The sequence below is a fragment of the Lepidochelys olivacea genome (genome assembly GCF_965140295.1).
Source record: "Lepidochelys olivacea isolate rLepOli2 genome assembly, chromosome: 8".
In the NCBI taxonomy this organism is placed as follows: Eukaryota; Metazoa; Chordata; order Testudines; family Cheloniidae; genus Lepidochelys; species Lepidochelys olivacea.
This window is the reverse complement of record NC_140418.1, coordinates 102620466-102675933: the sequence shown is the minus strand read 5'-3', so window position 1 is coordinate 102675933 and position 55468 is coordinate 102620466. Positions and strand designations below refer to the sequence as shown.

The following is a 55468-nucleotide window of genomic DNA, read 5'->3' as shown; positions in this document are numbered from 1 at the left end:
GATACTCTGGAAATGGGGGACATAAGTACCTCAGAGAGAAGATATGTATATATATTATATTTATGTAGCCTATAGGACTAACCTGCTTGCTTGTATCTATCTATCTTTTCTTATAGTTTTAAGTATTTATTGTAATAGGTTTATAGATTTGTAAATTCTGTGGAGCCTGATTCGGGACAAGAACTTTCATCTTCTGATCAAACAGATTGGCGAGCCTAGGACCCATACTAATTAATATTCATAATTAATTATTAATATGATTAATTACTGAAATTAAAATCAATAACTTAAATTAATATTATTATTAACACCCTAAATCAGGCTACACAGCGGAGGTACTTCCAGGAAGCGTAGCTGCTTTGCCGGTGGTGATAAAGAGCGGGGCAATTCCAAGCGGCAGTCTGTGAATTCCACGCTGACGTCACGATCAAATCTGGGAACCTCAGGGGCAAAATGGTAGGTCTCTAGCATCAGCGCTAGAGAAAGCCACCACGAGCTATGTGGTCATGGTAGACTTAGTCGCTGGAAGCTGCCACTGGAACGAGACCATCACAAGCAATCACAATATATTAAACAACACCCCTGGGAGCAAGTGTGAAGGGGGTCACGCACCGTTGGCGCCACCCGGTGGTCAGGCAGGCCGTGGCAGGCCCTCGTCGTTTCTAGGACCCCTGTTGACAGCCACGGTCTTCCCCTTCCACTACTCAGCCCTCCAGCCAGGTCACGTGTTTTATGTCTGGCCCTTTCCAGGTACATAAAGAGTCCCGCACTGGGGTAACTCTCTGGGTTAGGTGGGTGTCTCCGGACTCCCACTGGGTTGAGGCCTCAGGTCTTGCCCTTTCAGTCCTCAGGACCTTTTCTGCCCTAGGCTCCCCACATTAAGTGTCTGTTCCTACCTTCAGCGCCCCCCAGGAGTTGGCGGGGGAACCCAGGACCACCCTCTCCACCGGGCCCAGTGTAAGCAGCTAAGACCTGTCCCACCAAAATGCTATACTACTGCCTGTCTGGATCGCTTCCTACATCCCCTCTTTCCCCACAGGTAAAGTAAAGCCAAATACCTGGAAATCAAAGAAAAAGTCTCAGACTTTCTGAGAATCCCAAGTCTCTTTCCTTTGGGTTTGGTCCCCCTCACTATAGCCAGGCAGGCAGGAGGACTGCTTGCAAGGCTCCAGTTCACTTCCACTATCTGCTGACCTGTTCTCTTTTTGAATTTCTCCTCCAAGCCATGCTTGCTTTGCAGGTGTGGGGTGCCTGGGACCACCTGCTTAACCCTTTCCTTACTGGTGCAGGGTTGGGTATACCCCATCACAGGGAGGTGCATCAAATCCCTATTTTGGGATGGGGAAAATAAAAAGAGGTTACGACTGGTCCAGTGCCTTTGAGGGAATCCAGGTCGCAGGAGGGATTAGAACTCCAGAATGACTGGTAGATAGTGATAGGTTTATACTACCAGATCTCCCTCGCCTATGTGTTAGGATACAGATATTCAGGCCTGTCTGTAAAGGCCTATACTCTAAGAATTTAGGTGTATTCTGATCACTTGGCTAGTTATAGAGGTATAAAAGAAAGAATCAAAGTCACTGTCTGCCAGTGTAAGAGCCTTCTGTTACTGTAAAAAGAAAAGGAGGACTTGTGGCACCTTAGAGACTAACCAATTTATTTGAGCATAAGCTTTCGTGAGCTACAGCTCACTTCATCGGGTATGATCACTTTAGATAAGCTATTACCAGCAGGAGAGTGGGGTAGGAGGAGGTATTTTTTCATGCTTTTTGTGTGTATATAATAAGATCTTCTACACTTTCCACAGTATGCATCCGATGAAGTGAGCTGTAGCTCATGAAAGCTCATGCTCAAATAAATTGGTTAGTCTCTAAGGTGCCACAAGTCCTCCTTTTCTTTTTGCGAATACAGACTAACATGGCTGCTACTCTGAAACCTGTCAAATAAACTGGTTAGGCTCTAAGGTGCCACAAGTCCTCCTTTTCACTTTGCTATTGTTAGTCTGTGTAAACTCTGTCTGGTTCTGTGATTGTTCCTGTCTGCTGTATAATTAATTTTGCTGGGTGTAAACTAATTGAGGTGGTGGGATATAATTGGTTACATAATCATGTTACAATATGTTAGGATTGGTTAGTTAAATTTCAGGAAAATGATTGATTAAGGTATAGCTAAGCAGAACTCAAGTTTTACTATATAGTCTGCAGTCAATCAGGAAGTGGGTGGGTGGGTGGATGAGGGAAATGGGAACAGGGAATGGGGGTGGGGAAATTGAAATCATGTTTGGCTAAGGGCAGGAATGGGAACAGGGACACAGGTAAGGCTCTGTGGTGTCAGAGCTGGGAAGGGGGACACTAAGGAAGGAAACTGAAATCATGCTTGCTGGAAGTTCACCCCAATAAACATCGAATTGTTTGCACCTTTGGACTTCAGGTATTGTTGCTCTCTGTTCATGCGAGGACCAGGGAAGTAAGTGGGTGAAGGAATAAGCCCCCTAACAATGTGTATTTACAGACTCCATAGCTCTTCACTGCGTCCCAACCACGCAGCTTCTCCTGTGTTACTCCAGGGTAAACTGTTCTCTCTTGATGTCAGTGCTCATACTCCAGATTTACACCAGTGTAACTGAGCGGAGAATTTGTCTAACGGGTTTTTGTGGCTAAATAAAATAATAATGCAACTGTTCTCCACACCCAGAAAAATTGCTCCCCAAGATTTGCATAGGGCCCTATTTCCAGAAATTCTGAGCGTCTTCAAAATCCGCTGACGTCAACAGGCAATGCAGGTGCTCAGCGCACCTTTGCAAGTCAGGCTAACACAGCTTTCGCCCCCCGATCCTGCAAAACCTTCTGCACTGTCTTAATGTTACCAACGGAGTCGTCCCACAGAACTCCATGGCACTATGCATGGGCTGCAAAGCTAAGCCCAATCAGGGCCTAAATTTTGTACATTAGAAAAAGTAACACCAATTCTTTTCAGCTTTTTCTTTTAAAAGGACATTTTCCCCAGTGTTTTGATGCATGCATGAGCTCACTGGGACAAGGGGTGCATCCATTGTGAGGCACCTAACACATTCTCCCATCAAGTAGAGCAATCAATGATAAATAATACAGCTAACAAGTAATGTAAAAAAATTCACCACCGGCCATAATCCAAGGGCTAACTTCCGATGGCATGCTAGTTTGACGGGCTCAATATCAAAATTTGCCTCTATTTCCAATTCACATAAGCGAAGTAGAACACAGTACTGGGTACACTATGTTGATTTTAGAAAAAACACAGAGGGCTTCATGCGACCCAGTTACAACGCTGTTGTCTCCTAACCTAGTTCCAACATTGTTAGCATATGCCATCTGAATGGAACCTAGCTATGCTGTAACTGGGTCACGCCAGTGGGCTATATTCGTGGAATTAAATGATACTTAACTCCTTTATTGCCCTTTTCATTCATAGATCTCAAAGTGCTTTACAAAAGATAGGTAAGTAAAAGTCTGGATAATTCCAAGAAACACAAAATAGGCTTGACTCTGCTCTGCTACCCCTATGTAAATGCCTACGAGTTGCTCTGGATTTACACTGAGGTAACAGAAATCCAGATCCAGCCTTGTCTCTTACATTCATTTTAAATAATACATCGGGCCAGAAACCCTTACCCTGGTTAAACTCGCATCAAAATCAAAACAGGTGAGGTTCCCAATCTGCAACTTTGTAAAAGCTTATGCACATGAGTAACTAACCACATGAGTAGTTCCCCTGAGAACAACGGGATTACTCACATGCTTAAAATTGAGCATGTACCTAAGCATTTGCAGGACTGGAGCCTTAATCTTCCCTTTCTCAGACAGTCCCTCATGTGATTTGTTTGCATCGTGCACTAATTTTCCATCAGTTATACTCCAAGCCGATTATCAGCCGTGGTTTGGGAGTCTTTTTTACCATACCGCTTTTCTGACCCAGAGAGTTGCCAGGTTCACTGAAATCAGTGGGAGTCGGGTCCTCTGGATCAGGTCCATTGTTAGAATTATCCCAGTTTCTGATAACCCTACTACTACAAGTTAACCAGTGAAAATTGGAAAACACCAGTTTGTTCGTGTTTCTTTAATTCGTAACAAAATGAGAACATTTAGCATTTTATCAGTTATTTTACGCATAAAATATTGGAGTGGCACTTTCCCCCCTTTGTGCTCCTTTTTTCTTTCTTGTTTCTATGTAAAAAATACACATCTGGTATACAAGATTTAAAAAATAAAGTAAGTGCTTTGAGCACACAAATCTGCCGGTGCACTTGAATACTGGCTTTAACATTTCAGTTTCATAAGCAAAAAACCAGTGCAGCACACGCTATAAATATTGATGCCATGTAATGTATAAAACCTCTACAGAGAAAGGCCGGAAGACACAAACTGAACTATACTGTGGCTCAGATCATTCAATATATAACAAACAAAAAAACCCAAGAAATCACTTCACCTCTTGCCCAAAGGCCAGTGTCACACAGCACTCGTTAGTAGGTATTACAAGCATGATATGGGGAATTTCTAACGTGTGATTTTACCAGCCCATCTGAGTTTAAATGGTAAGATCCTCCAAGGTGCAAGATCTGATTCCGATAAGGAGACCACACCCAGTAGCAGTGTCTGAGGATTTCAAAGCTGAGAGAGCTTGTCCGAAAATATTGATGGTTTTTCCCATTATGATTTCCCACCTTCCCTTTGTATCACGACATGCGCTACTTGTCATGCAACGAGCGTCTCCAAAGCAAAGAACATTCCTCTGATGGAACATTCCCAGAGAGTTAGAAACAACACAGAACCCATATTTCTCTGGTGAAATACCCCCCCCTCCCCCCCTGGGAACATGGGGAAACCTGCTTGCTGTTAGCCTTCCAGAAGCAGTAACTGGAAGATGACTCATCATTCAGTGCCACACTGCTTTGTTCCTTTCTGTAAATCCTTTGTCCTTCGTTTTTGCCCTAAGTCCTTCATAGAGCATTTCAAAGGAAGGGTTTATTTATATACACAAAGGGAGAAGAAACCATGACAATACCTGCAAAAATGACACTGGCCGGATTGGAATGCATCTGTCACCAAGGACATCTGTACCTGATGCTCCAAGACCCATTTAAAATAGCTCAGACTGATGAAGTTATCTTCACTGAGGGACAAGAGGGGAAATATTGCTCCTTGAAAAAATGGTCCCCGTGGGGAGGCAGCAACTGGTGGGTTGGTTAGTGTGGAAGAAGGGAGCTGCATGACTGTAATGACTATGTTTAAAAGTGCTGCATGGGGTTTTAACCACATGAAGTCCGTGGGAATTGCATGGCCCTGAAAACGTAGGGATGGGGATGGTGGTGCGATATTTTATTGCAACTGTAAACACATTAACGATCCTTTACCCAAAAAGGGCCACGTTCAGCGAGTTCAGTGGAGTTGTCCCCACAGTGAATTTGGCCCTGAAACCAGAAGCTACTGGACTGTAAACTCCTAGATAAGAGCAGTGTGAAATTTCATGCAAATCTTGCCATCACCTGCAGCTGCCTGGTTGTTGGAGTTTTGATAAAGACTTGGAGCCTGAACACGAGGTGGGTCAGCCCTCAATGCTGACAGACGTCACAGATTGGCCTGGGGATGCTCATCTCGCAGCATCAGACCCTTGAAATGCAGCCCTGGCTTACCAGAGATTTGTAAAGCTTTCTGGGGAAAGCAGGCCTGGTTTTGAGGGAGCTGGGGCTTACTTTAGGTGCTGCAGGAGGACTCGCAGCTTCATATGGTTTCACGTCAAAATGGAATGAAAAACTCAGCAGTTTTGAGTGAGTTTTGGGGCTCTGCTCAACCCCCAGACTCACGGATTCTGAACCCCCAAAACAGAGCCAGAACTAGTGGGGACAGTTTTTGTTCCCATGAAAAATCCTGTTTTCATCTCCATTTTCCTTTAAAAGTTTTGGTTTTTTTAAAAAAAAAAAACAAACAAACCAACAACCCACCCCCGAAATAGAGGCCAGAAGGGACCACTGTGATCAGCTAGTCTGACTTCCTGTATAACACAGACCAGAGAACGTCCCTGAAATAATTCCTGTTTGAAGCAGAGCAGATCTTTTAGGAAGACAACCGATCTTGATTTAGAATTGCTAGTGATGTAGAACCAACTGCAACCCTTAGTAAGCCGGTCCAATGGCTAATGATGCTCACCGTTAAAAATATATGCTTTCTTTCCAGTCTGAACATGTCCAACATCAACTTCCAGCCGTTGGATCTTGTTACACCTCTGCTAGATTAAAGAGCCAACAAACTGAAAACTCTTCAATTCAAAACTGAAGATATGGGGGGATTTGGCCAAAGTGTTTCAGTTTTTGGATACTGGGGGAGGAAATGGGGGAGAAATCAATCCCATGGAAATTTCCATTTTGAGGAACAAGCCATTGTTCGGTGCAAAACTGTTTCAACCGTCAGTTTTGACCAGCTCTAGTCAGATTGACTCCGGTTCCCACAATCCCCTTCGCCTTCCCTACTGTTACACAGTTGTATTTGTAGCCAACCTTCCAGGTTTGGAAGGAAGAGCTCTCAGTGATCCATCACCGGACAGACCAGGATGAGCGTGGTGTAATTCATCCCTGGTGAAACTCTACTGACTTCACTGGAATGTCAAACAGAGTCCTGGGAGTTTTCATTAAGCACAAGATCCACAGCCCAACTAAAGGAATCCACGAGAACTGGGATTAGACCCCCGGCTCTGTATTCAGATAATGAGCACCTCCATTTGACCTTTGGAGATCACAGAGGAAATCAGTTCTCTTGGTGCTAGCCATTATGTGCGCCCCTGCTCTGCAGCTCCCCTTTGCCTGGCTGAAGCCGGGGGGGGCAGTGCAGGGCGAATGTGATTCTTGGTGCTTTTTCCCATGTGCTTCTCTACCTTTTTAGGAACGTTTCTAAAGCGAGCTAGTCAACTCCTTCCCAGTGTCTGTGTCCTGGCTCCTAGTGCACAGGTGTGCAATGGTGCAAGAGGAGCTTTCTTCACATACCTGCACACGGGGCAGCCAGAATCCTGGTATAGTAAACTCCTGGTTATCCAAAACCCTATATTATCTGAACCCCTGCCTTATCCAAACCCCTTCCTTGTCCCCACCCTCAAAATAACTACTTGCTTAGAGGTCTATTGTCATTAAAATAGGGTCACAATCTAGTGAGCAGATGTAATCACTGGAGCATTTAGCTAGGGATTTCACCCTCCAGCCATCAGTGCCATAATTAAAGGAGAACCACATAATTTAGGACACAGCAGGTGTGTAGGGGATGGGATTGAGGGGGAATAAAGAAGCAGGTGATTAGGGCTCACGGGGATGAGAATGAAATCTGTGGGTATGTATTTAAACCACCCCTCACACACACACACACTTGTCCTATCCCCGTTCTGGCCAATGGTTTCTAAAAATAAAGTATCCACGTAACAGAGACTGGGATCATATAAACACTGTTCTCTCCACAGCAAGAGCTCGGAGTCAGATTGTCCAGCATTCTGCATTTCCATCCCATTGCAAGTGGGCTCCAGGGGAGACGGACAGCCTTCTCGTCAGACATCACCTCAGTGGCAAATTCTCTCTGTCATTTCTTTCTGTGTGGAAAAAAAAGAACAGACAAAACAATGTGTTTTATCAAGGTGGAATTTCAGCCAGCTTGGCAGTTCCGCAATGACGACGCGCCATGGGGAAACTGACACCATGCTCCCATGCTGTCTCACGGGCATTTTTTCATCAGAGGATCATACTGATCCTGGTCCCTCTGGCTTGCCAATGGGACTATGTTTCAAGGAGACAACAACTAAAGCCAGCTTGCAAAACAAACCCCATTCCGACAAGTTCGTTTGGGCTTCTCCTGGCTCCTATTTCTGATTTATTTATTCACCAAATCACCTTACTCGGTTTTGAAATAAAAGAGTTCTGAGGAGGAAAAAAATCTCAGTCTGCACAGTTCTGGTTGTTTTTGCTGCATTCTCATACCCTTCCTCCCTTTAAATAACGCCTTTCGCCTCACCTTTCTTACCTGTGGATTACAGTGCTTCTCAGCATGAGAAAGGCTGTCAGAATCTGGCCCTAAAAAGAGAACAGTGACCCCTAATTTCTTGTACTCCCTGAGACTTGCACCCATGGCAGTGTACTAAGAATTTCTGATTACCACCTTAACACCTTGAAGCAAAGCACTTCAGTCCCCTAACTAAGCACGGGCCTAGCTAGGGGAAGCTTAATTGCATCACTGAATCACAGCTGTAATGTTTAGGATCTTTCTAGCCTTGCAGTTGTTCATGATGTGCAGAATATGCTGAACAAATAACCAAGCCCCTGCTCCAAACAGCATAAGCCCTGATCTAAAGTCCACCAAAGTCAATGAGAATCTTTTCATGGATGTCAATGGGCTTTGGATCAAGCCCTTCGAGACCAGCTGTACCCAGTGCTGAGTCTGTCTTACAAGGGGGTGGATGCCTTCCAGACCAGCTGGAGTGGAAATGTTTAGACAGGAGCATGCAGTTCACACGGAGAGTCCCTTGGATGATACCTCAAACACTGTCTAGATCAGCAGGCACTGAAGATGCCATAACACTTTTCCATAAGAGAAGGGGTTTGACCTGCTGTCCGTATCCAACACTTTCCTTTCCCTCCACTTTGGTGTAGCTCATGGAGGGCATGATCCAACTCCAGTTGAAGTCAACAAGAGTGTTTCCATTGACTTTAATCAGAACTGGATGGGCCCTGTGCACTGGTTGGCTACTATACTCCACCTCAGAAGCAACTGGACTGTCGTGGTGCTGGAGGTTCTTTTGGGATGGTTAGAAATGTGAACTACTGTTAACCGTGGCTGCTGCTTCCAAAGCATTGTTGCATTGTGATGCATTGTTTTTGTCTAGGTCCTATACACACAGTCGTTTAATCTCAGTTATGGATGGGTGAACTTTTATAAGCAAATGGGCATTGATCTTCTAACCCTTGGAGTGTGGATGACACCTGTGAATGGAGGATTGAGGGCTGGGAGCAGATAGGACAGGGCTGCTCGTTCAGATTTGGTGGGAGCATTTCCAGGAGCTGGGGGGGTAGTTCTGGTCCCAACTCCCTGGGGGAAGGAAAAGGGTTTGACGGCTGGGACAGAGGACTGGACACAACTAGATACCTAAGGAGGGAATAAGCAGCTTTGTCTCATGACCAAATCCAGTCGTTAAAACGATCATAAAACACATATTTATCAAGCTAATGATTTGCCTTCTTTAAGAAGAAGCCCAAGAGCATACCACTGCTAAGACAGAACTCTTAGCTGGGCTGCTAATTAGCTCTGCAAAATAAATTACTTGGGGGAAAAGTAAAATCAGTATTTTAATTCTTAATGCAGAGATGCCTCTTTTAGGAAATAAATGCTGAGCATGGAGAGCTAATTACTTGCTAGAGGTCTATTGTCATTAGAATAGGGTCATTACTAAGCTAGAAGAAGAAAGGTTATTTATATGGTGGGCACACACAAAGACATTAAATTATCATTTAAGAATGGTATTTAATAATCACAGACGTGAACACATTCTCAGAATTAAGGCTCTCAATTCATCCTTAAAGGGGCTGTGTCAACGCAAAAAAAAAAATAAAAATATGCCAAATTATAGAGAAAGCCTAAGATTAGTTTCAGAGTAACAGCCGAGTTAGTCTGTATTCGCAAAAAGAAAAGGAGGACTTGTGGCACCTTAGAGACTAACCAATTTATTTGAGCATGAGCTTTCGTGAGCTACAGCTCACTTCATCGGATCCGATGAAGTGAGCTGTAGCTCACGAAAGCTTATGCTCAGATAAATTGGTCAGTCTCTAAGGTGCCACAAGTCCTCCTTTTCTTTTTCCTAACATTAGTATAGCTGAAAGATTAGAGAAAAAGATACTTTATTCCTTCCATTTTACCAATAAATCCGTTTCAGTTTCCCTTGTACAGTCAGATAGGCCAACAACAAAAGAAATTGGCTATCATACAACAAGAGGGGAGGGAAAATACATTAAAAAGGAAAAAGTGTGATTGTAAAAAACACAAGGACTGAGAGAGGGACTGAGGGGCAAGTGTGGAACCCGAGGCTACTTTTTGAAACTCACTCAATTCCACAGGGACAGTGTCACTCCGTGCTGCTAAATATTACGGCAGGAAGATCAGTGTATGATTTATGTACCATCTGTGCTGCAGTGCCTCAGTGTGGCCAACCCCTGTGGTACAAAAGTCATGAGTCAGCCCCCCCGCCAAATGATGAGATTGTCTTACAAGTCATGAGATTCTTAAAAAATAATACTGGGGTTTTTATTTGCCTTTTGAGCCTTTAGAAGTTATGTTTTCATTTTTTCTTCACAACCGTGAGGGCTAGAAACCTAAGCTTATGCCCAAATAAATGTGTTCGTCTCTAAGGTGCCACAAGTCCTCCTGTTCTTTTTGCGGATACAGACTAACACGGCTGCTACTCTGAAACCTCACATAATCACATGATTCCAGGAGCTGGGGCTTTAAGAAAAAATAAAAAGTACCATGACTAGCAAACACATGGTGGAGTGGGGAGGCAGCTGGCTAATCTAGCTATTTATAATTAAATAGCTATTTCCATGGTAGGCTGAATGGGCATCCTGCGGAGAGCTTGGAAATACACCCCCCCCACCCCGGGGGAGTTGTTTAAAGAAATAAAAATGTTTAAAAGATCACACGTGTGGGAGAAGGTGCGATCTCCTCGCAGAAAGGGAAGACACACCAGATGGGACAGAGGGACCTAGACAAATTGGAGGATTGGGCCAAAAGAAATCTGATGAGGTTCAATAAGGATAAGTGCAGGGTCCTGAATCAACTGAATCTAACTTAAGATACCCTGAAAGTTTCAGGAATGAAAGAAGGATAGCGCTGAAGCAAGACATGGGGAGCAAAAGAGGAGAGCTTCTCGGTGCCCCTTTAAGAGTTGCCTTGGTGATGTTGCCAAGGAGGTCATAAGAAGCTAGAATCCATAAAGGCTTGAGCTGTAAAATCTAATTTCAGTCTTTTTTTCCCAGTGCTTTTTTTTTTTTTTTTTAAATGTAGCAGAAAAACTATCAGCGGAGAGGATGGAGTTGATATGCAGAAACATATCAGAAATCAGCGAGGTGATTAACATTGTCCATTTTCCACACAAACGGTGCAGGAGGGGGGGGGTAGAAAATCCCAACTTCCCATTTCAACAGAACACAGTCCGGCCATAAATACAGCCTCGGGTTTGATGCCTTGTTTTCGGTACAGAATCATAATGCATTCTGCTCATGCTGTCCCCAAGAGATACTGCCCCAAAGATCTCCCTGGAGACTGAAGACCCTGTCTGCACTGGGAAAGTTTGTCAGCAGGAGGACTCTGGGGCTCTGAAGGGAGAAAGGGCAACAGGGGAATTGCCCACCTTGGATTCTTGGAGTTGAAGTCAGTGGCTCTCTGACTATGCTCCGTGGACTACTAGAGATCTAAGGAGCACTCTATGGTTGTCTGCAGCGAGCTGGATGGGTATGGGTGGCAGGAAGGTGACACTACAGAACTAGCTGGTACAGAGCAACTACGATGTGATGGCCATGGCCTCTAGCCCTCTTGTATGGGCCATGCGGAGTGTCCAGAAGGCCTGTGTAGCCCTTCAAGGATGGGGGCTCCCTTCCAAGACTGGTTTGCAGAGTACGAAGCCTCACAAGTGGTAGGCCAGATGCAAGTTACAGCTGTGGGGGGCTACGTGGGCAAAGTTAAGGCCTAGTGTAGGCCAGTGCAACCCCAGTGAAGTCAGAAGTCTCGTTTACAGAACGGCTGGATACAGTCAGTCAATGTCTTTTCACTTAGCTTCAGGAAGAAAGTATCTAGAAACCGGACCCCCTTTCTACTAGGACCCTCCCCACAACTAAATAGCCCACACCTCCTGAGCTCAAGTTACATGCATGCCTCTCTGCATCAATCTGCTCTTTGAGGGTGCTCTGGGATGGAACAGGTTTCGCAATTCTTAGATGGTGACGAGACTTTCCAGAGGTTACCCAGCAACAGAGCCAGGAATGTATTCAGACACCTAGGTTCTCCATCCATTGCTCTGCCTACAAGTCCACACTGCCCGTTATGCCTGTTGTCTCCAGTTTGCCCATGGGAGCCACGTCATGGGGGATGCCAGATATTCTTAGCCTTTAGAAACAAATCCAATTTTTTTATCATCCACAAGGGCTTTGGGGTTTTCAACTTTTGCCTCCCAGATCTCTAAATTGTTCTATCCTTCCCCCCACCCCCCACACACATCCCCACACACTTTTAAAGCTAAGAAACAAGCTTGAGACAAGCCACTAATTTGTTACTTCTCAGCAATAAACACTCACTCCGTTTTCTTAGCAAGACCGAGAGAGGAAAATACTAAAGAACCACAATGGCAACAGACAGAAGCCAAGGAAACAACACAGGTGGGTGATGCTAGTGACCAATTTGCTCCAGGTTTTGTGCTAGTGATTTCACGGCATTAGCTGTAAACAATAAGCCTGATGGTAAGCTCGGTGTCGTATCTCAGCTCTCAACACAAGAATAATGCAAGAAAAAGAGACAGAGTGGGGTTCCAAAGAACTGGGTTTCTTATTTACAAAGACCTAGCTACAGATTTTATATATAATTGCTATGTTAGGATCTGGGGGCTTCTGCAAGAGGAGACAAGGAGGCAGCTCCCAAACTGTTTAAAGGGGTACCCCCCAATTCCTATACACGACGCTCAGAAAGGATGAAATGGCAAGGGATCATTCAGCATGTTGCCAGGACTGACCTGCCCAAGTCTCAATCAATCCGACTTTCCTCATGTCTTCTTGGGCTTTCTTTAAAAAGGAGATGTTATAGATTTTTTTTTTTCAAAAAGTTTGCTTAAACTTTGACTATTTGCAAAAAAACAAAAACAACCTTCCCATAACAACAGTTAAACAAAAAGGTTTTCACAAATTCTTCTGATCATACCCTTGACATACAAACCTTTCTTCCATTGGTCACCAGGATGAATCCCGCCCAGGTCAGCAGTAAGTTAAAGTCATTATCACTTGAAAAATGAAAAGGAGGACTTGTGGCACCTTAGAGACTAACAAATTTATTTGAGCATAAGCTTTTGTGAGCTACAGCTCACTTCATCGGATGCATTCAGTGGAAAATACAGTGGGGAGATTTATATACATAGATTTCAGAGTAACAGCCGTGTTAGTCTGTATTCGCAAAAAGAAAAGGAGTACTTGTGGCACCTTAGAGACTAACCAATTTATTTGAGCATAAGCTTTCGTGAGCTACAGCTCACTTCATCGGATGCATACCGTGGAAACTGCAGCAGACTTTATATACACACAGAGAATATGAAACAATACCTCCTCCCACCCCACTGTCCTGCTGGTAATAGCTTATCTAAAGTGATCATCAGGTGGGCCATTTCCAGCACAAATCCAGGTTTTCTCACCCTCCACCCCCCTACACAAATTCACTCTCCTGCTGGTGATAGCCCATCCAAAGTGACAACTCTTTACACAATGTGCATGACAATCAAGTTGGGCTATTTCCTGCACAAATCCAGGTTTTCTCACATCCCCCCCACCCCCATACACACACAAACTCACTCTCCTGCTGGTAATAGCTCATCCAAACTGACCACTCTCCAAGTTTAAACCCAAGTTAAACCAGAACATCTGGGTGGGGGGGGGGTAGGAAAAAACAAGAGGACACAGGCTACCTTGCATAATGACAGGTTTCAGAGTAACATAATGACTTAGCCCCATAAACATGGGGAAATAGTTAACGACAGACTGCTGAATTGGAATTCCCCATGTTTATCGCCCCCAACCCCCCACTGTTCCTCAGACGTTCTTGTCAACTGCTGGAAATGGCCCACCTTGATTATCATACAGAAGGTCCCCCGCCCCCGCTCTCCTGCTGGTAATAGCTCACCTTCCCTGATCACTCTCCTTACAGTGTGTATGGTAACACCCATTGTTTCATGTTCTCTGTGTATATAAATCTCCCCACTGTATTTTCCACTGCATGAATCCGATGAAGTGAGCTGTAGCGCACAAAAGCTTATGCTCTAATAAATTTGTTCGTCTCTAAGGTGCCACAAGTCCTCCTTTTCTTTTTGCAGATACAGACTAACACGGCTGCTACTCTGAAACCTGTCATTATCACTTGAGAGGCTGTTTGTTAACTTACATGAAACGAGCCTGTAAGATGCAGTCCAGTTCCCAAGTGCCCACAATACCGCAGTCATGATCTACTACCCTAGAAACCACCCGATCCTTCCTACACAATGGTGGCATCTCCTCTGGTGGCATCCATGTCTCTACCAGAAAACAGCAAGTGCAAATGACCGCTGACACAATTTTGCCCCACAGTTTAAGTCACTTTGGGGTCAAAATACCCAGTTAGTTGGACCAATTAAGTGGTTTGACATTAAGTTGCGTCAACTACATCTGCAATTATTTGCATCTGCAAAATTCCACTTGCAAAATTGGAGGTTTGATTAAGACCAGCCTCTCTCTGAATAGTTTACATGACTTTTCATCCATACATCAACAGCCTCTCCGTTCATTCTCTTGTCCTAAATTGCCCAATCTTCCTGTATTTGGTCCCGCGCTTTCCTCTGCCCTCTGAGCTGCATTTTCACTTCAGCTTTGTGTCACTACCTGTAATTCCATCCCTATTGTGATCGCCGCCCCCTTCCCCCTCATGCACAGTGTAACACACCTTGGTGCCAAAAGACATCCATTACACTCAGAATATCCCCACAGCAGTGCCTTGCTAATTAATAATCCAGAGCTTGGCCAATGTCATTTCCCATCCCTACGACCCGACTTCACTTGCCCCAGGAAAACAAATGTTTCTGAAGACCCACATTTCTTGAGCCGGTCTTGGGCCAAGAGACGTAACCAATTAATATTGCTTAGCACTGTGTAAGCATACAGGGATGAATCCGGCTCCTTCTCAAAACCACAGAGTTTGATGGGGCCAGATTTTGGGACTATGCCCCAGGAGGTAGAGAAGTTATTAGACTCATTTTCCCCAAGGCCAAGCAGTGAGTCAGGATTAGAAATCACAAGCTCCTTCTTCCCGAACGCCAGTGATCATTTTTCTAAAGCAGAGGTTCCCGATCTGTTGCCTGCGGGACATTTGCCAGTGGCTCATCCCACGGTGCTGGCTCCTCCCTCTCATTTCCAGCTGCTACATCCCATAACAAGGCAGCTAAATGGTGCTCGGCACTTTCCAAATATCACTCAGCCATGGGCGGCAGGTATCGAAGGCCAGGGGAGGCTAAGCCACCCCTAACCCAGGCCGTGGCCTTGCCCACATTCCGCCCCAAGGCCCTGCCTTCCCTCCTCTGTATGATGAGATAACAACACTTCCTCCCGCACAGTGGTGTGGTGCCGACAGGTTTATGAAGCACTCAGATGCTGCAGTGATGGGGAGCAGATTACCTTAGACTGACAGATTTTATTTGCCTTACAGTAGCATCTACAGGTCCAGGCCCCAGTATAATACGAATGCCTAGATCTTATATAGTGCTTTTCAACCATGGATCTCGAAGTACGTCACAGTCTTTACCCCATTTATCCTCACGGAACCCCCGGGAGGTAGGGCAGTGCTGTTTTCTCCATTGTACAGAGGCACAGAGAGGCTAGGTGACTTGCCAAAGGCCACACAGGGTGGTGGAAACCCAGATTTCCCAAAACCTAAGCTTGTCCCTAATCACTGGACCATCCTTTCTCTCCTGTTGTGCTAGGCATGGTATAAACTAACATGTATTAGTTTGGGGAAGGTCTCTGGCCTGTGTTTTATAGGGGGCCAGATGAGAAAATCACAATGGTCCCTTCTGGCCTTGGGATCTACGACTATAACAGAGACAGGCCCTTGCCCAGGGACATTATAGGATTGTGAGCAGGGTGGGAGGCAGAGCCCAGAGCAGGGAAGGAGGTGCCCCGGAGACAGACTCTATGACAAGTTGGTTCACACTAGGGAAAAGTTGGAGAAGCTCTATGCTAGGCTCCCCTGCCTCTCAGAATTAGCCAAATCCTCTCTGGTGGCTGGGCTAAGTTAATGTGTCCTACAGATCACTGCAGCAATGCTTAGCCAAGGGTCCTGCTGGCCAGCAATAAGATAATACTTGGCACTTCTCGAGTATTTGGGGCTTTCAATGCACTCTATGGAGGTAGGGAAGCATTGAAACCAATCCCTGGTCAACGGTGAATGCCACAGTTTGTCGTTATGTAGCACGCTGGGGCCATTCAAAACTTCAACAGCAGGAACAGAACTTACACCCTCCTACTCTGTCAAAGTACAGGAGTGATCTGCCATATAGGTCAGCTGAGTCATTCTGATTTCATCCACTGGAGGGTATTGGTGCGTGTTACATGCCAATTCACTGCACTACTGCAGAGAAGGATGCTCCGGTGGTGAGGATGCTCACCTGCAACTTCAGAGCTCCAGGTTCAATTCCCTGCTCCTCCAGAGTGCCTGGGTGACTGGGCCTCAGTTCCCCTTCTGTGCAATGGGGATAACACTGCCCTGACTCACAGGAGTGCGGTGACAACAACCACCTTAAGGACCGCCAGGCACTCAGATACTATGACAAGTGGGGGGATGAGATAAGCACTAGAACTAGATAGATCCTCCCTGCTTCCTAGCTACAGAAAGTGAACTCTGGGGAGGTTGTGTGAGTCACACAAGCGAGTGAGCAGCAGAGCCAAGAATAAAGCGCCACTTCTCCAGACTCCCAGGCTCTGTTATAGCCACTACACCATGCTTCCACCCGCTAAGAGGAACAGGTGGCTAAGGAGAGGGCAGTATAGCTCAGTGGTTTGAGCATTGGCTTGCTAAACCCAGGGTTGTGAGTTCAATCCCTGAGAGGGCCATTTAGGGATCTGGGGCAAAAATTGGGGATTGGCCCTGCTTTGAGCAGGGGGTTGGACTAGATGACCTCCTGAGGTCCCTTCCAACCCTGATATTCTATGACAGAAAGGGAGTTTGGCTGAGAGAGCAGGAGGAGAGATAGAAGCTCTCTGATGCAGCTGCTCTCTGCATATCTTACATTCCCCAATTCGCCAATGAAAAGGGCTGACTGAGTCCATGACCTGAAACAAAAGGCACAAGTCAAGGCACAAATCGGCCCATTGCTTTGGAGGAAGTTGTCATAGGTGTATATTCCAAATGAGCAACAACAAATATCTAGATACGAATTTCATGAAAGGGCACATGAAAAAAATCCATATCACCATGGCTAGGGGTAAGAATCTGCCCTCTGTTATATGAATCAGACCAGACGACTAATGGTCTCCTGTGTGGAGCAGGGGCATTGTAGACTAGTGGGTAGAGTGGGACCCTGAAAGTTCTGTTCCAGGCCCTGCCACTGACTTGCAGTTTAACCTCAAGCAAGTCACTTAGTCTACCTCTGCCTCAGTTTACCCCTTCTGAAAAGCAAGATAAGTTCATTCATCTTGCTAAAGTGCATTAAGTTTCTTTGCTGAAAGGGGAGATTTAGGTGCAAAATATTATTTTCTCATTCTTACAATTCACACCGGGACACAGCCAGCAAAAAAACCCCTATCAAATAAACAAAGACCCGGGACTTATTGAAAGGGTGCAAGGATGTTAGCACTGAAACTTCCACTTATTGTGTCTTAAAGGAAAGCGGATTAGGGAGGGGGAAGTGGTTTATTATAGCAACATTCTTTTCCCTCTCATCCTCTTCAGCTTCCTGGTCTTTAATAGTGTTTGGGGCCAGAGGCGGAAAAGAGCAGCTCCCAGATAAGACAAGCTTAGCACAGCTCCTGCTGTCTCAGCCAGACGGGGGCTGTTGTTTTGGGGGGAGGGGGAGGGGCACTCAGCTACTACCTCCAGCCCATGGGATCCGGTTGGAGTCTTGGCTGCACTAATAAGCCATATTTTTCACATGTATAGCAGAGAAAAGCACTTTACAAAAACTACTAGCTAGATCTTACTGAGTGATTTGGCCTTCTCCACACCACTCTGGCAAAATTCAGCCATCTCTGGGGCAGACTAGAGCGGCGGCCAGCCAGCACATGGTCAAGGGGAGGGCAGTTTTGGAGAAGGAACTCAGAGCAAATCCCCCTGCTCACAGGAGAAGTGCCCTGAGCTATTTATGGACTGCACAAAGCAGATGGGACCTTGATTTTCCATCACTTCTGAAAGTGAACAAATTGTACAGGAGTCCTGGGTGCCTTTCGCAGTCAGCGCCCTCTCGCAGCTGTGCGTGATGCCATGGCAACTGCCTCAGTTTCTCTCCCTCTACCATCAGTCGTTTGGCCCTGTGCAGGGTGGCTTCCTCTTAGGAGTCCAGCTGAGTCGTCTATAGCCTCTCCCCTTGAGGGGCAGTGAACCCTAGCAAAGAAGCAATAATCGCAGCCCCCATAGACTCCAGACCCCTTGGCTCCAGATCCTTTTGCTAGTAGATGGTAGGAGACCCCAGCAAGGCCTGCTCACTCCTCTGGGATCCAAGGGACCCTTCATTAAGCAGCAGGGACTGGCTCCTCGCAATCCCTTGGTGCTTCCTGGTCCACCGCTCCTGTAACCCTCTTCCAGACTCACAGTTTCTGATTCTCTTTCTCTGGAAGTTCGACTTGCGGCTGCTCTTCTGCTGAAGGAGTCTGTGCTTAGCTGAGAGAGCTGGTCTACCTGTTAACCCCTTCGTGGTCATGGCAGCCTGGGGTCTATGCACCCCACGACCCCAGGACTTACTTTCTCCGACTCAGAAGAAGTTACCTTGCTGGGGTTTGAATCACTGAGTCAGAGTATTTGACCTAAGACTTAGCCATTCCCTTAGCCCCCAGGTGGTCACCCACAGAGCAAGCCATCTGCTGAGCACGCAAGCGATCACGAATGGTTGGGTCTGTTAGACGCCAATTTAGAGATGCACCAAGAGCCAAGGAAGATGAAGTTACACCAAGGATGAATGCGGCCTGTTGCCCTTCAGATGACCACTGGCATCATCGCACCAAGCAGCTCAGTTCCTCGTGGCCTCAGTGGAACCCATCAGTCACCCCTTCTGGCAAATAAGCTATCTGCTTTGAAAACCTTTTAGCATCTTCAACCTCCCATTCCAACCATGTGACACTCACGTTTTTGAGTAGCTGGGAATCAATCCAGCAAGAACCACAATGGGACGGAATAGTTACTGAGCCGCAGCTCATCAATACCGAACAAGTTTATCATGATTAGCATCATCATAGGAAGAGGAGCTAATCAGGATGAGGTGCTACTTGCCAGGGCTCCAGGCCATTAGATCAGAATTAGTTCATCTTAAACTATTGATAGGTACGTCATATGAACCTGAGTGCTCTTTGGCCAGCTGAGCTATCATAACCTGAGTCAGAATCAAAGTGATGAGGCAGGATAATTAATTAGGCACCTGGATAGGTTTCTTCCCAAACTTCCAGCAGACCCCAAAACTTCTAGATTTTCCGTAACTCCCCTGTGTCAGCCATGTGGCACTACACAGAGTGTACAGTGCTCAAAGGGAGGAGGAACCCTGATTGGGTCAGGAAATAATGTCTCTCGCAGCCGGGCAATGGGGGAGGACAGTGGAGTTAAAGGCATGGATATAGACCCTGCAATCAGATCTGCGAAGGAGGAACTCTGTGCTCATGTAAAGCCCTCTCCATTCAAATGACCCTTCATGTCATCACAATTCTCTGCAGCCACAAAATCATAGACGCGTCAGGCTGGAAGGGACTCCAAGAGGTCATCAAGTCTGGTGCCCTGCACTACGGCAGGACCAAAGAAAGCTAGACCATCCCTGACAGGTGTACTTAAAAATCTCCAGTGATGGGGATTCCACCATCTCCCTTGGAAGCCTGTTCCACAGCTTACCTCCCCTTAGAATTAGAAAGATTTTTCCTAATATCCAACCTAAATCTTTCTTGCTGCAGATTAAGCCCATTACTTCTTGTCCTACCTTCAGTGGACATAGAAAACAATTGACCTTATATCGGCTCTTAACATATCTGAAGACTTTCATCAGGTCCCCCATCAGTCTTCTTTCCACAAGAAGCAACATGCCCAGGTTTTCTAACCTTTCCTCATAGACCTCAGGTTTTCTAACCCGCTGATGATTTCGGTTGCTCTCCTGTGGACTCTCTCCAAGTCGTCCACATCTTTCCTAGAGTGTGGCGCCCAGAATTGGACACAGTCCTGCAGCTGAGGTCTCACCAGTGCTGAGTAGAGCAGGACAATTACCTTCAGTGCCATACATGCAACACGCCCACTAACATACCCTAGAATCATAGAATGTCAGGGATGGAAAGGACCTCAGGAGGTCATCTAGTCCAACCCCCTGCTCAAAGCAGGACCACATCAGAATGATACACATCAGCCATTTTTTGCAACTTCATCACACTGTTGATTCATATTCAATTTCTGATCCACTGTAACCCCCAGATCCTTTCTGACAATACTACTACCTAACCATTTATTCCCCATTTTGTAGCTGCACATTTGATTTTTTTCTTCATAAGTGCTTTGCACTCATCTTTCCGTCACCATGGCTGGAATCCAACCAGGCGGGCTGACCTAAATTATTATTGTGATAGCACGTAAGGACCCCAGCCAGGGATCAGGGCCCTGTTAAATGAGGCATAGTACAATCAGAGACCCTGTCCCAGGAGGGCTCACAAGCTTAGATATAGACAACAGGTGAATAAAGACATGCAAGCGTGGGCGAGGGCAAGGCAACAGTACAGAGAGGTGTGTTTGCACATATTAGGAGCCAGGGTGGTCTCAGTGGCCACGTGGTCACCAGCCCAACCGATACCACGAGGTATTTCTGGGTGCTGTGGCAGAGGCAGAGTTTAAGGAATGACTTAAAAAGAAGATCAGGTGGTGGTTTTGTGAATTTTGATGGGGAGTTCTTCCTAAGCATAAGGGAGAAAGCATGGAGGTGCTCGTGGGAAAGAGTGGAGAAGAGGGTGATCAAGGCAGATACTGCTGGCAGTACGTCAATGTGAAAATAACAGAATGGGAACGAAGGGCAGGGTTCAATGGCGAAGGGCCATTAAGATGAGGATGAGGACTTTGGTGAGGAACAGGTCTTGTGTTCTCTCTCTGCAGAGAGGTGAATTTCACCCCCACGTGAAGTAGGCAACTTCTTACCAAAGGCTCCAGCTCCCGGTGGTCAATGAGGCTGAACTCTCTGCTGAAGTAGTAAAAGTGCTTGTAGCAGGTGTTGACATGGGCCTCGGCACCCATGCTGATGATACTATCGAAGTGATGGATGTAGACATGGACGAAGACTCGGAAAAGGCGGGTGAGGATCTTGGTACACACCTGCTGGAAATTCTTGGGGAAGGGGACTCCTGCAAGGCAGAAGCAAAAGCCATTTTCAGCGTTTAAGCATTTGACAATTTCCAAACAAGTAACATTTAAAAGGCTTGGTACATCATCACTGTAACAATATGGAGGATTCCACCTCACTATTTATTACACTGACGATCATCATTTTACTGTTTCCTGGCACTTCTCCCATCTGCTTGTAGTGTCCAACTGTTGTCTCTCATCTTACCATTAAGCACGTTTGTGAGTCTTTACAAGAACAGGTTTCAGAGTAGCAGCCGTGTTAGTCTGTATTCGCAAAGAGAAAAGGAGTACTTGTGGCACTTTAGAGACTAACAAATTTATCTGAGCATAAGCTCACGAGTACTCCTTTTCTCTTTACAAGAACAGGGTCTAGTTTTATGCACTGTGAGTATCTCCACTAAAGTCACTGGAAAGAGCTGCAGTGGGTTTTGGATCTGGATCACAGTTCAGAACTGTTCAAGAAACAGAATATTTCTTTTCTGGGAAGTTTTGAAATGACTGTCCATTCTCATTGAGAATTAAATGTCAAAGAAGCCAAAAATGTTGCTATGTGAAAAAAGACCAAAAAAGTGTTTTTAATTGGAAAGATCAACATGGGAAATTACCACATTTCAGACGCAAACAAAAATTTTACCAAATGTCAACGTGAAATGTTTTGGTTTAGTTTTGAAGCGGCGGCCATTCAAAATGCAGGTTTTTGTTTTGATTCTCCCAACTGGGGAAATTTCATCCAAACAACACCTTTCCGGCAGAAAATTCCAATCTTGGCAAAGCCACGTTTTCCAGTGGGAAAACTTTTCAGTTAAAAAAATTCCGCCAGCTCTACCCATTGGGCATAAAGTTAAGCATGCGCTTAAGTGTTTGCAGGATCGGGGGCTTAGCCTGTAATTTCTTTAGCCTGGTGGCTGTCTTTTCACAGAAGGGGTGCACGATATCTAGCACAATGGAACCTTGAGCCCTGATCGGACCCCACAGGTGCTACAAATAATTATCAGTAACAATAACAACCATCAAAGCTCTTAATAGACATTAGCTAATGAACCCTCCCAAGTTCCTGTGACACGGGCATGCATTATTAAAGCTGGTTGAATGCTTTAAAATGACAATATTTTGTTGCACAGCCACCTTATCACCAAAAATTGAAAACACGCCTGTCTTTTGACTATTTACATTATTAGCTCTTTCGGTCAGGGGCTGTGTCTCCCCTGCAGCCGGGAGCACGCTTCGCAGCGCGGGTACACAGACACATGCTAGCACTGCTCAAGCTAGCATAACCAAATTGCAGCGTAGTCCGGGGTAGCACAGGAGTGGTTCAGGCTAGCCACCCGAATACGCACGCAGAGGTTCCAGGCAGGTTTGTACTCAGGTGATTAGCTCAAGCCACCACCCACGCTACCCTGGCTACGTGGCTCTTTTTAGCATGCTAGCTTGAGCCGAGCTCGTGCATGTCTGTCTACCTGCGCTGAGCAGCACGCTCCCAGCTGCAGCATAGATGTCCGTGCAGCACAATGGGGCCCTGATCTCAGCTGGGGCCTCTAGGTGCCAGGGGAATACAAATAATAATGCCTCCACGGGCATACAGACACTGTTCTTATGTTTCCTTGATGGAGATATAACACCTGCGAACACCGGCAAGTGCCCTATCCAGCTATTCCTCCCAAATGCACCTTGCCCGGATCGGGTGCTAACTCCAGGAGTCTGGCTGCCCATGCACAGTGGGCTGGGAGAAAGGATCCCACTTCCCCCACCATACAAGCCTGCAGAGACACAGCTAGACTCAAGCTCAGAGAAGATTCATCTAAACTTGTCCGAGCCGAGCCAGCAAGTCAGTGGCCGTCGTGGGTTTATGCCACAGAAGTTCCTGGATTCTGGTGCTACGTTTAGTCTGTCAGATTTTGCCAGGCCTTTGCCAGTTTCAATGGAAGTTACATGGGAACACGGAGAAGAGGATCTGGAGCAGCAGCTGCTTCGCAGAATGGAAATCTCAGGGTGGCAGGTTTGCAGATGGGCGGTACAACTAAAACCATTCCAGTTCCAGCCACAGCCCCCTCTCCTTATTATGTATATTTAGCCATGTCTGAAAACAAGCTCCATACCAAACATTGATCTGTCTAACCAGGCTTTATAAGATATATGCATCAGAGCCCCATTAACGGTGCTCTTTCACCTCCGTTCACTATTAGACACCACTTTCAAAGACTAGCTGAGGAAGCGTCAGCAGCCATGCATTGGTTTTCTGCACCATACTTTCAAGTGGGCTATGCTGGGTCCCCCCCCTTTGAAGTCATGCCTCCCTGGAAACGTAGCAAGAGGCTGTTTAATCACTGAAGCTGCCCAGCCTAATGACGCACAGATTAGCATTTAAAGACATCTCAGAGGAGTTGCATCTGCACAATGCGGCTTCTTCCGATGATTTTCCGATGAACCCCTGGTGCGCCGATAAAGATGAGCGAGCATGTGTTAATTACAGCCATGTTCACCACAGTCCAGCCGCGCTCTGTGTATTAGTGCATAAAGCACTACTATTTAACCATGGGAAAAGTGTCAGGGCTGGATCTCGGTGAGTCCAATGACCACGGTAGGCCCAAGCCATGAAGTTTGGACCTGGATGCAGAGTTCAAGGGGATTTGGTCTGGGTTTCGTTTTGACCGGCTTTCGCAGCCAAAGAGTGCTAGATAGAGGAAATGGGACTAGGCAGTGTTAAATAGGGGCCAGCTGAAAAATTTGGCTCCATCTGAAGATTAGAGGAAGTGTTTTGTAAATCCAGATCTACACTTTCTCTCTGACCCACAACTCAACCTCCTCTCAGAGGCTCAGGGGACCTAGTGAATTTCACCTACAGGATTCCGGGTCAAATCCAGCCTAGCTTGGTAGTTGCTAAATGTTTACCAGGTGGTGGTAAAGCAGGTTGGCTGATCTCAGCCTTGTTCCCACCTGACAAGTGGGCCAATGCCACCACTGGGCTAAATCTGAGATGTACTTAAGAGGAGAGACACAGACTACAGCCTGTTTCCAAAAACATAGTTACCCCTAAGCTCTGAAAACTATCGGAAACATGATGACAAAGCACAACACATCAGGGGTTCCCCTTCGCATACATTGATTTAAAAAGCTGCATAGATTTCATGTTATTTATAGATCCAACGACCAGATTCTGCTTTCACTTATGTGGGAGAGACTCCGCTGGGTTTAATGGAATTACACCTGATTTTCACAGATACCAGGCTAAATTCTGCTCTGTTTTCTTCAACTAAAACACACTCAGCCCTCTGGTTTGTTGTTTGTTTTTTACCCTTTTGCTATGAGACAGGATTTCCATAGCCGATTATCAATAAGAAAAGGTGCGGTTAGGATTTTGCATCAAGTCTTTTATTGCTTTCATGGAAGGTGGGTGAACCATGAATACCTAACTGAGAAAACGAACCTATCGTGTGGACAGTAAAGGGTTAAATTGACTGTAGAGGATAATAGGACTGGCCTGTGGTTAAGGTCCCGGATGGGAACTCCAGAGCTTTGGGTTCTGTTCCTGGCTTGGTCACAGACTGTGTGTAAACAGCAGCAGGTCCCTTCATCTTTCCATTCCCCCAGCTGTAAAATGGGGCTAAGAATCCTGCCTTACTGAGCGTGTAAGATCTTTGGGGCAGGGACTGTCCCTCACTATGTGTTTGTACAGTCCCTAGCACAGTGAGGCCCCGATTTTGCCTGGAGACTGAGGCGCTAATAATGTAGCTGAGATATATGAAATGCTGCCTTTAAGGAAACCAAACCAAACCAAACCCCGAGGTCTGTTGGGGGACAAGGCTGTGAGGTGATTCCATGGGATGAGCAATTTTGCCCTCTATAATAGCAAAGCAAGCAAGCAGCTTGTTCAGTTTCCCCGCAGCCTGGAGGGTCTAGGTTAACTGGGGCTCTCTTTGGGCCTGATCCAAAGCCCACTGCAGGCTGCTGGAGTCTTCCACTGACTTCAGCAGGCTTTGGATCAAGCTCTTGATTGGATCGAGTAAAAGCCCTAAATATTTGAGATCAGCAGCTCACCTGGAGATGGAGCTGCTGTTACTGCATAGAGAAGGAAGGCAGAACATCACGGCCCCAGCAGAGTAAGATGAGGCTGGAAAATGATGAAGCATCAGCCAGCAACGCTCCCCTTAATAAAGAGGATCCATCACAGTCAGTGACTTTTAATGAGTGTGTGTTTTCAGCATTGCCACTGGGAAACCCCTCTGCTCTCCAGAGGGGCTTCTGAGATGCTGTTCATAACACTACCAGGGACTCAGCAAGGGGCTGTTGTGAAGGAAGCAGCGAATGCCGCAGCTCTGTGTTTGTGACCTAGTGTTGCTTACGCATCCTGCTTCCCTGATCCCTTTTCCGACCAAAACAAAAAGCAAGGAAGAAACTTGATCCAACTTGCCAGTTTTAGTGTATGCTGTAAACAACCCGTGGGGCGGTGCTTATAAAATCAGATCACATGGTAAAACCAGGTCAGGGGGCTGGGGTGGGAAATAAAGTCTGTTTCCCAGAGCTAGTATTGTCAGAGGACTAGATTCTTTGCTCTGGCTGAGTTTACACTTAGGGCGGGACCAAGGGGAGTGGGAAAGGTAGCTTTACACCACTCTGGGTTCCAGGGCTGGCCAGGAACCAGTCCAGACTTCTGAGTGCCTTAGAGCAGCCTCAGGGCTGCTCTAACTTACATCTAGCTGCCAACAGCTCTGAGGGGACATTTCAGCAGCTGGGGACCACTGTGGTGTAAAGACACTCCGGCCACACCCTCTTCTTCATGAGAATAGCCAATGCACTAGGGCAAGGGAGGTGCCACCCAGGGACGTCACTGAAGAATTCTCTTTGGGCAAGGGGCAATTTAGAGAGGGCAGAGTCTCAAGTGTTTTGTGACACCAAACCAGTAATGGGTAGGGAATGGAAGTTCCCTGTTCAGACCAGGAGATGGAGAAGTCCACTACTGAGAACGCAGAGACGATGTCTTCCCAGCCAGAGTCACCTCCTATGTGCACACTCCCAACCTTCTCGTTAAAAGATCAACAATCACAGGTCCAAGAATTTATATTGCTCTGCCATCACCTTCTGCAAGAATGTTCTTCCGCTGATGCCTAGGTCTGTGCTAGTTCTGTGGAGCTCAATGCCCAGCCCTCTGGAGGGATGAACTCCCAACGAGACAAAAAACGGGGAAAAAAATGTTTGCATGAACTCCCATGCACAGAACTCATCAGCTCCAGTTACCACGGCCCAAGACTGATAGGCTAGTCCCCACTTCTGCCACATGGTGCCACAGTGTTATGATTCCCCATGAACACACACACAAGCCTACATATGCCCTTGTGGCACTGGAGTTGGTATTGCCTTTGATTTGGAGTGTGCAGGGGATGTTAACAGGCAGCTGTGGGTGAATAAGGCAGAAAGGTTTCCAAGCGATCAGACACGGTGACATCAGGCAGATCGGACAAACTGGATTTGGCAAAGTCACCCCGAGTACGTGCTTGATGTTCAACTGTAACTGAACGTGAATTCTCCACGTCATGCTCTCCGCTGACATGTCAGTACGTTGTCCCTTCTCATCCACCCCTACATCCCATCACATGGCTGCATAAGCTGCCACATCAGCCTTTTATAAGAACTGAAGAACTATGCCCCGTTCTAGGGAAAGGGCTCATCATAATAATACGAAATTTATTATCCCAGCCCATCGAGTCCAGATTCCTGCTGCCACCCTGCTTCGGATGAAACGGGAAAATAAGCACAACACCCCTGTGCATGGGAAGTAGTAATTCCTTCCTGACCCCTGAGATGGCCAGGAAACGACCTGAAGCATGGATATGTCATTCTAGAATCTTAGCTTCTACCGGGCAATTGCAGCAGATACAGGAGAATGTATATCCCCATCATGCTCAGAAGCAAGTCTTAACCCAGACCGTGCCAAAGTATTTAAAAAGGAAGAGGCAAGCTGTCTGTTTGTGGTACACAGGATCCACTCAGCATGGTGGCCTGAAAGATGATTAAAAAGCCTTCCTCTGGGCAGGAAGTGGGGTGGAAATCTGATAAACTTCCACCCCCCTCTATCTATGTGCTGCTGTGAATTTTCAAAGCCCTGAAGGCTTCTTACCATCCTGCTGCTCCTACCCGCAGTTCAGCATCGGAAAGTGGCAAGTTCCAAAGCAACGGGTACCAGCCTTGCCTCTTTTCTCACATCAGCAAGGAGCTAGGGAAACTGAACTTCCCCTTGCCCTGAATCTAAATTCAATGGATGTTCTTTCGGGTACCGAGCCATCGCCCTGGCAGCCACCTCACCCCTGCGAGAACAAAACACCCACACCAAGCATGTTCCAGATCTCATCTGTCCCTTATGGAGTGGCATAAATAACTCGCCCTTCTGCTCCTCAAGCCATCCCATCTTGGCTCTTAACCGAGCTGCTCCCTAGAATGATGGAGCATCGTTTGCCACGGGGGCAGGGACATCCGGAGCTAAACGAGCCTCCCGCTCTCTCCAGCCTCATTAGAAGAAAGAGGAGCCTTCCTGGTAGAAGACAAGGGGAAGATTTCTCGAGCCAGAGGCACACAGGGCCATTCAGCTGTAACGGATCTGGTGTCAGGCAGGCTTGCGTGATTCTTAACATGCTTTCCCTTCAGCTGATCTTTGCTGCATCGATAAAATTGCCTCACTGATGGCTCATTAGCCATCGTTGAGAAATTAAACTCCTTCCCCAGCCCCAATCAGACCCTTCTGAAAAAGAGTTAACCTGACTTCCAGAGATTCCCAGCAGCACCGACCCTGCACTTCCAGATGCTCAGCTTTAAATCACGACCGAGGACACCGGGGGGAAATGAGGTTGGTTATCGATGTGGAACAGGGTTACTTATTGGAGAGGCATCACGTTATGGAGCAGAGCGGTAATGGGCCTCCTCTGCTCTAGCCCAGTGAGGCCCCAATCTTGGTTGTGACCTCTAGGTGCTAATGTAAATAATAATAATCCATTATTATAATTCCAGCCACAAAGACAGTGCCTAATTCTAAAATCCAGGCCTGCTGCTTTTATCACTGTGTTAACCAAAGTCCTAATATAGAACAAAACCATATGAAAGGTTTCCCTATCACATGATACATGATGGTGCTGCCATAATCCTACATTATAGGATTGTTTTGACTAGAGTGAGCAACTCAGGGCTAGTCTACCCAGGAAAATGAATCCAAATGAACTTTTAAAAGGGATTTGTTAAACCACAATAAATCCCTGCGTGGACACTGACACAGAATTAAGGTGGCCTTAATTCAGTTGAGTTTAATTCGCTTTGGAGGGCAAGCCCTCATACATAGTGACTTTGATTCCAAAACACTTCCCAAACTTCAAAACCTGATTGGACAATCTACACCGAGAAGAATCATTTTCCCCTCTACAGAAATGCAGCCACATCTGAGGTGACACATAGCAACTGCTTAACAGCACTCAGGAACAACAACAACAAGTGAGGCCATCGAGTGAAGAGAACCGTATCCATCTGAAACCCTCGGAAGGATACAAGTACTCAAAATTTAATTACCTTAATTGATATTTGGCCAGGACCCTGGTCTTAGGGGTGACTTGCAGCCGTACAATGGTTTAGCACCTTAATTTTAACTTTACTGGGACGTTTTACTTGAAACCTACCTAGGGTTGTGCTTTAAATGCTCAAGGAGACATGTTTTCCACACACTGCACTGATTGCTTCAAAACACGGAAACCATGTGAGACAATGGGTAGAAAGACATTAAAATGAGAGAAATCCAAAAGTATACACAATTATGGAAACACAATTCTAAGCAGTCTTTGTATCCTCCCTGCCAGGAGTCTGCCTACGTACACTAGTGCCAGCTAATTGCATTCTTTCATTATTAATCAGTCCCATGAAACTGTAGAAAGGAATAATTCAAGTCAGCAGTATTAATACAATGAATTATTAATTATTATTATTAAATCCCATTTTGGCAGCTTATTGTTAACAGAATGGCCCCTTCCTCTTTAAACACCATTTTAAAAACTTTTTTTTAAAACGCCACTTAAAATTAATGGCAGCACAGCAGCTGCAAATTATGCATGGTGTTAATTTCGGAAGGAGATGGGAAAAGACAAAAAACCCCCCCCTTGTTTTCTCAGCTGGCTGGTTTTACAATCGCATCATGCTGCGTCCAAATGTTTCCCCCCTTTATTATTGGGAAAGTATCAGATTGTTTTGTTTTGTTAATTGTGTTCTTTGGGAAAGGGCATGGAAGGCCCAGATTGTGTTTAGAAAGAAAGCACTTCACATAGTTGCTTAACTATGAACAAAGCCTGCTAATTTCACGGACAGAATTTAAAAGGGTGCTCAGCACTCTTTTACAATCTGTAGACCTGATCTACGCAGGTTTTGTACTGGAGTCACTATGTCGGTTAAGGGTCTGATTTTCTGTGGACATAGTTTTATCAGTCCAATCCCTCATATGGTTGCAGTTAGACCAATATAAAAGTCCTTCTACCATTATAGCTTATTCCTCTTCCCATAAAAGAATAAGCCATCCCAGCATGAGGATCTTTATACTGGTATAACCGCATCCACATTAGGGTAGTTGTAGTGCTTTAACAACATTGGCATAGTAAATCAGAACAATGTGGGTGTGTGAAGCTAAGTCTTTAGCCTTTACCCTTATCTTCCATTGTTGACTCATACCACCACTGTCCTTAGTAATCCTACGCCCAAGCTTCTACATGAAATAATTCCGTGGGGCCTACAAACACCTCAACAAGGTGGCATGTGGCTACCCCGGCCCATGCTGTCTCATTGTTCCTGTCCATCTGCTGCCTCTTGTCTTACTCTTGGATTATAAACTCTTTGGGGGTTCTCTTTTTGTTCAGTTTGTACAGCTCCTAGCACACTTAGATCCTGGTCCATGAGCTGGTCCATAGGTGCTACCACAATGCAAATTATAATAATTCCTGTGTATGCGTGTCCCGTAGCACTGTGTGACAGCAACCATATCTGGGAAAGGAAGCCATCCCATGAGTGGGCACAGCAGCTCAGTCAGGCCTCAGCATAACGGGCTGCCGTGTCTAGCAACACCCCAGCCGTGCTCAGCATTCCCTTCAGGCCCACAGAAAAGCTCCCCCACTGGGATAAGATAGGAGCTGAGCGGGGGGGGGGAGGGGGGCGGTAAAGTCCTTCCCAGCTACCGGATGCGCAAGGCCTCCTCGCTGAAGAGAAGGGAACGGTCACATGCCCAATCACCGCCCCATAGCAGCCTCACTCCTTTGACATTGCTGCTGAGGGGCAAACCCTGCCTGTGCTTCTGCAGCCCCTGAGGGTACCCCGGCAGCAGAAGGGCTGTGAGGCTCCTGCCCGAGTGGATCTCAGCCACCAACAGCAGTGGGTCCCCCTGGCTTTGCCCCCTGCTTATGTGGATTTTCCGTTCCGCCCCTCTCCAAGCGGCCAGGGGAAATAGCATCTGTGGATCTGCTCCGCTGACCTGGTGAGGGGAGTGGGGGGAAGGCTGTTTCCCTGATTCAGTCTACACATTCACCCCACCCAATCAGAATAGCCCCTGGAGTCTGGGCTCTCCCTGTGTTCCCTCCCCCGCTGCCCCGGGACTCCAATCAGTGTGGTACCTGCATCCCTAATTACAGAGGTCACCTGCCTCCCCCAGGATGGTGGCACCAACCATTCTGCATTCACTTTAGGTGGAAGTGCTGGCCCAGGGCACAGCTGCTGGGCAACCCACGGCTAGGTGTCCCTTGTCCCCCTCATCAAGATCTTGCTCATGGTTGGGAAGCTTGGCCCGATGGGAGCTTTCCCTGGGCGCTCAGCGGGCTGGGCTGGACCTGTACCATCCTGTCCCGAGCACGGGGCAGCGCAGCGATGCAGAGCAGAGAAGGAGTTGGGAGTCCAAGTCACAATTCCTCCCCTGCTCCCCCTTGGAGAGGGAGTAAGTTACTTCCTCCCTTTTAATGGAGCAGCTCATCCCCCCGCCATGCACCCCGGCAGTTAAACTGGCCAGGGACGAAGGGCAAGCGGTGGAGCTTGGGCCCTTCACAATCCATGCCCGCCATCCCAGTCACTCACAGGGAGCTGTATGAGATACATAACTCCTGCTCCCCACTCTCAAGGCTGGAGTCTCAGCAGGGCCGAGCTGGGGTGGGGAAGGGGAAAAGACCTTAGTTCCCTGCCTGGCCAAGGGAGGGCTGCGACCATCTAACCCAATGTAATTGCACCCGCAAATCCAGGGCCAGGTTCGGCTACCCTCACTGATGCTGAACAGACCCGTTCCTTCATGGGAGCCAGTGGGACGGTTCAAAGTGAGGGCCTAAGGGTATCAAAATCTGGCCCTTTGAAACTCTGGGGCTGCAACAGAGACTCAGAGTCCGAGCTCCCCAACGACCCGTCCTATCTGCTACAGTGCTAACAAACATTAACGGCCAGATCCTGCACTAGGGTATATCCTCCGCAGAAGCCAAAGCAGCTCTGCAGATGTACATCAGCTGAGTACCCAGCCCTAAAAACCAAAGGAGTCAATGACACCGTGAGCCAACCATCCGCGTTAATTTCCATCTGATTTCCCAGAGCCAGGAGGAGCGATTTTCCACCCCCAGCTGCACAAAGCGCGTTGGTTTGTGGAGTAGCAAGTCTCTTTCCCTGCCTGTCAATACAGCTGGCCGACTAGCCCTGCTGAACTGTGCCCCCCCTCTGCGTTTGTGATTTTTGGATGACTCAGACGGCCGAGGAGAACTGCAAATAACATAAGGGAGTTCAGGCAACACTTGGCATTTCTCAGCAAAGGTTGGTTTGTCAGCGGTCAGTCAGCCCTTGCCAGAGAGCAGAAGAGATTACTTGCCCTTGGGGAGTTCGATTGCACATGGCAACATCATGCGACGGGGGAAGCACGTGAGACCCACATGAGAGAGAATGAGACACCAACACCCACCTCCTGCAGGCAGTATCAGATTCAGGTCAGAGTGTTGCCCGAGTGAGTAGAATACAGAAGGACAGGGCCCCGACCATAACGCTGCCATGGGAATCGTACGACATGTCAGATATCCGTGGGACTCCACTGTTCGGCGGCCCTGGGGTGGAGTCCAGAGAGGAATTTCTGGAGCGGGACTTAATTCTCTGTAGCCAGCGATTCATGGGATGAGTTTTGCCCTTCTGTCTGCACGTGATTTACCCTCAAACAGACGCTGCTCTACATCTTCCTTGTCCTGAATCACAGGAACGTTTTACAGTCTGGGGGTCATTTGCAAACTATTCACTCTATGTGTTAAGAAGCAAGAAGAAGGGGGGAAGGAGGGGGAAGTGCACCCAGTTCAGGGAAGGTGAGTGGAGAATGGGGAACCCTGGTATTGCGGAATGGGGCATATTGAACCCCTGCTATGGAGAGAGGGAGGAAGGTAGACACAAACAGCCCCTCTCAGTGGAGGAAAGAGGGTAATAAGGGTTCACGCAGCACCTCTGCTGGGAAAGGGACTGGAGACCATGGTTATGTACACACAGCGGCTGGTATGGAGGGGTGGGGAGAATGGAGGTACCTCCACAGGGAGCGGGAGTCCGATAATAGACAGCTCATTAACACAGCAGAAAAAAAAAACACCTGTAACCAGACCCACTGGTGGAGAGCTGATGCTAGATGAATTCAGACTAGGAATCAGGTGCAAATGATCAAGAGTGAGGGGAATTAACCATTGTAACCACCCACCTTGGGCTGTGAGGGGTTCTCCCTCACTTGAATTCTTTAAATCAAAACTGGATTTCTTTCTGGAAGCTCTGCTATAGCTCTGTCAGGCCCCAGGGGTCTCAACTCCCAACATGGACCCGGATTTCATCACACTCCAGCCCTCCACTGGCAGCTGAGATAGCAGCTGGGACTGGGGCCCATGAAGCCCAAGGGCACAAGCCCCACCCCTCTGCTCTGATTGGGCAAGCTCCTGAGCGGGCTGCAGCCCCTATTTAAGCCAGAGGAGGAAATAGGTAGTCATCTGTACCATAGGGCTTCACTCTGCCATGGACCACTGGTCTGGTGTTCGCCTGGTCTTGCCTTCTGATCAGACCTCCTGGTGTCTGGAGTCTTGGTAACTGACTCATGATCCCTGCCCTCTGGTTCGTCTCTCAGTTCTGATCTCCTGGTGTTCCAACCAGGCCTGATTTCTGGTAATCGGCTCCTGGACCCTCAGCCAGCATCTAATGCTAACCCCGAAGCCAGACTGCCAACCCCCTGGCCCTGATACGCTCCAACGGAAGTGATGGGCTTGATGCAGGCATTTTTTCAGATTTTATGGCCTGTGTGATAGAGGAGGCCAGGGTAGACGATCATAATTGTCCCTCCTGACTTTTAACATCTCTGAATTCTGCAGATTTCCCCTGCCCCACGTCTTCCCTTCACATCACCTTGATCCATTCCCAGTGTATCCCTCAGGCTGCTCTACAAGGTCTGGTTCTTTGCAGACCACATTGAGCATCTTCTTTTGTTTATGTGCTTTCATTCCTTCGACTGGCTCCAATGCCCCTGCCTTGTCACTCTCACCCAAACTTGTTCTATTGTTGAGTTCATAAAATGAAAGAGCCCTCATCAGAAACAAATAAATGTGGCATTTCCCTTTTGGCCAGGCAGCTCCATCTTCTGCAATGCCAAAACTACAAAGTAATTAACCTCAGTTTGTCAGAGTCATTAATTGGGGAATTATTGACAATGGCGTGTGACGAAAGGCTCCAGCCTTTCAACGTATGTCTACTCTGCAATTAGACACCTGCTTCTGGCCCATGCCAGCTGACTCAGGCTTGTGGGGCTTGAGCTAAGGGGCTGTTTAATTGCAGTGTAGACAGCACAGATCCCCTTGCAGGGCTCAAAGGATACGGACCCATATTCTCTTACTATCAGCCAGAACGCCCACAAACCGCCATTGTCAGTTCCACGTCGCTGTTTGTGAGACTCAGGAGAGGGGTTCTGAGCATGAGAACATTCTGCTTGTTCCTGGAGGTCCATCAATAATGGCTTTCTCTGAACCCCAGTGGGTTTCTGCAGAATGGAATGTGTTTCTATGGCACTGACTAGGACACAGTGGTGCAGGTGAAAAATAGCTGGCAACTGGACAACTGAAAAAAACCCAGAAACAGCCCAGTACAGAGGGGTTCTGGGATGACTGTCACGGGAAAAGCTTTTGGGAAGCAAAAAAGAAAAAGAAAAAGTGGTCATCGAATATTTCATTAGGGTTTTCTCGACCAGCTATCGTCAGAATTGGCCAATTCACCTAGATCGAACGGTTTTGCGGAGATAGTTTGACAAAGCTGGGGCAGAACGTAGACAGGGCTCCTCCAGAGCCCCATCTGCCAGGCAGGGTTCTGTCAGTTGACCCACCTGGCTCCTCAGTAGCCCACCTGATAGAACGACAGGGAGCTAAGACCACAGGAGCCTGGCCACTCAGGTTCATTGCTCCCCCTATGTTTCCAGCATCTGTGGCTGTAGGGAAGCAGCCAGGTGGGCTGCCCTAGGATTGGGAACCCCAGGGCTTTGCCTTTCCACTGAGAATTTTGACATTTTTGACTTTCATTCTGAATCAGAACAAAACCAAATTTTTAAACTACCAAGATCACCCACAAAACTAAATGACCAGCTGTAACCTGCCTTGCAAGAGACCCCCTCTGGCCCACCCCCTCCTGCACTCCCGAAATAAAAAACAAGAACCTGAAACTACCCTACCGCCCCACAACCAAGCAGAGTTTTGCACCTCTCTCTTTCTGGGGCTAAGAGACTCCATGTAGTCCATTAGAGACTTCACTGCTGCTACCAATCTCACGTGGAAGGTACTCAGATACCGTGGTGATGACAAACAAAAGCTAGCATGATATTTTGTGATTATTAGAGAGCCCAGCTGAAGGTTTGCAATAATGCAGGCCTAAAGTTAGCCTCCTAAATCCATATTTAGGCATCTAAATAAGCAGCCTGGTTTTTCGAAGGGCCCAGCACATCCCAGGGCTGGAAGGAACTGCTGGCTGATCTACACTTCTGAAAGTCAGGTTACCTGTTTATGCCAGAGACTGGGATGTAAGCAGCCAGGCTCACGGCTGGAGAAGAAGTCAGTAGCCAGGATTAGGAGACCAGTGTCAGAGCCAGTTTACCTGGAGTAAGGCAAGGCTGGATCCAGAGCGGGAGCAAGGCTGAGAACAAGCAGACATGGTAGCTACCACCACAGTGGGGGAATGCTTCGAGCAGCCATTAGCCTAATGCTGCTGTTGGGCTTAAGAACACACCTGTTGGCATGTGCGGCAGGTATCAAAGGTATGCTCCGCCCAGAGGCCCTGCCCTCGCTCCCCCCCCAACCCCCCAAGAAGCCTCAGCTCTGGCCAGGAGCCTGGGGCTTGGCTGGTAGCCAGGGGCGGCTCGGGTGAGCCAGTGGCCCAGGCCGCTGCTCCAGCTGGCCAGTTGCTCAGGGGGTTGTGCTGCTGCTCATGCCAGATGATGGCCTGGCTGGTGGTAGGGTTGCCAACCCTCCTGGTTTTGCCAAGAGTCTCCTGGAATCAGGCCCTATTTCTCAGAGGCTACTGAAGCCAAACTGGGAGATTTTAGGCTGCTAACTGTCCGGACAGTGCAGCGGGGCTAAGACAGGTTCCTTGCCTGCCCTGGCCCCACACCACTTGCAGAACGTCCTTGCAGCGAGGCTAAGAGTCTATGCGCGCTGCCCACACCCCGAGTGCCAACTCCGCTGTTCCCATTGGCTGGAAACTGCGGCCAATGGGAGCTCTGGGGGCAGTGCCTGAAGGCAGGGGTGGCACGCAGAGCTCCATGGCCCCCCCCCAGGGGCCACAGGGCCGGGATCAGCGTGTGGAGGGGGCAGTGTGTGGAGCCCCCTGGCCCTGCTTACCTCGGGCAGCTCCCGGGCAGGGGCGTAGTGGGGCTAAGGCAGTTCCTGGCCAATGGGAGCCATGGAGCCGGCACTCGGGGTGTGGGCAGCACACAAGGCATGGATGTGCCAGCCACTTCTGGGAGCAGCGTGGGGCCAGGGCAGGCAGGGAGCTCAATAATCCTGCACCGGTCTTTTCCATCCCAGATTCCTATGGCTTTCCCACCAAGATAACTAAAATAGGAACCCTCAGCTGCAGTGACTTGATTCAGATTCACGAGCCCATGCCCCTCTGGAAAGCAATAATGTCAAGGAAGACTCGCCAAGGGCTGTGTTTCACTGGAAGGATGATCGCTATGTCTTAAGATTCTTAAAACTTCCTTTGGAGGAGGACAAAAAAGTTAAATAAATAAATAAATAAATAAAATCACACATTGCTCATTTCATCGGAAAAGGAACCGCTTCCAAGAGCGCCATGTGGGCTTGGCAGCTGGGTTCAGTAAAACTGCACCATGAAGAGGACCAACTGCTATCTAGGGAGAAGTTTATTTATGGAATCTGTGTGCTCCATGAAGACACTGAAAACAGCGAGAGCCATCTGTATGGCAACAGGATTGCTGGTATGTGTCTGTCAGACCGAATAACGAATCGCCGACACCAATTGGCAAACCCAGTAGACTCCAATCCCTGATCTCCCCAAAGAAGGCAAATGAACCTGATTAGCATATGTGATATTATCACCATAGTTACCCACAGGGGTAACGAGGATTAAATCTGCAGGATGGGCAATAAAGAGGGTTAGTTCACAAACTTTTCCCCTCTGGGAACTGGGTTAGGTTATAAGAACAACTGTTTGTGGTGGGCCACATCCTATTCTCCTGGTGGAGATTTGTCCTCACTGAAAAAGCCACATGTCCTTGTAGGCCACAGGTAGGCCTAGGAGTGGAATAGCAGGGCATGCCATAGGTCTGGGGTGGAGTGCATTGCCATAGCTATGTACAGGATGCTTGAGTAGCACCAGTCCACACATCCTGCCTGGCTCTAACGAGTGCTAAGAGTCCCCCACTTCCACAAAGCACCATATGTAGGGGGGAAAAGATTCAACAGACTGGGAGTTCATAGTGTCACTTCATTAAGCTGGTTGCAGGACAAAGCTGGCATATTTTCCTCGCCTTTCCAATGAGTGTTAAAAAGAAAATGCAAAACTTCAATAGAGAAAATAATTATCCATGGAAACATGCTACTGGTGATGTGCTGGATTCTCCATCCCTTGGAGTTTATACAACATCATGGCAGGATGATTGGCTAAAAGATATGCTGCGGTTTAAGACTGAGCTTGATAAGTTTATGGAGGGGATGGTATGATGAGGTTGCCTACAAAAACAGACAGCCTATCTCCAATAGCTGATGAGGGGGAGAATTCTTTCCCAGGTATCTCACTGGTGGGTCTTGCCCACATGCTCAGGGTCTACCTGATCACCAAAAGCTGGGACCAGGAAGGAATTTTCTCTCAGGTCTGACTGGCAGAGATGCTGGGGGGGGTTCGCCTTCCTCTGCAGCATGGGGTACGGGTCACTTTCAGGTTTAAACTAGTGTAAATGGTGGATTCTCTGTAGCTTGAAGTCTTTAAATCATGAGTTGAGGAATTCAGTAACTCAGCCAGAGATTAGGGTCTATTACAGGAGTGGGTGGGTGAGGTTCTGTGGCCTGTGATGTGCAGGAGGTCAGACTAGATGATCATGATGGTCCCTTCTGGCCTTAAAATCTATGAGGAACCACAAGCTGTTGGGGGCGGATGTGGGAATCCCTGGGTAAAGTTCTCTGGCCTGTGTTATGCAGAAGGCCAGACGAAATGATCACAGTAGTTGTTGTCTGAATGTAAGAACTACAGTCCACTTACCTATCCTGGTAGGAAAGATGTCCTCATTGTTAATGAGCATCTCGATCCATTCCATCAGCATACACATGTACTGGGGTGCCGAGAGCTTGGTCGGCCTCTTGTACTTGTGATCATCCTGCCACCTGTATTCATATTTGAGCCCACCAGACATGATCGGGCAGCTCTTCTCGGTGCAGAACTCCGACATCGTCCCATAGATAAGGTTTATCCTGTTGAAGAAGTCAACCACGTGCACCGCTATCCAGTCATTGATATTCTCCCCAGGAGGCAGTTGGACCACAGTCTTCAAATCCAGCCCAGATTTGAGAGAGGCCTGGGCTTTCTTGTACAACTCAAACCGCTGGGTGCCGGGCTCGAATTTCTTACGGGGGCGAAAGGTTTTGTCTTTGTTGAAAACTTGGTTGAGGCACAAAGCCATTCTGGGCTGGGGTGGCCAGGTTTAAAAGGGCAGCGGCACGTCCCAAGGCAGACTCCTAGCCTGGAAGCGTCAGGGTGGACATCGTGGGTTTCTGAAAGGAAAATAGACAGAAATATTGAACCCGTTATTTATGACACCAACTGTAACTGGCTCTCCCTTACTAAAGCTGCTCATGATGAATTGGTGGCACGTTCAAGAGACTAGATGGTCTTGTAGCTAAGGTACTGGATATAAACTGAGGGAATCTGGGTTCAATTCCTGGCTCTACCCAGACTCCTTGTGTGACTATGACCTCAGTTTCTCTATCTGTAAAACGGAGATAAAGGAAGGATTATTGTTTTGTCTATTTAGATGGCGAGGTCTTGGAGGCAGGGATGTATTTATAGTGCATAGGGCAACGGGAACCCTGAGGCGTCTCGGTGCTGCCATAATGCAAATGGTAATAAATGTTTTGTTGGTGCTACCATGGCTGGCCGGGTGGGAAGCCTTGCGTGTGAAAGATGGAGGCACCTTCTGTTGAAAGCCTCTTCATAAAGCAATATCCCTTAAGTAACAGCAGGATCTTTACAGGGAAAGGCTCTGCTCACACCAGTATCTCAAGGGCAGCTGCTCTAAAGCAAAATAAAAAGCAGTATCAGAAGCGTTCAAGGCAGCTTTCCTCCCTCCCCCCCCTCCCCCCCGTCCAGTCATCGCTCAAATGGCTTGGTATTGATTTCCTTTTTGGGCACATGGGAAGTCGTCCCCCACCCACCAGCCCCTAGAGCTTCCCAGCTCATAAAAGTGCTCCCTGTGACTTGCCCCTGCGGCCAGCCTGGCAATTGCCCCAGGGCGCTGAAGTGAGTACGGGTACCTGGCCAGTCACATTGCTCTATTATTTAGCAGGAGTTTGTGTTCTGTTTCTTTAAAGCCCCTTAGGCCCATATCCCATGTACAATTGTGTCCTGAGGGAAGTACCGTTTGGGTGTCACACTGTGATAGAAAAGGATCAACTCCCCTACCCATACAGCCCAAAACACAATGCAAACTAGTCACACACAGTCTACCTCCTCTCGCCACCTTGCTGGATTGCATCAGCTGCCATTGGCACCTTGCTTTAAAATAATAAAGCCGTGTCAGGTGGGACACTAGCTTTGGCAGCTAGTTCTGCACCCTTGCATCAGTGACTCCTGATCTATCCAGGATAACCCCCTGGCCATCCCATCCAGGAGTCATCTGGAGGTCACCCTGAACATTACCGTGAATTGTGGGATTACTGGCCATTCAATAAACTGCTAATTATGCCCTGAGTTGCCTTCCTGAATTTACTACCACAGAAGCAGAGGGTCTGTGTTTCTCCTGGACTCAGACTATGAACTGAAATCTCTGCATTGTTTTCAAAGAGCCAAAGGGCTCGCCAAACATCACCGATCAGCTAAAATACATTTTGCATTGTCCTACAGTTCCCAGCGTTAATGCTTTTAAGCACATGAGATCGGGGCTCCATTGTACTAGATGCTGCATGTCATAGAATAGTAGGGTTGGAAGGGACCTCAGGTCACCTAGTCCAACCCCCTGCTCAAAGCAGGACCAGTCCCCAATTTTTGCCCCTGATCCCTAAATGGCTCCCTCAAGGCTTGAATTCACAACCCAGGGTTTAGCAGGCCAATGCTCAAACCCCTGAGCTATCCCTCCCACCCCCGAAAAAAAATTTTTTTCTCTTTTTTTTGTGGTCTAATATTTTAATAATTCATGTCCACCAAGTGAGAGACAGTCTTTACCCTGAAAAGCTTGCCAACTACTTTGATAAGTCAGAGCAAGGGTGGGAGAGGAACGAGGGGCAACAAAAAGGGGAAGTAACTTGCCCAAGGTCTCAAGCAGAAGGGACGAGAGCCCAGGCCACCTGAACTCCAATCCAGTACCCTGTTCACCTGTCACAACAACAACAACGGCCACAGACAGACACACAGGTCCTGCCATCCCACAGGGTCCGATACGGTGCTTTGCAGACTCCATTACAAGGTACACTGGACTCACTTCAGCCGCTAGAGAAGAGCAAATGCCTCTTGGGTGGAGCTCCGCGGGTATTTTAGAGCACACAGCAGCAACAGACAGAGTACAGCTAGACGTCAATAGAGTCGGGGTGGTGAGGGCAAATTATCCAGACACCAGAGTATTAAATTTTGTCCCTCAGGAACAACGGGAGACAAGAGCTGGTTGTTGTGGCTGCTTATCTTTTCTCTGTGGATGCCCTGTGCCTCCCTGTCTGAACAGCTGCCTGCTGTTGCATGAAAGCAAGGGTGAAATTCACCCCACACAGAGGGCAGCGCAAGATCCTCAGTTCCCACTGGGGCACAGGGATTTTCTTGCCCCTCTGGCCAGAGGTGGCTTTTGCTCCAAATGAGAGGGCAAACGCTACTCTCAGCCTAGCGGGGCGTCTTGCACTGATGCCAGCGAGAACTGCACCTGTGGGCCAAGGGTGCTGGAACAAGGGGGGCCAGGAGCCATAGCTCCATCACTTTTTACCAGCTGCGAAGGCAAGCAACGGGGGGAGGGGCAGAGATAAGCGAGCAGGGGGTGGGGTCGTGGGGGAAGAGGTGGTGCGCGGGCGGGGCTTCGGGGGAAAAGGGACGTGGGGGGTGGGGCCACGGTTCAGGTGCCCTCCCCCCCCTTTTAGGGAGCTTTGGTCACTCCTGTTGTGGACTAAAGAGCAGACGTTGCCACTTAGCATGGGAAACAGGGCTCAAGCCCTCTGAGGCTGTATTCAGTGCCACTCTAGGGCAGTGCTGGGGCGGGGGGAAGCGGGGGCATCTGGGAGAGGTAACAGGCCTTCTTGTTGGCTATGGCTCCAAGTCACTCTAGCAGCATCACGGCTTCCTGCCTAGCAGCACAGAAGGGCCTGAGAGGGAGGTTGGTGGTTTGTAACGCAAAGCATCCACCCAGTTACTGAGCCTGGAACTACTGCCAGATAAAGAACGAGCCTTATCTTGTATCTTCCTGCCTGGCTGTCACATTTTCAAGGCCCACCCTGCTGATACCGATAAGCTTTCCATGACTGCAAGTTTTCTGGACATTTAGGATTACATCTACTTCCAAAATAGACCGCCTGGGCCTCCCCCATCCAGCAAAGTGCTGAAGCTCGCACTTAACTTGAAGCATGCAACTTACTGGACTCCTATTGACTTCAACAGAGCTATTCACATGTTTAAAGTGAAGTAGGTCCTTCAATACTTTCACTAGATCAGTGCCTTAAATATAATTGGTACACACACATGCGACTATTCGGGCATTGGTAGTGACACCGTAGTTAAGGTTGCATCGAGATTTGCACTTAAAATAGGACTCAAAGTCCCTCATGCTACATAACATGCACCAGTGTCTGGAGCTTGGTCACCATTGCATAACACCTTGGACCAGAGCCTCGGCTTGGCTAAATTAGCATCTCTCCACTAAAGTCACATACTCATCAAGTTTAAGGCCAGAAGGGATCCTGAAGATCAGCTAGTCCAGCGGTTTTCAACCTTTTTTTCATTTGCGGACTCCTGAAAAGTTTCAAGCGGAGGTGCAAACCCCTTTGGAAATCTTAGACGCAGGCTGTGGACCCTCATGGGGCTGTGGACCACCGGTTGAAAACCACTGCTCTAGCCTGACTTCTTGTAGGACACAGCCCAGAAAATTTCACCCCCAGACCTATTTTATCTATCTTAGAGTTTTATCCTGCCGCATGTCACCATAGCATTTGAGCAACTTCCATGTAAAATCCAATAGCAATAACAAAGTCCGTAGTGGGCTTCCTGGAGCTTCTGGCACTTCTCCCATGCCAGGTAAAGACTCTGCTTGTGGTAGGGTTTTTTTCCCTGGATGGAGTGAAGGGCTGGGATATCAGGGGTGTTCGACTTGAGAGCGTCCCTTGTGGTGGGAAGGCTTTCCTTCCTCAAGTCCATGAGTAGGTCCGTCTACACGGCGAACAGGAGGGGTAAATTCCAGCTCGAGGAGTCATACCCACGCTAGGTCTGATCGAGCTAATGTGCTAAAAAAATAGAAGTGTAGCTGCAGCAGTGTAAGCAGCCTCGTTGCTCGGAGTACGTCCTTGTGGTCTCAGATCAGCTTGTACTCGGCACGGCCAGCCCCTTCCACCACTCGCCCCACCGTGGCTTTACACTCCTGTTTTCAGCACGAGCCAGGAAGCGCCGAAGGGGGGCTCGGCAAGAGCGTTTCAGAACCCCTGCCATAAAGCCTGGCACATAAAAAGTGAAAACCTGTGATCCATGAATAGAGGCTTTTAAATCCCTGTTCTGCCAATTGTTAAGGGGTTTATTTGTACATCTATATTCTACGGCTCTTTCCAACTCATTTGTACTCAATGGGAAGTGACTCTTCTCCAATAACCAGCTCCCAGGACATATTTCATCATACAAACTTATTCTACTGTATCACTTTCTTGTTATCATACACACTGATCTCTTCAATCATTAGGCAAATGGAGGCGGATTTCCTTTTTGGATATTTATTGTCTTACTAAACCCAATTAAAATCAATGAAGCTATTAAGCATCTGGTCTGTGTTTTCTTACAGTGTCTCTGTGAAAGATATACATGAACTGGTGCACCGGAATAATCAGATTTCCTGTGCTCAAGTCCTTTAGTTAATCCGCTACAAAGGCAGCACGTACCTGCCTGGTCATTGCATTCCAGTCTACCCCGAATGCAGTCAGCACCTACATGAGCTGTTTGCCATGGTTTTGCTTCGTGAGCCGTTGTCGGCACTGCTGCCAAATTGCACAGGCCTTGTAAATCCTTACAGGAATTTGGAAGAAAACAGATCTTCAGAAAAAGTAGAGGCAGAACGTTCCCCGTCAAAGCCAAGTCAGTCTGTGGAGCCGCAAACCCACAAAAAAGCCAGGTCACTCCTCAATCTCCCTCAAGAGTGGGCAGTTTAGGATCAGCACAAATCTTGGATGGGGAGGGTAAAGCACAAAGCTAAGAGCCCAGGGTGTGAAATCCTGGCCCCACTGAACTGAGGGGAGTTTTGCCCTCCACAGCAATAAGGTCAGGGATTGCTGCCTTGCAGTCTAATCACCACTCTGGTTCTTGCGGTTACGGCACTGAAATGGGACTTTAATTCCTGGCTCTGATACAGACTCCCTGCATGACCTTGGGCAAGTCACTTGGCCCCTCTGTGCCTCAGTTTCCCTGATTACAGAATGGAGATGGTGATCCTTTTGGACCTCACAGGGGCGTTAGGAGTGCTTGCAGTGGAAGCTGCTATACAAATACAAAGTATTATTATTCATAGGGGGCTGACACTCTCAGCTATGGTTTCACACAAAGGCCTGGAAATCAATTGCATTACTTCAACAGACTGAGGGGAGGAAACCTGCAGTTAAAAGTGTAGGTCCAAATTTCCCCCCCCTCCCGGCAACAGTAGCCTCTGATTTTGGGCAGCCAACCTTATTTATAAAGAGAGAACACACACACCGCGGGGTGGATGATGTTCCAGCCCTGCCCACGTGCTCAGGACTTCTCCATATAAACAGCAGGAAGATGGCCAAGTCTCAGGACATTCTAGGAGGGTTCAGGGAGGAAGAGTCTGGCCTCCAAATATCAGTACATGCTGCAGCGGCTTCTTACGTGGCTAGCAAGAGCTGCAATGCAGTAAGCTCAGACAGCCGCCTCACACCGTTAGACACACTCCCCCGATCTCTCCCACCTCTTCATTTAATGCATCCTGGAGCAACACAGTGGCCTAGAGGGGCACATTTTTGCTTTTAATTTTCACATTACAAAACAACCTCCTTCCCAAAGCAACAAATCCGCAGGGGGAAGAACAAGCAGCAGCTACAGTCTGTTCCATTACAGAAGGTGCCTACAAATCCTATCAAGGATACAGCTGAAATAAATCTCAGCCTCTGGAAGTCTAAAGCCCAGGCCTACAGGAAAGGGGACTTGGGGTCATTCTCTTGCTTTCTAGTCCCGATTTGCTGCTGCATTTGGGCAAGTCACTCTGCCGGCCTTAGTTTAATTCTTCTCTATCTTTCCAGGGTGCTTGGTGAGGCACCACTGATCTGCGATCCTGTATAGGGGCACTCACCTCTTGAGCACCGCAAAGTGGCAGGGTGCAGTACCGCCTTCCTTTTCTCACCCCTGGTGCCACCTGCAGGCTGCTGGCTGCCCTCAAAGCCTTCAGTGGCTTGGCCCTCCAGCTGAATCACAAAGTCTGAATGGCCCTTCTGGGGTATTAAAGAGTCTAGTAAATAAACAGTCTATTTGCCCTCGCTGAGGTCCTCAGCTGCAGTTCTGGGCCCTTTAAATGTAGCCCTTTGTTCAGAGTCCCAAATAAGCCCCATTCCCTTTGTGGGGTTTATGCCAGTGGGTGGTGGCAGAACCTGGCTCATTCACTGCTCTGCGTTCCAGTTCAGGGACCCTATGCACAGTAGCCACATACTGCCCTCTCTAATCTGTCACTGCTGTTTCCTTGGGCTTCTTCCAACCAGGCCCTTTATCTCCAGCCCTAGGTCAGGGCCAGCATCCTCAGATTCCTCTCTGCAATCCCAGCTGGGCAGGTTCAGCCAGCCATGAACTCCATCTATTGTCAGGCTCCTGTGGTCAGAGAGAGACTCCCTCCTTCTCTCCTCCAATCCTAGCCAGTGACTGCTCCACTAACCCACAGGCAGCTCCTTTTATCAGGGTCAGCAGGGCCCTGATTGGCTGTTGCTAGCCCGTCTAGCCCTGGAAGGACCAGGTCTCTGTGGTTTTCCAAAGTGGCTGCTCCGGAGAGTCCTATCTAGGCAAGCCTCGAGGACCCACCTTCGCTGCTCTTTTCTTCTCAGCTCACTGCTTCTTAGGGAATCATGTGGTAGGACCTTGGGGCTCCCAGCAGGGAACCACAAAGAGCTAACACACTCCACCACAGATCTGTAGACAGGCAGGTGAAAAGCACTATACAAGTATTCTTTTCTTTATAAGAATGTACTTAGGTATTTCTCTGGGAGGCCCAGAACTCATCCCTGCTGAGCAACGTCAGCCCTGCCAATTACACATGGTATAAGCTGTGATGCCACCCAGGGGTTGAATCACGGCACGAACGGGGAACTGATCGGAAACCACGGGCTTTCGTTAATTTGTCCTAGTGACCAGGAGACCCACTGCAAAACAAAGATGCTGAGTCATGAATCAGTTCTCTCTCAGCTGTTGTTTAATCACTGGTGATATTCCCGGGCATGCAAGGACATGCACTGGATTAGACCAATAACCCTTCAACCTTTGGCCCAGTTATAGCCACTGGCAGAGAGGAACCAATGCAACCCATGGTGCAGACGGACAGAGCTGCTGTTTGTCCCAATTGGTCTTTCCCTTGCTTGAAACCGTGGCTTATTACAATGTAGCCAGTCTGCATAGGGATTTGCCCGGTCTAACGTACTTATATGGCCCCTGTTACCACAGTATCGGAGCATCTCATGATCTGCAATGCATTTATCCTCACAACACGCCGGAGCAGTAAGGAAGTGCATTATGCCCATTTTATGGATGGAAAACAGAGGCACAGGGTGTCTAAGTGAGTTGCCCAAGAAGCCTGTGGCCAACCAGGAGACTGAACCCAGGTCTAGCACCCTAACCCCTGCACAGTGCCCCTCCATACATAAGAAGTGTCACACTGTGTCAGACCATGGTCCAGCCAGCCTGGTAGCCTGTCGCTGACAGCAGCCTGTACCAGCACTTGCGGGGGAGTGTACAGAAAGGGCACGTATGCAGTGATCCACTTGTGGCTTCCGGCAGTCAGAAGGTTCGATCGTCTCGACCATTCCTTCCGCTGGTGAGACCTTACTACAGCACTTGCTATTAGTTCCTTGCTGAGGGGTTGGGAGAAACCACCCATTTTGTGTTGCGTGGCTTAGCCAGGTTCCATGGTCCAATGGTTGTTTCATTTCATGGAAATCAGTCCACTAGAGGCACCGAAAGGCCACAGAGCCGCTCAAATCAACCCCGAGAACCTAAACTTCAGGATGGCATCATCCTCCCTCCCGTAGAGACCAGGGACACTTGCACCCCGGATTTTGGGCCCGTTGCTAACTGGATTGCAGTGAATTCAGTGAATTAGAACTAGCATTGCAATAGCATCTAGAGGCCCCATCGTGCCAGGCACTGTACGTACACATAATGAGAGAGTGTCCCTGCCCCCAGAGAGCTTACAATCTATATAGCCAGCAGACAGGAAGGGAAACTGGGGCACGGGGCAGGGACTTGACTTGTCTGAGGTCACCCAGCAGGCCCGTGGTAAAGCCAGGAATAGAACCCAGGTCTCCTGACTCCCAGCCCAGTGCCTGACCAAACAGCCTGTCCTGTAGTCTCCCAGGCATTCATAGCACCAGCTCCGTCCAGTTTCCCAGCCCTCATGAGCAGTGCAGCTGCAGCGTCCTCGCCCCAGCATCAGGATGGACGGAAGCAGGTGTGGGATGCCAACAGGTGGCCGTCCCTGCCGGAGCTCCGGCTGCCTTTCCTGCTGCGCTGCCCCCATTGTGAACGGGGCCCTTCCTGTCCCGGGCGGGCCTGTCCCGGCAGCCGCATCTTACAATCGCCTGCGGAGACAGGAAGTTGGAGAGCGACGGCTCCCTCCCCCTCCCCACAGTGGTCCATTCACCAGCCAGGGTCCCGGATTCATTTGCCAGCGAGCTACAGGAGAAAGGCTTCGTTACTGGAGACGAAGGAAGCAAGGGGGAGCCCTGTTCCTGTACCTGTTGGGTCGGGCACGAATATAAGCTCCAGCATTGACTTGGCTGCCAATTTCAGCACCAGCTGCACTGTGCTCATTCCTCTGGGCACATGGCCTTGTCTACACTGAGAGGAGGCACCGGATTAGCTTAAACTGGTTTAATTAAACCAGGGAAAATCCAGGTCGGTTTAAAACTGGTTTAATTGGTCTAGTCTGTGCCTGTAAATTTACCACCTAAGCCAATGCTCAAGCCAGGGCTAAGCCAAAATAGCTGTCCACATGCAGAGCTGTAACTCACAGCCTGTCTCCACGAGCAAGTTAAAGAGAGAGTTATACTGAGAGAAAAGTGCTTTACACTGGTATCGCCCTGCCTGTTTGGAAAGGGGAATAAGCCATGCTAGCAGAAGCACCTTTATAGCGGTATAACAGTGTCCACACTAGGGGTTGTACTGGTATAACTATCTTGCTTAAAATAATCATGCCCCTGTCTGATATAGTTATATGCATACAACACTGAAGAAACGTAGGGCTTCTCTTAATAGTTTTCCAAGAACAGGTTCCTTTGTGCCTCAGAAAGACAGGCGTTACTGGTGCGAGGGTTAGCACTTTTCAGATGCAGACTGCCAGTGCTCCAGGCCAGTCCCGTCAGCGACATTGCACAGATGGGGAAACTGAGGCACGGGTGGGGGTTGCATGAGTTGTCCAAAGTCACACAGCTCCTCAGCAGCAGGGAGTCAGGAGACCTGGACTGGTGTTCCTGGCTGTGTTTCTCTGTGATCCGGGGCAGTCACTGCACCTCTTGATGCCTGTTTCCTCTCCCATTCTTTGTCTGTCTTGTCTATTTAGACTGTAAACTCTTTGACACATGGGCTTTCTCTTACTATGTGTATGTACAGCACCCAACACAATGGGGTCCTGGCTGATTTACCTTGGAATAGAACCCAACTCTCTCCTGACTCCCAGTTCAGCACCTACTCACTAGATCACACTGCCACAGCCAAATACAAAATGAATATTTCTCCAGGGTCAGATGCGGAAGGAAGCCACAACTAAAACGGCACCCACAGCCCATCTGGCTAAGTTTCAGTTCCCCTAGTCATCAGTCTGTCTTCAGAGACCACCCAATATGCACAGAAATCTTTAAACGTGAGAAGTCCAGCCAGCGTATGGTGTAAGGTACAGGGCACAGGGGTAATCAAACAATCGAGCGTCACCTCCACTTTGTTACACAGGTACACACAAAAGAGGAAAGGAAAGTAGCACGAATAGGGAAAGTGAGAAACTGAGGGCTGTGGCAAGAGATAGGCTGGGGAGCTACTGAGTTCTCATCCAAGTGCCCAGATACCAAGGTGATGGGCACAGTATGAGAACAGAACAGAATCCCGGCTCCGACTCTAATTTTCTCAGGCACTTGGGCAAGTCACACCCTCCCTGCCTCAGTTTCCCCATTTTTAGAACTAGGGTATATATGGTGCATCCCTCTCCTTGCTCAGTTTTGCTGTGCTTAGACTGAAAGCTCCTCAAGGCAAGGACTGGGCTTCCTTGTCTGTTGAAAAGCGTTTAGGCCCAGATCCTCAAATATACTGTAGTTCTAGAAATGGGGAAACTGAGCCAGGGAGGTTGTGACTTGCCCAGATGCCTGGAAGTTAGCCACATAAATATCTTTTAGGATCTGGGCCTTCATACATTGTGGGTGCTACCAGAAAGAATTAATAAGTAAGTATTATTAATAATCCATGAGAAAGAAAACTCAAGAGCACTGAGTGACCAAAACTAAAAGATCAGCCAGGAAAATGTATCCATCTGCTCATCAGCTGAGAACACAGCGTGGTACTTGATCTACAATTAAATGCAGTGCTGAGAGGCTGTTTGAAACCTTTAATTAATTAAGTCCCCTCTCGCATGCCAGTGGTCAGATGCTCACACAAGCATCTGGCTCCGGTAACCTCAAACAGCCACTGAGCAGCACGATCCAAATTTTAAAGCAGCAGAACAGCTGCTCTCACACTGGGACGGAGCGAGGCATTTAACATCCTAACACCATCCTAATGGATGGCTCTGACATGCTGCCAGCTCCTAAGGAGATGCTCAGCCAGGGGCGGGTCACAGATCGCAGGCCCTCAAATCCATGCACGACTTTTTGGTGGGAGTAAAAATCCATCTTTAGGAAATGCAGGGCCCCAGTTTGAAGCAAGGGGCCCCATGCCCGCTTGCATTTTTGAACCCGGGGGTAGGAAGGCAAGCAACCAACGTTTGCGGGCCTCTCTGCAAAATGTGAGTGTCCCTCCAAACATCAAGGCCTGGATCAACCTGTCTGTTGGAGGCTGCCTGAATCTGCGCAGAGCCTGAGTTTACAACAAACTGGTTTGCATGCCCCTGCAATGCTGCCCTCTAGTGGACAGACTTGGTCCTACCCCCTTCCCAACTCTACACCCCTGCCCTGCTCATGAGTGTACCAGATCTCTCTACCAGCCTTGTGAAGAGTTACCTTTTTAGTTCACTGACGCTTGGGTTTTGGGAGTTGACAGTCACCAATTTCCTCTTTCATGCCACATGCATGTGGTTTGTGGGTGACCTTGGGGCCTGTGTAGCTGCAAAAACACCCAAACATGGCAATGCCTCTCAGAGGCAGAGTCAACTGACTTTGGTTTGCATGGCTTGTCCTACTGGGTTAAAAATAACAGAGCAGACGTTCCCGCTTGAGTTTCAGAGCCCGGGCTCCAGCCATAGGTCCTGACTCCATGGGTGCTCCACAGCTCAAGCATCCATGGAAAAAAAAACAGGGGGTCCTCAGCACCCACCATCTACAGGGGGGGTCCCGGGACTGGCTACCCATCAGCGAGCGGCTTGGACGATGGGGAGGGCGGGTGGAGAGGAGCGAGCGGTGGGAGGGCGGGGGAGAGGGTGGAGCGAGGGTGGGGCCTCGGGGCAGAGCAGGGGTGGAGCCCCCACAGAGAAAAAGAAAAGAAAAGTCAGTGCCCTTGACTCCAGCCCAAACAAGAACATCTACGTTGCTATTTTTAGCCCCGTAGCGCGAGACCCGCGAGCCTGAGTCCATCGACCGAGGCTCTGAGACTCGCTGGGGTGGGTTTTGTTTTTTCTCCCATGTGGGCATACCCGAAGCGGCCGCACGCTGCAACCTCCAGCTAGGCAGACTCTGTGTGACAAAATAGAGGCCTGCACTACTAGTCCGAGCTGTCTCAGTGGCTGACTGAAGTTTGACTGCAAGAGTCTTCGGTTCAATCTCACGCTTGAGGGAACTCCTCTCTTCCCTCACCAGTAAAAGAGGAAAGTCCCCCTGCTGACACATTACTTCGATAGCAGACAAGCACTGGCGAAGTCAGCGAGGAAGCTGCTACCTGAAGCTTAAAAGGGATAATCGCGAGATATTTCAATGGGATATTAACCTCTCCAGCCAGCTGGCCCGTCAGCCACCTGCACCTGTATTAATGATTATTAGTCGGGCTCTGATCCTGCATGCACGTTTGCACATGCCACTGCAGTCAACGGGACAAGGAGACTTAAAGTTAAGCATGCACATAAGTATTTGCAGGCTGGGAGCCTCGTTACTGGTGTAGTGCAACCCTGATCCAAAGAGCCGTATGTTTGGAAAGAGATCGGAAGTCCCCTAGGGCTCAGCAACATCACGCCCAAGTCAGCCATTTGCGCCCTGTCCTTGTACAGCCTTTGAGTTTAACCAAATCTAAGGGGACATGAAAGTATTCTATTTAAAAATGGTCACTTGACCACAATGGTCCCCAAACAGGGCTGGTTTCTCTTCACTTCCTGCTGAAGCCAGACCCCGGCTGCATTGCCTTGGAGGAACGGGGTTATTGGCCGCAGATCCCAGATGCCGTCGCAAATGATGGAAAATTCCAGGAGACGTTCCAAGACAATTGCTGGGAGCGGGAGCTTGCTGCCGGGGCATGAAGGCCAAAGCGAACTAGCCTGGGAGAGGAAGGTCCAAAGAGGACCCCCAGCTGATACATCCGATGAAGTGAGCTGTAGCTCAAATATGCTCAAATAAATTGGTTAGTCTCTAAGGTGCCACAAATCCTCCTTTTCTTTTTGCGAATACAGACTAACACGGCTGCTACTCTGAAAGCTGAGAGAAGATGATCTCCAAGAAGCGCAGAGCAACATTTACCTGCTCGATGTCATGGGAATCTGCCTGTGGGTCCCAGGAAGGGAACTTCCCGCACAAACGGGAAGAACGGGGCTGGAACAGACGCAGCCGTTTAGAGGCAGCACCAATCAACATAGCAACTAGGCACCGAAACCCAAGTCGGGAATCACCCTTCTGGCTGCTGCAATCAGGACACACACTGGGAAGTTGCAGCCAGGAGAGCGGTGCCCAGGTTACTCCTGTGGCTGTTCCCCGCTCAGGACTTGGAACCCCCCTTCTGTCCCCTAGTGCACAACCCTACAACCGAGCCAAGCAGATTTCTGCTTCCAGACCGTTGCCCCTTGCCTGGTTTTGTTCACTGCCCTCTTCACCCTGCGCACTGCCAGGCAGTCCCCATCTGCTGCTTCCACGCCCACTGCCTGGTACCACCCAGCCCACCTGCCGCTCCCTCCACTGTCACATCTGCCTGCCCCACAATCCCCCTGCTCCAAGCTGATGTTACCGGCTGGCCCATCACTCTGCCCAGTGCTAGCCCACTGAGTGCCTGGCATCACGTACCTTGGCTACTGCTACTCCAACACCCTCTTAGAATTTGCCTCTGATCATGCCTCCTTGTAGTGTTTGTTCCCCAAGGAACAAGGAGACAGCTTCAGTCTACCTAGCCCCCCCACCACAGTACAATCCACATCTTTCTCCTCCCCACACTTCTGTGAGGTAGGGTGGCGCTGTTATCCGGGAACAGAGGCACAGAGAGGCTAAGTGACTGGCCCAAGGTCACATGGGGAGTCTGTGGCAGAGGAGGGAACTGAACCAAGGTCAGAGGCCAATGCCTTCACCACCGGGCCAGCCTTCCTCCCACTAGACAGATCCTCTTACTTGGAAAACAGAAGGGAGGTGTAGCTCCCTGGTCAGTGTGTGTTACACATCCCACTCTGTGTCTGATCCACAGAGGACATAGGTCTTCCAAAGCTGCCAGCTAGGGGATTTGGGGTCTGATCCAACACCTGTGTAAATCAGTAGAGACTCATGCTCCTAGCTCTAGAGGGACCAGGTTCAGTCCTGAGTAACAGTCGCTACAGAGGCACAATCCCAAAAGGCCTGGGCTCAGTGGCTCCTGCTGCCTGTTCGGAGCATGTGAGCCATACAGCTCCCATGTGAGGGTCAGACATGATACCAAAAACACCACACACCAACCCTCTACAACTCATCTTCTGGTCAAACCCAAGCTCCTCCCGAACTCCTCCAACATGTATGGGGACCAGATTCCAGGACATGCAATGGCCTCACTCAAGCCACTAGCTATGGGACATTTAACTGCACAACACGACAGACCATACTCCCAGACCCTTCTCAGTTTCCTCAGCAAAGTCTTACAGTGGCAATTGGCCACCATCCAAACTCTGCTAAGCACAGAATACTGCTTCCAAACTTTGGCTGGTTTGGCTCCTCATCTGCTCCAGGAAGTGACATTTACTCCGCTCATCGGCTCAAAAGCCACATTCATTCCCCCTCTGCTATGGCTCGCCCCTCACGCTCGCCCCGGATGTCGCAAAATATGGGGTCACTAAATATTTACAAAAGCGACAAAGAGTCCTGTGCCACAGATCCAGACTAACACAGCTACCCCTCTGATACTAAACATTTATAAGCGCACCGGCTGAGCCAACCCTAGTTTGCAGCATCCAGCTCCTGAAATGCCCCCTCCCCTGCCCCCTAAAATGTACCATCTGCAACTTCATTGCAGGGGTGTGAAGTTGGGGGAATCAATCCACCTGGCTGCATTTGCTTTTGTTCCCAGTGGGACTGTGACACACAACAGGCTAGCAGGGAAAGCATGAGGTTGGAGTTGGAGGGGGCTTTACTGGGAGACAGTTATTCTCAGAGCAAGCCAGAAACTTCTTAAGGAAAGTTTAAAAACAAAACAAAACCAGACACTCACCTAACTCCAGAACTGATCTGAATTAGAGACCAAATCCCTCTCGAGTGTATGGAAAGGTCAGCTAGCTAGATCCTGCGGCTTCCTTCTGGGCTCCCTCGGTTTAGCTATGAGATCCCAGGGTCAGGGAAAAACTCACACACACACACCAACCCTTGCTGGGGTTTTCATTAAAGAAACTCTGCCTGATCTTTCCTGCCCCCCCCCCCCACCCAGTGATGTCATATCCTGAGTGTGTCCAGAAGTACAGCTGCCTTAGCAATAACTGACTCAAAAAGAACCCGTAGCTCGCCCTGCCCCCTACGCCTCAATCTCTCTGTCTCCTGCTTCCACTCTGTGGTATGCAGCATAGCTGTAGCCAAGTTGGTCCCAGGATATTAGACAGACAAATGGATGAGGTAGTAACTTCTTTTGGACCAACTTCTGTTGATGAGAGAGAAGCTTTTGAGTTTACACAGAGCTCTCCTTCAGAACTGGGAAATCACTCAGTGAGTCACAACTAAATACAAGGTGGAACAGGTTGTTTCACATAAGTAGTTAACATATATTTCAAGGGATCATTCAAGGTGAAGTGGCCAGTTATCATCTCTCCAGTCCTAGGGGGGTAGGAAAGCTGTGGGGGGGGGGAGGGCGGATTTAGTGGTTTACAGATTGTTGTAATAAAATATAAATCCAGTGTCTGTATTCAGTCCTCAGAGTAACAGCCGTGTTAGTCTGTATCCGCAAAAAGAACAAGAGTACTTGTGGCACCTTAGAGACTAACCAATTTATTTGAGCATGAGCTTTCGTGAGCTACAGCATCCGATGAAGTGAGCTGTAGCTCACGAAAGCTTATGCTCAAATCAATTTTTTGTATTCAGTCCATGATTTCTAGCATCTAGCAGAGTTATGAATTTAAGCTCCCAGGCTTGCCTTTTGAAGGTGTTGTGCAGGTTTCCTTTCAGATCTGCTACAATGATCAACACCCCCCACAACACACATTTCATGATCCACTGGTCCTACGCACGTCTATCACAACTTGTGGCATATCTTATCCAGTGCACTAAATGCCCCTATAACAACCATGTAGGTAAAACAGACAGACAATCCCCACGCTCCTGAATGAAGTCACACAGAAAAATGATAAACAAAAAATCCCGTATCGCCTGTGGGTGAGCACTTATCACAAAGCGATCGTTCTATAGCTGACCTCTCAGTCCTCGTCCTCAAAGGAAAACAGCACAATTCCTTCAAAAAAGTGAGACTGGGACCTTCAATTCATTTGTTAGATGCGAAAAATCATGGCCCAAATAGACACACTAGATTTATTGCTTTTTACAACAATCTATAACCCTTTAACCCCCCACCCGCAATGACTGGAGAGGTGTTAACAGGCCTGAATGATCCCTTAGACTATGTGTTGCTCACTACCTGTGCTAAACAATCTGCTCTACCTTGTATTTAGCTGTGATGCTGGGAGTACCTTTCCCAGCCCTGAAGAAGAGCTCTGTGTAGCTCGAAAGCTTGTCTCTGTCACCAGCAGAAGTTGGTCCAATAAAAGAGGTTACCTCATCCGCCTTGTGTCTCCCCTCTTTGTGCCAATACTTTTGCTATGTAGCATGTTCCTCAAGAAAGCGTAAAGCACACATCATGCTTTGATGCTGCAATGTCTTCTTTGGCTGTGGGTTTTTCACTGGGCTTCCCCTAGTTGGCTCCAGTCCACAGATTTACAAAGGAATGTTACATGTGGCAATATAGCTTTCCAAATGAAAAAGTTAATTGAGGGGTGGGAGTGGAGGAGAGAGAAGGGGGAGAGAAAAAATTAGGATTTGCTTTCCCTCTGCCACTGAAAATCAGCTGGTGGATTTAGCCTTCAATGCTGGCACAACTGTCACCAGTGTTCAGAAAAAGAGAGGTCTCTTGAGAAAACTGGCTTTAAAGTTGCTTCCTTTAAATGTCACATTTAAAACACATCTGATCCTGCAGTTTAGTGTAACTGAGCCTGACTCCAGCTATTTCTATGAGCAAGATTGGGTCTTTAAATTTGCATTTGATAAAGTTCCTTAAGGGGACCAAAACTCCTGGTATAATCTGCATTCTTGGTGGCCCCCAAAGCTGCCTCTAAATCCTATGGACATTTTACGGATGTGAGGAGTCTAGAATCAAGCCCCTGTGAGTTCTACACTGCAAGTTTCTGTACTGTGTAATTAACAACACCTTCAATTTCTGTGACAAAGGCT

At 48.2% G+C, this 55468-nt stretch overlaps 1 protein-coding gene across 1 annotated transcript; it reads right to left on the bottom strand.

Moving 5' to 3' along the window:
* Positions 1-4069: 4069 nt before the first annotated feature.
* MOB3C (MOB kinase activator 3C) lies at positions 4070-53436 on the bottom strand. Its single transcript, XM_084637924.1, has 4 exons — positions 53253-53436; positions 38085-38593; positions 21141-21343; positions 4070-7605 (listed from the first exon to the last, which is right to left on the bottom strand). The coding sequence occupies exons 2-4, from the start codon at positions 38500-38502 to the stop codon at positions 7576-7578; spliced, it is 651 nt and encodes a 216-aa protein (XP_084494050.1). The 5' UTR covers positions 38503-38593; positions 53253-53436; the 3' UTR covers positions 4070-7575.
* Positions 53437-55468: the final 2032 nt, after the last annotated feature.

Coding starts and splice junctions, on each gene's coding strand:
- MOB3C (XM_084637924.1), bottom strand. CDS start 38,502: ATGGCTTTGTGCCTCAACCAAGTTTTCAACAAAGACAAAACCTTTCGC. Junction 21,344..38,084: donor CATCTTTCCTACCAGGATAG/GTAAGTGGACTG, acceptor TCTGCCTTGCAG/GAGTCCCCTTCCCCAAGAAT. Junction 7,606..21,140: donor ACCGGGAGCTGGAGCCTTTG/GTAAGAAGTTGC, acceptor TTTTCCACACAG/AAAGAAATGACAGAGAGAAT.